Source organism: Amaranthus tricolor, chromosome 6, assembly GCF_026212465.1.
Source record: "Amaranthus tricolor cultivar Red isolate AtriRed21 chromosome 6, ASM2621246v1, whole genome shotgun sequence".
Taxonomy (NCBI): Eukaryota; Viridiplantae; Streptophyta; class Magnoliopsida; order Caryophyllales; family Amaranthaceae; genus Amaranthus; species Amaranthus tricolor.
The window spans coordinates 31,042,406-31,114,494 of record NC_080052.1 but is presented as its reverse complement, the minus strand read 5'-3'; the positions used below and the strand labels follow the sequence as shown (position 1 = coordinate 31,114,494).

Below are 72,089 nucleotides of genomic sequence, written 5' to 3'. Positions count from 1 at the left end.
TTCATTTATTACTACTTTTTTACAAATCCTCTTCTTTTTCTTTAATTCAATTCTATAAGGACAGATAAGTAGATGTTACGGTGGTCTCATGGGAATCTTTGCCACAAGGGCTGAGGGGCAAATTGGTCTCATTATAAAACTTGAGGCTTCAACTATTTATACTCATTATACGTTTAATTTATTTCAAATAAAAAATATATGAATAATCATAAAAAGAATTATGCTACTGCCTACTAGCTAGCTAGACTAAGTACGACTATTCATAGTACTTAGACTCGATTAACCAACGTATAGGATTAATATTTACTCCATCCCATTAAATTTGTTTTATATGTATTTGGTAGGAAAATTAAAAAATATAAATAAATTAATATTTTATAAAAATGTCAAAAAGAAAATATGATGAAATAAAAAAATAAGTTAAATTATAATTGGAAAATCAAAGAATGAAAGAGTTTTGGTCATAGTCAGAAATAAAAATAGAGTAAATTTAATGAGATGGACTAAATGGAAATACTGGCAAAATTTTATGAGATGGAATAAGTACAAAGAATTTAAAGTGTGTATGAAACACAAGTCTTCCTCATACTTGAGACTAATAATTCCACTTGAAATAGGATAGAAGAGATTTAAATCCGTGACTTTAAAATCTAATATCATGTTAAAAAATCAAATGAAATAAAAATTAAAAGTTTATATTTAAATTCCTAATATACTATATAGTATATATTATAAACTCTATCGATATAAAATAAGTTCTTTAATTGTGCAGTCTTATGAGAAGAGAAATACCACTGATTTTGACCTTGTAAGTTGTTAATTGGTCAATCTATGTTTGGTTGAAAGTAGAAACTATTAGCTTTCATGGCTATATTCCAAGTGTATACTCAGCCATTTGGGCTAAAATTCACTTATAGTAGTCATTACAAGCTCCAGTTAGATCAACCCCCCCTTCTTTTCTAAGGCCAGCTTCTTAAAAGATCCCAATTATGCCACCATAATAGTTTGGAGAATTAGCTACTCATTAGTACTTTCTGACCGGCCATACATAGTTTTTGCACACAATGGCAATGATTTCCAGCACTTTTGGAAATAACAAATAGAAGTAATAAGACATCAATTGTTTTCAAGAGGTGTTAATGAAGGGGTGATCCAGTTTGAAGATGTTCTGAGCTGAGCATGTTCAACATGTTCGATCGTACAATATTTTTAAAAGTTGGGGGCTTTAATATTAAATTAAGTAATACTCCATATATTAAGTGTTTAAAATACAAAGTTAGAAAAATATTATAATTTTTAAAATTGCACAAGACATTTAAAAATTTATCAATTTCTTCTCTGCCCATGCTTCCTTTAAAAAACCTTAATACATACACTGAGATACACATTAATAAAAGCACAAGTTGATTAATTGGAAATTTTTATTCGATTAATATCAAGTTTTCCGAATTCTCTCTAATCAACTTGGAAAAATAAGCACTAAATGGGTGATACATTGTTTCAATGAAATCATTACATTAAAATGAATCAAATTGAAAAATATAACAAATATGAAAACATAAGTAAAATTCATTGAAAATACAGGACTATTAACAACAGGTCTTTATAATAAGGGTTGGGATAGGCTTAAGCTCCAGCATAAGACACGTAAATCGTGCATACTAAATTTATTAAGTAAAATTATGTTGAAAATTTTAGGAAAAAAATGTTATTATGACCCTTTTAATTTTCTAGAACATTTTAGGAAAAAATAAATGTTATTATGACCCTTTTAATTTTCTAATTTTTGTCTGATGGATTATCATAGTCAATTTCAAGATTCTAGTCTGGCACTGATTATGATAAAGCCTTTATTAGACACATACGGGGCCAGAGCAACCCTTTTGGAATACATCATCCATATTAGTAGCTAGTATATATATGTATTTCATAAATAAATGCCCCAATTAGAATCTTTTACTGAGTAAGCAGTGGGCAATGCTAGATCTGGCATTAACGGTGAATAGTGATGAGTCCGAAATTGACTTAACATGGCCATAAATTTAGGAAGCATACTGCCTTTTTCTGAACAATAACCAACAAATTATGATAAAGCTTCCGGCAATGCCGATAAGCTGATGGCTCAATATCTGGTCATCATACTCTCTCATTGTCTCACGTCTCCTATCTCCACCTATTACACATTGTTTTATGATATGAGTATTCTCTCCGTCCCTATGATATTGCACCTATTAGATTTTGAATGATATTTAGTGAAAAGTGAAATTTAGTTAGAGAATAAGACAAAAACAAACAAGTAGATGATAGAAATAAGTGGTTAAGATGGAGAGAGAAAATAAATTTATGGATGAGATTTAAAGAAAAAAAGTTGGATCATTGCCAAAAAAAGAAAGGGTGCAAAATGAGCGGGACAAACTAAAAAGAAAATAAAGGTGCAAATTGAGAAGGACAAAGGAAGTACTATTTAATACACTAAGATATGACCATATGGGCATTGTTGACCGGTTGTTATTCTTTTCCGCCACTTTAAATTTACTTTATTATTATTGTATTTATTTCGATTGTCATCATAATATGTAAATTACGGGTGTGTCTGGATGAAAAGAAATGAAGGAAGAAAAAGAAAAATATGGAAGAATGAAAAAGCTCTTGTTTGGATAACAAAATAAAAAGGGGAATTTAAAGGAATTATGTATGAATACTTTTTGTTCAGGTCATATTGTAAAAAGAAGGCCGAATCACATTGTGTGGCCCACATTGTAAAGTTTTTTAAAACAACGAACTGATATTTTCCTCGTTGTAATAAAGGTGTAAAAAATTCACGTTTGGACCATATCAAGGGATATTTTATAAATATTAAAAAACCAAAGAAAAATCTCCTTCCATCTACAAATATTAAAAAATACTTAATTAAATTAATTTAACTACTAGGTTAGTTCATAATTCTTCGTACTTAATTTTGACCATCTACAAAATAAATTAATTTTACAAGTATTAAAAACCAAAAAAGATATTTAAGTATGAAGAATCATGAACTAACCTAGTAGTTAAAGAATTTCCATCCATCCTTATAATTGTAATTTAATTTTGACAATCTACAAAATATATTAATTTTCCCTTTCAACTACAAAGAATATTCTCCACCCTTACTTCGGTGCTAGAAAAAAATTCTACACCTTTTATTCAGTCTAAATGTCCCATTTAACTATATCCCGCTTACTTGTTCTTTTTTGTTTCTTACCCTTTACATAACATTCTCTTACTCTTTTTATCTTAGTACCTTCTTATTTTTACTTTTTATTTTTACTTTTATGTTCTTTATATGTATTTATTTATTCATTTACTATCCTTTCTCACATTATGTTAATGATCGACATGTGTTGTAAGTTTCAGGCTTCCGGGTAGCTACACTCTCTGAAGTGTTTTTTTTTAACCGAGGGACTCATTGACCACACTCTCCTTTATAAATATGAGTTGTCGTCTTTCTTCCCTTCCCATACCCTAACCATAGTTCATATGAGTAGGATATACTAAGTATGATGACAATAATAAATAATGTTAAAAGTCAAATAAAAAGCTTATAACTAAATACTATTTAGTAAATAGGAGGTACTATTAAGTATGGTTGTTTACAAAAACATATTAAAAGTGTGACTCTTATCCATATTATTTTTCTTAGGGCTTGGGTAGACGGTTGTTGTATGAATGATATAACAACTCAGCGTAGCTTTTAATAGCAAGAACGAAAAAACAAACTAACAAATTACATAACGTGCACACATACCCTACATACAATCTTACTTTTCTCACATAATTGACGCTATATAAAATCTTTATTCCAATCCTTAAACATTGCTACCCTTTTCATTATATCGCCACCTCTTAATGAAATTATGAATTTGCCCCTGAACTTTAAAAAATTATGAATTTGCCACTGGACTTAAAATTTCTTATTTATACTCTAACCTCACTAAATAACTCCTTTATCAAACTTAAAAAACAAAATTACAACATAAAATTTTTGGAGCAAAAACTAAGAAATTCAATCCGCAAACAAATAATCGAGGTAATTTTTATTCGAATCGTACTATTTTAAATTTAAAAAAAACAAAAAAAAATTAAAAAAAGGGTCAGTCGCACGAAATTCGCGAGCCCACCGCGGGTCAATCGCACGAAACCCGCGACTCGACCGCGGCTCAGTCACCCGTTTACGACTGGCCGTTTTTTTAATTTTTTTTTCGTTTTTTTATGAATAATTATTATTAATTTTATTTATATTATTATTGTTGTTGTTGTTATTATTATTATTATTATTATTATTATTATTAACTTTTTTATATTGTTTTAAATATTATTTTTATTATTATTTTTGGTGATGTTGTTGTTGTTGTTGTTGTTGTTGTTGTTGTTGTTGTTAGTAAATTTTTCTTTAATATTATTTTTAAATATTGTTTTTGTTATTAGTCTTATGATTATTATTATTGTTCGTGTTATTATTGTTATGATTATTATTAATGTTATTGTTTTTTTTAATATTATTATTATTATTATTATTATTATTATTGTTAATTTAGAAAATTAATTACAATAATATTAATTAATAATAATAATAAATATGTTCTTACATTATATTTGTTGATAATGATTAGTTAAATATTATTGTTGCTAATTAATTATTGTCTTTTGTTCATGTGGTTAATTTAACGTAACGTTTGATTATGTTTATTTATTAATAACAGTTAACTAAATTATCAAAAATTGTAGTAAATGGCTGGTACTCACGGGAAAGGAAAGGATTTTTTTAGAAAATTGATGAGCGGGAATAGTTCTAGGCCTACCCTACTCAAAGGGGACCCTCATGAGAGGGGGTGACGGGTTCTACTAGGAGGTCTAGATAGGAAGAGGCTGTCAGACACAGTGTGGCCCAACAGTCGAGTACGCTGAACCAAGTGCATACTTGTTTTGATGACCAGGCTAGCAGCCTCCAGAGTAGTTGGGGCACATACTCGCCTTCCGCCCTCATCCTCGCCAAGCAGATGTGCCTAATAAGACTAGGGCCGAGATATGGTCCACGCCCAAGCCAGGTCGTGAGATCAACAGGCTGAGGGACTGCAGGAGTATACTGGACTGCATGACAGAGACTCAGGTATTGTACATCACATCACACTTTGTTATGCATGTTATTTTAATTTTAGATTATTTTTATATGTTAACTTGGCTTGTATGCAGGTGGAATGGACTCCGTACATGACTTCTCCAAGGGCATTGCTGAATGAGCACCCACGCACCACCTTCATCGGGGTATTACTTGATTTGATATCGTCGAGGTGTATTTGCCGGAGAGGACAGTGCGACAGGTCGGCTTTGTGCAGGCTATTCTCCCCCTTCTTTGAGACCAGCCCAGGCTGTACGACTGGCACACGATACCTACTCCGTGACCTTTCCTTCTCCGCTTGTGTACTTGGAGGCATGGAGTAGGTTCCCCTATAGTGCCCGCCTTGGTGATTAGGCACTTCGTGGGGCATCTGTTCCATCAGAAGCTGATCCTAGTTACGTTGACTGGTTCAGAGTATGCTCCCACCCATATGTCGTCCCCAGCGAAGGACCAATTTTCGGTTTTGGTCCAGCCGAAGGCAGATTGGAATACGTTAGTCTTTTGAATTTATTTGTTTTTTATTATGTCGTTGTGTTATTTAGATGTTGTTTAATATGTTATTCACACCCTTTTTCATTTTTTTATTCAGTTTCTGAATGAATGGCCGAGTCGAGTCGCTCCATTAGCGAGATTGCCTGTTGTTGCGGAAATGACCCCCCGGAAAAGACATGCTTTAGATGTATACTTTGATGATGTTAAAGATTTATTTGCCGAATGGCAAGTTTTTAAGGGGCATGACCCTTCATAGTCTGTATTTAAACTAATTTGCATTAATGTGTTTATTTATTTACATCAACGCTTTTTACCTTAAATTTAATTCATTTTTACATTAATGCTTTTATTAATTTACAACATTACTATACATATTGAATTTCATCTGCAATTTCTGTAGTAATGATGTACACAATAGTATAACTATGGACTATCTACAAATTGAAATCCATCTATAATTTCTATAGTAAAACTGAATAATGATTTACACATCACATTACAGAACGGACTTCTAAATTTACAGCGTCTTCAACGGTGTTATTACGTTGTGGTGGTCGTGGCCCGGATAATTTATTCCAAAGCATAATCCTACTAGTAAAATGTGTTTCTACATGTCTGGAAAAATTGTCAACTGCTTCTTTCCATTGTTGATGGACTGGCGACAGTGGAGATGAATCGTCGTTCATTAATAGTTGAACAAAATGAATTCTATTCACCCAACATATATGTATAACTTTATTTACACTATGCACGCCCGATGCTTTCCTTAACGGAAGAACCAAACAGTTGTACAGCGGATTACCGTCAGCTGAACCATAATAAGTAATGCCAATGTTAAGAAACGTTGCTGCAGAGTACAATGCCATCAGTGCATTCATCCAGTGAATATAAGGAACAGGTCCATTGCCGTGAGAACCAATTCTGAATATAGCATCGTCTAACGACTCCTGCGATAGATGCAAACTTAGGTATTGGTATTTGTTCATTTGCATTTCCATATACATAGCACGTCTTAAAAGAGGCCATGCCTCCTCGCCTCCCAACTTTGTGGCGGCAAAAGCTCTAAATCCACAGTTACCATCACCTAAGACATCAATCAAATCAAACAAGTAAGGAGGAAAAATATGAGGGATGTGATTAGGCCATGGAAACAGTGAAAATTCACGACCTCCTGGATCATCTGAGGTATCTTCTAAGGGTTTTGCTTGTGGTTAGTCTTCCCTTTCTAGGTGGACTTGCGTAAGGCTCAAGTATATCGGCTCCATCAGGGTGTAGTTCATACTCAAGTACCTGAAACAAGCGTCGTACAACTGCCACGTACGTATCATTTGGATAGAGGTATGATTTACAACTAATAATCTGCTCAATCCCCCTTCATTATCCAAGTCTGTCTAGACCACATAATTAAGTTCTGTGGCCATATAAAGACAGTGTTGAAGGGGAGTCCTACCCTCCATCTCTTCCCTCCTTATTGATTGCCTAGCATTATGTCTTCCTTTTTCACCAGGACACACCCTTACCGTCCAAGGTCTTTCTCCTGTTTTACGACTACTTGCTACAATCAAAAATTTACACCCACAACTTCTACTTTTAGAACCAGGTCAGGCAGCATTATCTAGATCATGTAGATCACCCCTAATATTACCATAGCGGTGACATCTTAAATACACATTAACTCTAGAGTGTCCTTCTTTTTGTTTATAAGAAGCACGTGTAAATTGAAAACCAATTGTTATTCCTATCGCATCGACCAACTATGTAATTCATTCAAGAAATAAAATTCCCTATCCGTAACAAATCTATCAGAGTAATCTACATTGTCTTCTAAGTTTTTAAAGTCATGCGAATTTGAAATATGAAACAAACCATACATTAGGTCATTAAAAAATTATACATACAAACATTAATAATAAAAACATTCAATAATAAATAAAAATTATAAATTACTTTAATAATTAATATTAAAATAAGTAATACAAATTAATATTAATTAAAAATTATAATTTACTTAAATAATTAATATTAAAATAATAACAATACGAAAACTATAATAAAATAATTGTAATAATAATAAAACATATTAATATTAAATAATAAGAAAATAATAATAATAACATATAATTATAAATTATTTAAATAAATAGTAACAAAATAGTAGTAATGTTAATAATATAAATTACTTACATTAATAATAATAATAATAATAATAATAATAATAATAATAATAATAATAATAATAACAAAAATCAATAATAATAATAATAATAATAATAATAATAATAATAATAAAAATAATAATAATAATAATAATAATAATAATAATAATAATAATAATAATAATAACAATAATAATAATAATAATAATAATAATAATAATAACAATAATAAAAAAATACAAATAATATTATTAATAATAATAATATAATAATAATATTAATAATAATATTAATAATAATAATTTACTAAGACATATAATAATTTAAATAATAATGTAAATAATAAAAAAAGAAAAAAAAAACAGTTGCACAAAAACCGCGAGCAGACCATGGTGAAGTCGCACAAATCGTGCAAGTGGACCGCGGTGGAGTCGCACAAAATGTGCGAGTGGACCACGATCCAGTCGTACGTTTTGTGCGACTCAACCAGGGTTCACTCGCCCAGTTTTTGCGACTTTCTTTTTAAAAAAAAAATTACACCGATTCAAATCGATTAAAGTACGTACCAGATCTGATTCATAGTCGCTTTCGTTAGCCATAGTTAATCGATTCCAACTAATAGCTTGTTTAAAATCGAAGAACGTTTTTAGAAAGTTTTTTGAGAGATAGTACCGTGTTTGAATTCGTATATCATACAAGGGCGTGTCTGAAAATTCAATATATATAGGGTCGCGATAAAAATATTCGGGATTACGTTTAAACTTTAAATTTAATGTTTTTAAAGTGATAATAGTGTTATTAAGTACGATTTACATTTGTTAAACAAGTTTTAAGTCCAAGTGCAAATTCCTAATTTTATTAGGGGGTTGGCGATAAAATAAAAAGGGTGGCGATATATAACAATGCCCAATCATTATCAACTACTAAAGCACTTGTTAAATTAGAGGACAACAATACACTATTTTGTACAATATTGTCCAATTAAAATTTTTTTTCAAAAATATCAAATTAGATGTCAAATCAATTCAAGTAATTAAATTTTTAAATTGATTGTTATATATATGTTGATATTTTTTTCTATAATCTATTATAGAACACAATAGTGACTTCAACATGTAATTAATGTATAACTAAACTATAGATATAATTTATTTTAGATGGTTATAGGTAACTAATAAATATATGTATTTAGAGGTAAAATTTAATTAAAAATCATTAACAGTGAAACGTAAAAATAGAGGAAAAGTGGTACATATGAAATTTGAAGGACTATATAAAAGGAGTACAAGAATTTGCTTGTTTTGCTGTTAGAAAAAGAGAAGGTTATCCACCTAAACCAAATTGTCACTAGTGAATGTATTGTTTTTAAAACTTGATATGTACCGTTATTTTTTATTTTCACCAATTAAACTGATTTCAATAAATCATGTCTTGTATATCATTATATATATATATATATATATATATTAAAGTACTTGACAAATAACATTACATATATAATAAAGAAAACAGTTCAAGTATATAATACACCGCAATCCTTATAACACAGTATAAAAAGGACATGTAATACATTTACGCTTCTAAAATCACTATTATCAGCTTAAATTGTTATTATGAGGTAATTAATTAACATGTAATTTATCCAGTTTTAGAAATCATAAGCTTTGAGTGATAAACAATGATAAGTCAGCTTAGGGACATATCATAGAATAGTGATAAGGTTTTAAAAAGTCCAAATAGAAATAATCTCCATGCTTTTCAAAGAGATATATTAATATAACAAAAAGTGCAGAAAGAGCAAGTAGAGCGACCAGAGGGTTCCATTTGGAAGATGACTACATAAATGACTTGCAATTGGTGGGGTTTAAAGTCATTTGCATATCTAGCTGGATTTCTTCTCAACAGATATTTATTTCTTTGTTTGGTGAGAATATTTAACTTTTATATCCATTTGAGAGAATATAAAATAATACTTACTAATTTATAATCAATAATAATAATTATTATTATAAAATAGAAAATAATATCTATAGCCCTAAGGATTGTATATAAGAAAGAATCTTATATACTTTTTTATGTATTTATTATTGTTTTTACATTGGAAACATAAGATTCTTAATTATATTTTATTATTTTGTAATTAATTCTTTCTTCGGAATATAAAATAAATTTTCAAAAAATATTAATTGTTTCCTAATTCCAATACTAGATTCTCTTGGAAATCTAAAATTTTGGTAATAAATAGAATTTGTTAATTTTTATATACAGTCCGAAGGGCTGTAAATATCATTATAGGTAATGATATATTTTTACAGCCCTTAGGGTTATAAAAATTAATAAATTTTCTTTATTATCAATAATTTTAACCTTTCAAAAGAATCTAATTTAGAAATTGAAAAATAATTAATATTTTATATAATTATTTTAAATTTTCAAGAAAGAATAAATGCTAAATTAATAATATATAATTAAATTTTTTTTATTTTTAAAGCATAAATAATATTAAATTATATAAATAAAATACATGATTCTTTCTTATATACAATCCATAGGATTGCATATATGATATATCATTTTCATAATAATAATAATAATAATAATAATAATAATAATAATAATAATAATAATAATAATAATAATAATGAGGTGGATGAACACACCATCATACTCTATCATAGAAGTATACAACGACCTCAGGGGAGGAGAAGAAAGAGTCAGGTGGAACAACATAGTATGGAGCAGGATTGCTACCCGAGAAGCAGATTCATAGCATGCTTGGCGTTCCACAATCATCTGAAAACAAAACTTCGCCTTAAACGTGTTGGAGTCGTCGATATTGACACATGCCCAATTTGCGGTCTGGAAAGTGAAACAGTGAACCATCTATTTTTCCAATGCACCTTTAGTCAGAAGTGCGTAGATAAACTGAAAGAATGGATTGGGACCAATAGAAAAATAGAGACACTGGAAGATACCCTCAGGAGGTCTTATCTGAGCCGCCTCAAGAGAAATCATTATGAGGCCATCCTTTGCAACTTCATCTATGCAATTTGGAGCGCCAGGAATGACGCCACGTGAAACCACAAGGTACCAATGGTTAACTAAGTGGTAGGCAACGTCAAGGATGCTTCGGAGACCAGATTCAAATTCCTAACATCCTTGAGAGGTGAATCAGCTTGAAGCTTCTTCACAGCTTTAGTCTCTATCGATGGTGTTTGTACTCGGATGCTGCTCAAGCTCTCAGTTTCCAGTGCGACTGTCCTCACGACAGCTGTTGTCTTAAGCCTTGACTTTGTTTCTTCCTAGGTCCTCATTCATAGGCTGTTGTAGCCTCCGGCACTACCTATCCAGTCCTCCATACCAGTTTTCGTCTCTACTGTCTCAGGCCATGATGTCCTTTCATGTAGGGCTGGTTCTTAATGTTTGATAGGCCAGTTTTGTTTCTTTTTTTTGTTCTGTTAAGTAAGGCATGCCCTATTGACAGAGCTTGGTTTGTGAATGGTTAATTCCTTGTATAGCCATTTTTTTAGGTTTCCCGCTTATCCCCCGTGCACATGAAGAGTGACGCTTTGAAACCCTTCCTAGAAGGTGGATATTGTGTTCACACTAATTCAACTTTAGGGAGTTAAGTTGGAAATCTTAGGGTTTTAGGTCCCTTGTATCTCGTTTTTCACTTGGGTAATACAAAAATCTTATTCTTCATATAATAATAATAATAATAATAATAATAATAATAATAAATTAATAATAAATCTTCACTGACAACTTTAAAGATTGAATGTGAATGTTTCTTCGCTAGTAGAAAGGGAACATGATGGGTTCCTTGAACTTGAACCCATCAGTCTTGGATATACTTAATCTAGATATTTTCCAATTTTCTAAATAAATGCATTTCTTTTCTTACATGAAAAAACGTTCAACAGCCCTAGTGCGGTTGGGAAAAAAAGTTAAAAAGTGCTACATATACTAAGGCCGAAGGAGAGGATGGTAGGAGGGTTACGTTTTGAGGAGACTTTTTATACTAGCTATAGGAGAAAAGGATATTATGTTTGATTCTAAAATAAGGAAGATGATAAGGATTTTTATTTGATTTTATTTTGTTACTAAATATACAAAAAATGATATTATGTTATAATATAAGAACAGTCTAAAAATTTATGTTATATTTATTTTTCTGTGTAACATAGTTATTTTATAATTATGTGTTTCTGGTTCAATCGTGACCATAGATTTTTTATTTTAGTGAAATTAAGGGTATAGAGTCATTCTTACTTTTCTCATTTTAACAACTTTTTTATTGGATCCTTCCCATATATATATATATATATATATATATATATATATATATATATATATATATATATATATATATATATATATATATATATATATATATATATATATATATATATATATATATATATATATATATACATATATATATATATACATATATATATATATATACATATATATATATATACATATATATATATATACATATATATATATATATATACATATATATATATATACATATATATATATATACATATATATATATATACATATATATATATATATATATATATATATATATATATATATATATATATATATATATATATATATATATATATATATATATATATATATATATATATATATATATATATATATATATATATATATATATATATATATATATATATATATATATATATATATATATATATATATATATATATATATATATATATATATATATATATATATATATATATATATATACACGTTTATTATTTTTTTAGTACAAATTGTTGTTAGACTATAAATAACAATAATGTTGTGTCTTCATCGATAACAGCTTATTTGGGTCGATTACAAACGAAAGAAAAAATAATTTAGGTAGTGTAACATCTTTGTATGCTATTAATAATGAAAAAGAACTTTGCTTGGAAATAATTCGTACAAATATTGATCAACATTCAAAAAGTACAAATTAGTAGGGTACGTGATGAAATAATTTTTCAAAAAAATCAATAATAGATGGGACCTACTAGTTACTTTTACCGTAAAATACGCTTTTAGGTTTAGGGTTGCCGTGATTATTTATTTCCATCCAAATTAATGGCGCAAAATTATTAAATTAAATTAAAATTGCACTTCATTGCTTAGCATTAGATTGTAATTCTTACTCTTGATTTGCTTCATTCACTACTTTGGTTCGTCTTATATGGTTTGTCCCGTTACCCGTTATAATATGATTTTTATTCTCAACTACAATATCTCACTAAAATCTATCATGGATTACTCTTACCTATATTAATTAACATTTTATATTCATTCCACTAACGGTCTATTTGGTAATCGATACTAAATGGTGGGAATGAGAATGTTTTGTAATGTAAATTTTAAAAAATTAATTTCTTTATTTGTATGAAGATTTAAGCTAATTATTACTAATATTTTTCTATTTCATTCTTATAAATGGAGTGGATGAAACTTTAATTATAATAAACTTAAATTATTGAGATGAATAATTACGATTAGATAGCAAATTTAATTAAAATTCATTATAGAATCTTACGATTCTACGATTTGATAAAGTCTGAACGATCTAAGTAGAATTTCGATTTTAACAAAGAATAAATAAAAGCAAAGAGAGTAATATATTATGAAAAAAAAATTTAATTAAATTACCTAGGTTATAACACTAAGCAACACAAGTAAAGATCTTCTGACCTAGAATTAATAATAAGCTCTTGTTATTTATTAATGCATCATAAACTTTCAGTAATTCAGTCAAATGTCGTTTACAATAATGTAAAGAGTACCTTGTGTACAGTGTATACCGTATTGGATAGGGAGAAGCCACAAAAAAGAATTATCTACAGAAAATAAAACGGTTTTATGCTGAGACGATTTTTAATGAGTTGATTTAATGTATATTTATTATTTTTAAAGTAATTATTTATAACCTTAAACTGATTATTTATAATTTTAAAGTGATCACTTTTATAGTTATTGTGTAAATACTTATTACCTTAAAGTAATCTCTTACGATATTAAGAAACCAATTAAAAAATAAAATAATTATATAAATCCGTGTGATAGTATGACAGTTTGATATAAGACTTGCTCGTTTATTTAAGTTGTTAGCTAGTTGTTACCCAAACCCTACGCATACACACAACGACACAAATCTTTATCCATGGAGTATGGACCATCTTTGTTTTTATAACTATCCTTTTTGTGACAACTACGTACCTCTGTTTTTTATGCACACTATTAGGTTTTGCTATTATGAGTATTTATTAGCAATTGGCATACATTACTTATAGGAAATAGGGTTCGCTTGTATACTCTTAATATATAGGAGTAATTGGACTTTTAGATATTTAAAAATAAAGAATGTAAAATTTAATATAGTAGTGTGTCTATTAAAAAATTGTGAAAAATTTCAATTGGTTGTTACAAAAGTGACTTGTCATTTTAAATATTTAGTGAAATTATAAATTTCTCTGGAAAAAATATTAAGTAATGGAGTTTTGTTTATGACATATCTATCTTTACAATATGAGATATGTAAGTTTTTGTTTAATTTAGCTTAAATTCATTATTTGTGATAGTGACAGAAGTAGAAAATATATTTAGTAGCTTCAAAATGATTTTGAACTGATATAAGAAAATGTTTCAATATTTCAATATTTCAAATTTGATTAGGAAAAATTTGCAAAATTTTCATATATAAATAGTCTTAATTGACCTCAACAAACCTCATGATCATATAATATATTTTGTTAATTCACTTGCTTGAAGTTCACAATATAGTTATATAATTAAATTTCATTTATATATAGTTATATCTTATATGAATTTTCAAATATAGTAGTCATCCATAAGTAATTTTAATTATATGATTGTAAGCTCTTAGGAGGCGTTTGGTTTGTTAAATTTATATGCAAGAAACGGAATGAATAATGCATTACCGTTACTAAGCGTTTGGTTGGACATCCAAGATAACCCAATTTTCTCAGGGTTAATGGTTTCCTTTCATTTGTTACCTCCTATAAACATCCTATAACAAAAACCATTACCCTCCTCCATCAACAAATTATACTGATTTGCTATTACTCCATGTCTACATGCCATTTTTCTTATTTCCTTCTCCTTTTCTCTCTCCTATTTTACTCAAAATTACTTACTGTTTTTTCTCTTAATTTTTCTCAATATAACATTCATTATTAATTCATACATTTTGTATTTAAAAGTAATTGCAAGAATTAGAAGAATAGTTTATACAAAAAAAAAAAACAAATAAGATGAATAATGAGAAAAAAAACTTCAAATAATATAACAATGAAAGAAGTAAACTCCTTCTAAAATAATGGGTCAAGGAAGATAGGCTTTTAAAGATCATTTTGAACAAATTAAAAAAAACTGTAATTAAGGCCAACTAATTATAATTTAAATTTTATATATTGCAATTTCATAGCTTCCACTATTAGAGAGCGTATAATTTTACTTCTTAAATATTGCTATCAATTTCATTGTATCATCACATTTTCAGAGCAATTAAAAATTAAACCAAACAACAAGTAAGGGAAATGTAAACAAATATTTCCTTACATTGTTATACCAAACAACAAATAACTACAATCCTTACCCTTACCCTTACCCCTTTATATCAATTCCCTTTCCATTACATTTTATATTTGTTGTGCGACAGCGGAAGCGAAGATCGGAAAAACAATAATGAAACAATAAAGATTCAAACAAACAATAAAGAAAATCACACCGAGAAATTTAACGTGGTTCACTATCAACGTGATAGCTACATCCACCGGCACCGAGAATAAACTTTTCACTATAAACAGGGAGATTACAAGATGAACACGAGACCACAACAATGGCTCTCCAAGCTTTTTCTCTCTTAGTTTTCCTCACTTTGTGTTTTTCGTTGTTGTCGTCCTAATCTAATTACATGGGGCCTTTATATAGTATACCTCACGTTAAAAAGAAATTAGGGTTAAGAAACTAAAAAAAAACCGTCAAATACTAAGAGTAACCGGCCAAAAAACGTGCCAAGAAACCGCCATTGCGCGAGCCATGTAAAACTACGCGAGCCGTGAAACAGAGTTCAGAAGCAACTCCGTGCCCCGCGGAGTATTACGCGCCCCGCGGACTGGGACAGCACAGTCTCCGCGCCCCGCAGAGAACTCCGCGGCCCGCGGACCTTCCTCTGCTTGCCAACTGCATTCTTCCTGTTCGAGTCACATTTTTCCAACAATCTCCACCTTGACGAGAACACGTAGTCAACCACTACCTCATCAAACCATAGTGAAACAAAAATATTCTCAAGCCAAACCCGATGCAAAGCTCAAGCATAAGCCATACATCCCGACAAGTCTCCAACCAAGACCCATCCCGATAAGTCTTCAACTAAGACCCATCACATACTCGTTTCCAAGTATAACAACTCATAACGCTCAACTAGCATCACAAGTTCACTCATAATGCTCCACCTGCATCACGAGTACACGAGGCAAGCTCCACCTTGAGGTTGTGCACACCTCCACCTGTGAGCTCCCTCACACCGCCCCTAAGGGCCTATGCTAATGAATCCAGCATAGTAAAGAATCTACTAGGACTGTCAGACCATCCTACCTTCTTTACCTCTATCCTCATGTACGTGCATTCCGAATGAAATCTGACCACACTGTGCTTCTCCCGCACATCAAGTACCTGATCACTAAACACACAATCGTAGTACACAAAAGCCAGACAAGGTTGATCACAAAGAACCATCACCGAGATCAAGACATAATCAAACTCAGCGAACACAACCCAAGCTTCAACCGATGTAACAAAGCACTTAATATCATTCTCGTACATAAGAAACACAACAGCTGATCCAAGCAAACCGTAGAGAGAACAAATCTCTACCTGCCAGTGCCCCCACTCAGGTTGAGTCACAAACCTGCAAATGACACTTCTGGCATGCGCAAAACAAGTACACATCACCGCATACTTCAAACACCGAACCATTACTCTAGACATGTAGACCGACTTAGTCTCAAAATGAGGTGATGTAATTGAGCTAAGTAACACTACCAGTCCATACAACAGTTCCCACACTCTGCTCATACGTAAAGTCATAGCAAGCCACTGCGCCCGCTCACTATACTCTACAACGTGCTCATAAGTTGGAGGTCCAAGTGACTCCACAAAAATGGCTACCAACCTTGCCAATCCCACAAGGTTCAATGCATAACCTTCCACACTTATAGCAACGAAAACAACACTCCCTACAGCCAACCTATTAGACTTCTCGATAACACATATAGGCTTTTCTTGAAACCCTTTAGATCGGCGGAATGTTCCCTGTACTGACTCCTTTAAACTATCCACAGAGATAAAGATAGCACCAGAAATCACAGTCAGAGAGATACCTGGGGTAGCATCAACACCATCAATCTAGGGTCGAACAGAGATGGATAAGGAGTTAACCTCATACTCCACCTCAAACTCGGTACCACTATCACCATAACCGGCTGCTGCAAAATACACAACAACACACCAAAGCCCTAACAAGACTCCAAATATGAGATAGCACGATACCCTACTGAGCCACACCACACACATACTGGGCACCTCTAATCCCGTGTGTAAACCCCGATCGAACAAACTAATCCAGTATCTACTCAACAACCAAGTATCAGAGAGCATGCATAAGACTCCCCCTAACAAGGTCCAATTTGTTATTCCTGTAACACCGTTCTGCAATGGTGTTATCCCATAGGTATGATGCCACAAAATACCTAAAACACAGAACATAACAAATCCACAAAACGAACTATCCAAGTGTAGCCAACTAACCATCTTACCATACAAGTGATCATGAGCTTCAATGCTAAGCTCAAACCCGTGTTTAAACCCAAACACACAATGCTTGTCTTCCTCAAGGTAGGCATCCTTGACACTTGTAAGACGATTCTCAATGGACAATTCCAGCCCTCTACTTTCACCCGTATGACCATGCCTATCATAAATCGTCATCTCCTGGTGACAAGTAGAAGCACTAACAGCAGAACTAGGCAGCGTAGCACCCTGAAAGACATACAGGGATTTCACCTTGACACCCTTAAGTATCAAATCCGAACCCTTAAAGAAACTCACTTTCCCATTGCTAAACTCACCCTTGAGCCCCAAATCATCTAAGGTCCCAAGCGATATCAAGTTCTTCTCCAATGCAGGAACATGCCTCACCTTAGTCAAAGTAACCCTTCTCCCATCACTAGTCCGAAGTCTCATGGAACCAATACCTACTACTTCACATGGAGTACCGTTAGCAATCGTAACTGAAGCCCCAAAACAAGACTCATAAGTATCAAACCAATCCCGACGAGGACTCATATGGAACGAACTACCAGAATCAAGAATCCAGCTATCAACCAAATCACTAGACTCAACACAACTAATCAATGCTAAATCTTCCTCCGAATCATAGCTCTTGTTCTGTTTACTTTCGACTACTGTGGCCTGAGATTTATTCTTTAATTCTGGACATTTAGACCTAAAATGTCCTGGTTCCTGACAGTGATAACATATTATGGTCTTGGTGTTGCTAGACCCATCTCTACTATTACAAGTATCCGACCTAGCACCGTTACTATTGTTAGATCCCTTATCCTTTCTAGAATTTCTACCCGACCTAACAACTAACCCACTGCCATAATTCTCATTATCACCTGTCGCCTTTTGACGCAACTCCCTAGTATAAAGTGCTGCCTTCACTTCTTCTAGGGTCAACGATCTTTGCCAACCACAAAAGACTCCACAAAGTTCTCATAACTATTCGGTAGAGAAACAAGCAATATTAACGCTGCATCCTCATCATATATCTTAACTTCCAAATTACGCAAATCTAGTAAAATAGAATTAAGATTTTCTAGATGATCCCTTAATGGCGTACCTGACTGCATCCTGAGGCTAAACAACCGCTGTTTCAGTAGTAATTTGTTGGTTAAAGATTTTGTCATGTATAGTGACTCCAATTTTAACCATAATTCTGCGGCCGTCTCCTGATCAGCAACCTCCGTGATGATATGATCATCAAGACTTAGTAAGATGGTAGAATGAGCCTTCTCTTCCATCACTACTAACTGTTCATCAGTCCATCCGTTTCCAGATCCCGACGTAGATGCCGCACTCTTTGGGATCAACGGACGCCAAATCTGCAACTGCTTTAATAATGCCTTCATCTTAATCTGCCATAGCCCAAAGCTATTCTTTCCATTAAATTTCTCAATCCTTATTGTAGAATCTCCTACCATTGTTTCCTTCAAAAACTCTTCCTAGGATTAAACCTGAGCTCTTGATGCCAATTGTTGTGCGACAGCGGAAGCGAAGATCGGAAAAACAATAATGAAACAATAAAGATTCAAACAAACAATAAAGAAAATCACACCGAGAAATTTAACGTGGTTCACTATCAACGTGATAGCTACATCCACCGGCACCGAGAATAAACTTTTCACTATAAACAGGGAGATTACAAGATGAACACGAGACCACAACAATGGCTCTCCAAGCTTTTTCTCTCTTAGTTTTCCTCACTTTGTGTTTTTCGTTGTTGTCGTCCTAATCTAATTACATGGGGCCTTTATATAGTATACCTCACGTTAAAAAGAAATTAGGGTTAAGAAACTAAAAAAAACCGTCAAATACTAAGAGTAACCGGCCAAAAAACGTGCCAAGAAATCGCCATTGCGCGAGCCATGTAAAACTACGCGAGCCGTGAAACAGAGTTCAGAAGCAACTCCGCGCCCCGCGGAGTATTACGCGCCCCGCGGACTGGGACAGCACAGTCTCCGCGCCCCGCAGAGAACTCCGCGGCCCGCGGACCTTCCTCTGCTTGCCAACTGCATTCTTCCTGTTCGAGTCACATTTTTCCAACAATATTCCTATACTAAACACCCCTTAAAGTGTGAATATGACAACCTTTCACATGAACTATATTTTAATTATGTATAGTAATTTATTAATATCTTTTTTGATATTTATTTCTCACTTTTTTAATTCACAGTAAAATTTAAAATTCAAGATCTTAACTAAATATTAATTTTGTATAGGAAAAATTAAATATAAAAATAAAACCAAGCTACCCTTGTTTGATGAAAAACGAAAATATATAAGTGAATTAAAAAAGATAAAGTAATAGATTCTTATGTTTTTAAATGATATAATTCTATAACTTAACATAAAAGTCTCTTAAATTATAACAAAATACTTAATTTATAAATTGTACAACTTAGAAGGATTCAAACCACAAACCTCAAGTTAATTATTTCTATTACTTTGACCATTACACCTTAGTTGATTTTATGATATTTGATTAGCTCTTGTTGTATCAAGACCAAAATCCTCTAAAGAATATGCTTATGCATTGACGAGGAGACCCAAGCAAACAAAGTCTAGTAGAGTTGAAATTGGTTAAATTGAGTCAAAATGAAAGTTGGTTGAGTTGGCATGGTCAAGAGAAAATTAAGCAAGGAACATCCATTGATTTTTCCATGGAAAGAGATTCGAAAGAAGGTATCCATTTTATTGAAGAGATTGATACAAAGAAGCACGCTAAATGCATAGGAAAAGGTTTGTTCAAACGAACAGGGATCGCTTATTCGATCAAAACATATTAAAATCTTATTTTTACGATATGTAAAGATTTTGAAAATTACGAGGATTGATTCATTTGACTTCGTGGGGCTCAAAAAATGGCTTTCAAGTTCCAAGGACAGAAGAAGGATTCAAGAAAGAGTGCAAACAAATTTTTATTTTGGTTATTGAATCATAAAGCGAGAAAGTGCGCTAGTATGTAAAGAAACTTTATTAGAGGGCAAATTGTGTTTTGTCCAAACTCTAACCCGGGTGGTCGAAAATGTGTGTGTTTAATAGTTATAGTTTAAATATCATTACAAAATACAAATCATTTGATTTAGGGAAAGGGTACTTTAAGATGTCATAAAACACTTGTTTTCCATCGTGCTTGCATTGTTTATGCTTGTGTGTTGGCTTTGTTTTCTTACTCATCCCCATCCCCATCTTCTTATATACTTTGTGAGTACCGTTTTGGTGGAGTATATATTTTTTTGTTCATATATTGAAAAAAAAATATTTTTGATCTTGTGGATTTCTATAATAAAAGTTACTATAATTTTTTCCAATGGATTCTTATAAAGATTACTTATAATCTTAAGTCATCACTCACAGTTTTTAAATGATCACTTTTTATAGTCCTAAAATAATCACTTATAATCTTAAAATTATCACTTATAATTTTAAAATGATAAATTAAAAAAAAAAACTAATAGTACGGAAACAATCTCATACAAACTATTGTACCAAAAACGACATGCAAAACCATATTAAACAAAATGTCATGCCAAACATAGAGGAAGAAAGCTAAGTTGAATTTAGCCCAAGCCCACGTGAGCCCAAGTCAATGAAATATGTGCCCTACTCTTGTTTTCCCTCTTTAAATAACCCAATTCAAAAGAATTAAGGTAGTATTTGGCAACATAAAATTTATTTGAAAATAAGAAATTTAATTTTAGTATTCAAATTCAAGTATTGTATAAGACACCTAAATACTTGAAATTTAAAAAATTTGATATTTGACCAATTTTATATTTCCAAATTCAAGATTTGCCAAATATAGTATTTGGACCGATTCAACATTTAGAAATGAATTCCAAGTTGCCAAATATATCATAAGTACTTTTAAAAAGGAAATTTTCATATACTTGCATTGCATTTCACAAGTTTTATGAAGCGGTCTCTTTGTAAAACGTGCCCAATAATTAAGTAAATAGTCCAATATAAATTATGAGAAGATAGGTCCTTTTTATTGAGATGTCTCATTGAAAAATGGTCTATCACAATAGTTGTATTTTTAGCCTTTGTTAGTGATAGCAAAAAAAACAAATTTGTCTAGTTAGAACTCCACGTACGATAGAATATGAAGTTATTGAAACATCATCTTTGAAGTTTCAAACATATGCACCAATTAACAGTAACGTCAACTGTATTCTCTGGTGTTTTTAGATAAAAAGGAAATGGAGAGAAATGAATGGGAGGAACTTAAAAGGGTGAAAGATTTCTCATTTGGATAAAAAAAAATAAAAAGTAACCAAAGTTAGAAAGATTTGGAGAGAAAACTTTCATCTTTTTCTCTTTTTCTTTTCTTTCCTCCTAAAAAAACTAGAGTTATTTTTCTTTCATTTATCTTCCCTTCCCTTCTCCTCTTTCCTCCTTTCTTTCCTTTTCTTTCAAAAATTGTTATCCAAACATAATGTAAATATTAGAGTAATTATTTTCTTGCTTGATTTTTGTTGTTAGTTGCAATTAAAATGTTGAGTACTTTAGAGCAATAGTCAATTCATCTTATGTCAAAGGGTAATTTTGATCACATTATTGCATGTTTAAAATTTTTAGTGCATGCAAAGTTTCAATTTTTTTGTTGCATGTTTATACGATCAATTTTCTATCTTCAACATATTTTCTTACCGTTGTTAGATCCAAAAATATTTTCAGCCGAGGACTAGTATTGAGATGTAAACGAAAATTCTGAGTATACACTTTTACTTATGAACTATTAGGAGTATATGGAATTATGGATGTACAACCGTACAAGTCTTGTTATTGAAATATAAAGGAAAAATGTGATCAATTTAGAAGACTGGGCTCTTTTTTCTACTTGGGGTTTTAGATAGTTGATAAATGGGTTATGGGTTCCACTTCCCTACAAATCTAGTTTTGCACAATAGCTCACGACCTAAATGGACTCCTTTTATATTCGTAGAATGAGTAGGTGCAAGTTCTAAAGATTGAAAAAAAATTTGTCATCAAAAAAAATGTTGCGCTTTGTTAAATTTTATTTTCCAGATCTTCTTGTCAAAATTTAAGTTAGGTTACTAACAACGAATAAAAAAATTGGTCAAAAAAATTCTAAATTCTTTGTTTGTTGTTACTAACAACGAACAAATTTGTTTTCACTTTTTTTCCTTCCAACACTATAACACTGTCTCCCTTTTGTTCGCTGTTGATAATAACGAATATATCTGACTTTAGGATCAGACACAAATACGCTTATTTTAGGAATTAAAATTTTTCAAAAATATAGAATTTTTAAAAAGTAAACTTATTTTTTCAATTTTTCTAAGTTTCCACCGAAACATTACACCAATTACAACTCACAATATGTTACATTGTTACCTTATATTTTTTGACTCATTGAAACTTTGATAATGTATCTAACGTAAGAAAAAAGGCTACCAAATAAAGAAATGAAATATTTAATGTGTATATGTCAAAAAGAATTTGAGATATTTGATTAGAATAGGTGGGATTACTAGCTACTTTTATCCCCCTATGAAATTTATATCAAGAATATAAAATTTTCATTAATATTATTGTTTGGTTTTTGGTAGAAGACGACTTAAAAGACAAGAGTGAAAAATTAAAGTGAAGGATTCAGATTTATTGATTAAAATGATAGGAAATCAAAATTAATGTTGATGAAGAATTTATGAGGACAACTACTGAAATTGTTCATCTATTGGTTAATGTAGTCGAATTCAATATTTTTGAATTAAAATTTTGGCATTATATTGTAGTTGTTGTTATTGGTGGTTGTTTTAACTAGAATTGGGTAAAATATTTAAAAAGTATAATTAAGATAAAAAAAAATAAATATAATATGTGAATGAGTATTAAAGAGGAAGTATGAGGCATAATCAAGGAATCAACATGATCCAAATCAAAATATAATGGAGAAAGACAAACTTTTTTTTATCTTTAATTATATTGGTAGTGAATCGCAATTTTTTAATCATATCCACATGTCATAATACCATTGGTCCAAATCATCACAATCCAATCCCATAAATGAAACACATAAGCAAATGTCAACCACCAAAGGTTTAACCTAATATCCAAATATGATCCAAGTAGGACCCCAAATTAGATAAGGTATATGAAACAAGATCTACCCCATTGGAGAACCATCCACCTCAACCAGAATTATATTATTGTAAGAGAGAGAAATTAACACCACCACCATTTTTGTTAGTTACTAGAGAGAGATAGAGAGATATGGCTCAAGCTATGGCTTCAATGGCTGGCTTACGTGGCTCATCTCAAGCTGTTTTAGAAGGAAGTCTTCAGATTAGTGGCTCTAGTCGGCTTAGTGGACCAACTCCCTCCCGTGTTGGGCTTCCTAAGTTAGGCTTAAATGTCCGGGCTCAGCAAGTTTCAGCTGAGACTAATGAGACCAGCCGTCGAGCTGCTTTGGGCCTTGTTGCTGCTGGGCTTGCGTCTGGCTCAATTGTTAAGGCCGTCCTTGCTGACGCTAGATCCATCGCCATTGGCCCACCCCCACCACCGTCCGGTGGTCTTCGTAAGTATTCAACTCAATTTCTTAGACTCCTATACTCCTATGTCTTGCATCATTTTCATTCATTTTAGTTTTTTGAATACTCTTTTGTCCTATTAAAATTGTAATATTTTATTTTTTAATGATTTTTAATTCATGTTTGCACATCATGAGCAAAGCTACATAAAATTTGGTGTCCGTTATTAATCCAAAAATACTATCTATAATAAAAAAAAAGTTGATTGGATCAGATTAATTAGTCAGTGGTCATAATGATATAGATAGACTATATGATCATAATTCATATTTTTTCTAGTCATGTCCTATTTTTGTTTGCGATATGAGAAAATAGTTTTTCTCTTCCCCTTAATTATTGGCTTCGATTTTGGTGTCATTTTAATTTTAGTTGGTTTGTAGATTAGATTGAAATAAAAAATGAGTCAATTTCTATAAATAGAAAGTATCAAACTCATTGAAACAATCAACATTGTAAAATACTGTGGAGTTTTTATGGAATCAATATAAAATTATTTTAAATTTAAATATTTAATAATAAAATAATTTGTGAATTACAGTTTTAAAGTTTAAGATTGTTGCGAATTATAATTTTAATGTATTTTTTAAATTTTTTTATTTTGCAAATTAAAACCTTTAAAGTTTTAAGGTCTATATAGTGTTCAGGTAAGATGACAGAATTCCGACCACTTTACTTAAAATTTGGACCACTAAAATAGTTGTAATAATGTGAATTGGTCTGAATGTTGTAGAATTTGAAACTTTGGTGTTTATAATTCGTAAAAGTCATAAACTTTGAGTTGTAATTTACAAATCATTCTCTAATGTATTAGTGAATTCTTGACAAATTAAACATGTTGGTTATGTGCAGCTGGGACATTGAACTCAGACCAAGCAAGAGATGGTAGTTTGCCCTACACCAAGGACAGGTTTTACCTTCAACCCTTGTCTCCAACAGAAGCAGCCCAAAGAGCAAAGGATTCAGCCAAAGAAATCTTGAATGTCAAGAGTTTAATCGACAAGAAGGCATGGCCGTACGTGCAAAATGACCTTCGTCTAAGGGCCGAGTACCTTCGCTTTGACCTTAAAACAGTCATCTCTGCTAAACCTAAAGATGAGAAGAAATCTCTCCAAGTCCTCACTAATAAGCTCTTCGATGATATCAACAATGTGAGTCATCTTTCTCTTTTCAACACCACTCTCTTTAATTAAGTTAAGGAATATATTTTATATAGGCTTTTTAATTGATGTTTATAGATGGTTTACTTGACTTATTTGACAGTTAGTTATAGTGTTTGTCTTACTACTCGTTAGTTGTCTACTAATAAGTTGATCTTTAAACACCACTTTCTTTAATTGTAATGTCAAATGTGCTATGTGCTCGCCGTTTGAATGAACATACGAATTCATTTTATATGTTGTTTTAGGACGTTTTGTGGTTAGTGTCCGTAAATGGTCACATGACCACCTATACGACAAATAATCGTTACTCGTTATTTGTCTATTAAGTTATTTCAACACCACCGGTCCACCACACACTTTAATTTTGCTCGGTGCTCGTTTGAATGAACATAGGACTTCGTTTTATATGGGTTTTTAAGGCGTTATGTAATTAATGTTTGTAAATGGTTTACTTTACCTATTCTAACAATTAATTGTAATAAGTGTTGTTAGTGTTACTCATTAGTTGTCTACAAAGTTCTTTCAACACCATATCACTCTCTTTTAACTGTGCTTTGTGCTCGTTTGATTGAACATAAGATTCATTATATATGCATTTTAAGGACGCTTGATGATTGTTGTCTGTAAACAATTTAATGTGTTATGAGTCGTTATTCGTTAGTTATCTACTAAACTCAGTTTTGCTTGTTACTTTCACTATTAAATTAGATCTATTCAATTTTTTAAGTGAGAAACAATGTGATACCTATGATGCATAATTTGTGGGTAAAAATTGACAAATTAATTAAAAAGACCTGTGCAATTTAAAAGACAATAATATATTTCTAATAGTTATGCTTAACATATAGTACTATATAATTTAACATTGAGATACTCATCTTTGTGGAACCATGTGCGATCGAACATGTTGAATATGTTTAGAAGCTCCTCAGTTAATATACAAGCTAAGTACTAACCAAATGTATACTATTGTGAATGTCAGTTGGACCATGCAGCAAAAATTAAAAGCTCTCCTGAAGCAGAGAAGTACTACGCACAAACTGTGTCCAGCCTCAATGATGTTCTTTCCAAGCTTGCTTAATTGTATAATCGTTTTCTTTTTTTTGATAAGATAATGTATGATAAAGAATTTATTATATATAAGCTCTATATTTCGGAGAGTCTAAGCCACCAAAATTTTATTCTATTGTTATCAATTAAGAAGCATTTATTTTACTAATGCTCAAATAAAATAAAATGCGATCGCTTTAATAAACTGAGATATATTACATCCACATCAAAACTAATATTATAAAAATAATAGAAGCTTCTATTTTGTTTAGCAGGTATTTTTATTTAGTATGTAAATTTTACTTTGCTAAAATTTTGTTAGGAAATGTCCTTACTATAAATTCTAAGCCATTATTTTATATTATAGTGATTATAAAAATGAAGCTATTTGAAATTAAAAAATAACTTATAGTTATTTAATTATTTTATAAAATTTTTAAGTAAATGCTAAAACTCTCACACCTAAGATAATTTATAAATATGTACGACATTTTTATTAATTTTATTTTTAGTAAATAATTTAAAAAGTCGTCATGGAATTACCCAAGTTTAAAATGGTTTGATAAAAAAAAATCGTAATTTCCAATATTTTATTTCTTTGAAAATTCCACCAAAAAATATAAAGGGAAATACTTCCTCTTGTTCGTTTTACTTGTTCTGTTTGGTTTTTCAACACTATTCATCAATCACTCTTATTATGTGATTTGTTCTTAATCTACAAGTTACAACATAGTTATATGGGATCTTGAAAATTCATCTTATTGTAAATTTTATTAATATCAACTTTTTATAATTTTTATTCAAGCACAATTAGAGATATTTAAAATTGAAAACGTGCATTGACAAATGTAGCAAAACTAGGGGTGTCAAACAGATCGGGTTGGGTCATTTTTAAGTTCGAGTCATATATAAATGGATTAATAGACCCTTAACTTGAACCTGACCTGTTTAATTAAATGGATCAGAAATTGAAACCCCGACCTGATCTGTAGAAGGTCGGGTCAACCTGCTAAATACCCATTTAACCTGTTTTTTTTTTTTGATTTTATTCGGTTTTTTCAAGTCATCGAACTCATATATTTCAGGTCATTTGACCTATATACTTCAAGTCGTGTGACCCATTTTTTCAAAATTTAAATTTTAAACACATAAACATTCACATTTCATAATAAACATGCTTCAAAGTTCTTGAATAGCAAAATCAAGATCAGAACAAAAACTGAACATTAGAGAATAGAAAAATCAAAGGCAAAGAGGCTTAAGGTTCTTGAATAGCAAAATCAGAACAAACCCAAAACAAGACATAGAAAAAAATGCCGAAATGGGTTTGTTCTTATCAAGATTAAAGAACAAAACCCAAAAAAAAAAACATACAAGAAAAATCAAATCCAGAAGAAAATCGAAGAACAACAACAAATTGAAGAACAACAACAAACGAAAAAATCAAAGAAAATGGAAGAACAAGAGAGAAAAAAACTAAAATAACATACCTAGAAATAGAAGAACAAGAGAATAGTGGGTTAGGGACTTAGGATTCTTATGAAAATGCCGAAATGGCTTTTATGAAAATCATAAAATGGATTGAACAGGAAAGGAAAAATGTCGAAATGGGTTTTTACTTTTATGAAAATGGAATGAATAATGAGTAATCAGTAAAGTGTAAAGAATTAAATATGAAGTTTAAGGTTAAATATTAATGGGTTAATATCAAATGATATGGGTCGACCTGACCTGACTAACCCATTTAATAAATGGGTTAAACATGTTTCTTTCAGGTTTAAATATTCAACTTGAACCTAACCCATTTAATAAGTAGATCAGGTCGGGTTGACCCATTTAATTAATTGGATCAAAAATCTTAATTTAAACTCAAATTCGCTAATTTCGGATCGATTTCAAATCAGATTAGCAGGTACAGTCAGCTTTTACCAGCCCTAATCAAAATCAAATGGGACAAATAAAGAGAATAGAAGGCCATATAAAACACCCAAGTTCCACCGCTTAGATTATCACTTTATCAGTAATAAACATCATCCATAGATCAAATCTTAATCAACGGCAAATTGACTCGATCCGTGCCTCCTATTTGATTGGCTAGAAACTCTCCTCACCACTCTTTATATACATCCTTCAATTCCATTCTTCACTTTCTCCGCCAAATTACCGTCCCCAAACTTCTCCTATTTGACAACAATACACTCCAAACGCTAACCGCTTCTCACATTCTCTCTCAAGTCTCAACAAATGGCTGGAAGAGGCAAGAACATCGGTGCAGGCGCCCATGCCAAGAAAGGTGTTTCTCGAAGTAGTAAGGCTGGTCTCCAGTTTCCCGTCGGAAGAATCGCCCGATTTCTAAAATCTGGCAAGTATGCAGAACGTGTTGGTGCTGGTGCCCCCGTTTACCTCGCCGCTGTCCTCGAATATCTTGCTGCTGAGGTAATTTCTCCGTTCTTGTTACGTTTTTAGTTTCGGCTTATACCTGTTCGTTGATCATAACTTTCTTCGAAAACTCTTAATTTTATTCGGTGTTTTAAATTCCATTGATTACCTCTTCGATTCGCCGCTGGGGTAATTTATTCGCTTAGGTTGCTAATTTTTTGGATCCGGATTCTTGTCTTCGTTCTTTATTTTTCCTTTCTTTTAATTTGTTTTCTCTAATTGCATTTTGTACATTTTGTTTCGCCACTAATCTTCCGATTTGTTACGAATTTTTGTCACGTATTCTTGTTTTGTTAATTTTTTCTTTTTTCTTTAATTCTGTTGTGATTGGTGTGACTTGAGTGCACATTTGATGAGGTGGATTCATGTGTGACCTTTGGGATGGAATCCCATGAATGTGTTAATGTTGGTGTATTAAGTTGATTATTGTGGTTTATGATGGTGATTAAGTATGGATTAATAAGGTAATGAATTGTGTGGAGTATTGATGAAGAATTATGGGTGTTAATATGGGTTAACGAAGAATATGTAAGGGTTGATTTATGAGATGCTCGAACAAAGTTGCTGTCAAAAGGATCTGAAGGGTCGCTCGACCCACTCGCTCGACCGAGCGAGCTCTCCGCTCGACCGAGCAAGCTCCGCTCGACCGAGCGAGCCTCTTTTGGTTAGTCGAGCGGTCAGACAGAATGCCCCTAATTTTGCTGCTTCTCGCTCGACCGAGCCGCTCGACCGAGCGAGCTCTCTGTTCCGGTCGAGCGAAGTCTCTGATGTGCATGGGATGCTTGTTTTCGACCTTTCAACTCCTTAGACTTAATTCTTAGTATTCATTACTCAATATTAACTATGTAATTATGTGAGCCATTCAACTACATGTATCTAGTCCTATAAATAAGAGCTCTCATTCACTTGGTGAATATATCCACAAAATACACCCCAAGCCAAACACTAGCCTATATCTCTTCTCTATTGTAATTCTCCATATTTGAGAGTTCTTTAAACTCCTTTTGATAATATAAGAGATACTACACACCGGAGGACGTAGCCATAGTTTGGTGAACCTCGTTAAATCTTTGTGTCATTTTATTGCATTATTTTCTCCTATAAACATCGATATCGTTGATAGCGTAATTTGTTTGTCACTAAAACTTCATACACTCGATCTTGGCAATATTGGAGTTTGAAACACATTGTTCGAACTCTAATACATCGTCGTTTTCAAATTCAAAACTAATAAAGTTTTTATCTTGGTCGTAGATTTATTTCAATTTTCAATTTTTTGATTCACCTTCAATTTAACGTTGATTCCGAATCTTGTTTTGGTGCTCTGTTTTTCTTTAAAATTTGCAATCATTTTTGTGAAGGTTTCCTTGTTATTATATCACCCATTTTATTCGATTTTTGAGCTATCAATACAAATTATATTTCATCTTGCGTTTGATTTTCAGGTTTTGATAAGGATTTCTTCATATGTAATTCAATCCTAGTGATCTCCAGAATATATTTGTTTCGTTGACCTAGTTTCTCGAAATCAAATTTCATGGTTTTATTGAATTCGTGTTCAACATTCTATTTTTTTATGATGAAGGTATTGGAGCTAGCAGGAAACGCTGCAAGAGACAATAAGAAGACCCGTATTGTACCACGTCACCTTCAATTGGCGGTGAGAAATGATGAGGAACTAAGCAGACTTCTTGGCGATGTAACCATTGCCGCTGGTGGAGTTATGCCCAACATTCACAACCTTCTTCTCCCAAACAAACCTACCAAGACTCCTCGTGAAGAAGAGTAAACTATGAGGATAAAAGACAGTTTTAGAATCTTGTAGATACGAAATGACTACTCATCTTATACTTTCTTTTTTGATCTGGGGTTCAATACAGGTTAGTTAGGGTTTAGCTTCAAGATTCTACTTCGTTCAATTTTAATTTTGTTTTCAGATTTAGAAGTAGTCGGTACTAATTCAGTTAACAAATTTCTGGAAATGAAGTAAATTTGAAATTTTTGCATTTGTTGATTCATCTTGTTTGCTTGGAATTCAATTTGGATGGAAATTGAATAAATTCGTTTGATATTGGTCCAGAGTAATATTCCGTGGATATGTTCAAAGTTCATAGTTCTGTATTCCATTTTTGTTTGTCACGTATGTAGAATACGGCCAGATTCAGTGAAAATTTTTGAATGATGTAATAAGCTTGCGTGGTGCGCCTAATGATCATGCATTTAAAGTGTCTCCAGGTTGAAGACTTATCCCCATTGGTTGCTTAATGCCTATAAACTAATCAAAATTCTAAATCTTTTTTTTAATGATTTTTATTTTTATTATTGATGGTGAGCAATATTTACTCCTATTACGATTTATGAGTGTTGAGTACTCAAATGGAAAAAATCTCACCCTATGAGTGAAATAACACTCAAACCTAAGACATGGATCCTGTGAAATTTTCATGCTCCATTTTAATTAATATTAAAATTAATTAAAAAAATAATGTTATCAATGTTAATAATTGTTCTCCCCATTAAATAAATAGATATATTTGTTTTGTATATATTTATGATTTATCACAACAAAATCAATCCATTCTTTCTTTAAAACTTTATTTATTGTTCATTAGTGGTTTAGATGATTCTTATAATTAGGTTATAGTAAAAGAATTTATAAGTGAAATATCATTGAATTTTAGGAGTATCTATTTTGTTGTAGTCTAGTTGAAATATCATTGAATTACGATAGTTGAGTCCAATATTATTGAGACATCCCAAGTTTGACATTAAAAAACTAACAGTGTGTTGATGATTTAACTTTAAATTAATATGAAATGTTTTGAAAAGATGTTTAAAAACAAATTTGTACGAACTTAGTTAGAGCGGACAATATCATATTAATACGGATCATTCACGAAGGATTTGCCAAGGAAAACTACTCCATTAATTTAACAATCATTATTAATTTGGGTTTATCAATCAAGCTTTACAAAGAAGATAGCACTAAAAAACAGAGATGTGATAGTGATATCACAAAATACTTTAAAAAATTATGGGAAAGAAAGAAAATGGTAATCAACATTCAAACAGGAAGAGGGAATGGGCCAGCGGGCCTTTGTTGCTTGAAAATTTGATTTTCTTCCGCTCTAGCAGCACTAGCACCAACATAATAAGCAACAAGGAATAGTCCATGAACGAAACATAAAATTCCTCCTATCACGAATAGATGATTGTGTGAGAATCCACATGTTTGTCGTGATCTTGAGTTTGATACTGTCCCTAGAACAAGTAGAGAGAAGGCAACCAACAATATAATCCTGTAATGTAACAATACAAATTGTTAATTTTGCAACATACCTCCAAGTTTACACAAATTCTTATATTATATATGGGTTAAATAACTCGATTAATACAAATTATCAATATATGAGCTTCTTATTTTGAGGTCATCTTATTAAGAGACGGTTCTCACAAAAGTATCTCACAAATTTATAATTTATTTTAAAATGTTAGTGATAAGAAGATTCTCTCCGTTCTTTTAAGTTTGTTCACCTTACTATAATGGGTAGTTTCAAAAGTTTGTCCACTTTAGAATACTTTTCATTTTTGAATTACTTTTTTTCCTAATATACCCTCATTTCTCTCTCTCACTCCCTTATTTCTCTAGTATATTCACTCTCTCACTCTTTTTTGTTCTTTAAATTTATTTTATTTTAATTTTCTCTCTCATACTTTCAATACAATCATTACTTTACACCACTATCTAATTAAAATAATACCCACTGTAATAAAATATTCTATTTTTCTTAATAAGTGTGAAAAACTCAAATTGGATAAACTTAAAAGAATGAAGGGAGTAATCATTTTGAATTTATTAATGATGCATAGAGGGGTGGATCAAAGTGAATGGTTATAACTGCTAAAGTGTTTTGTATTTTTTTTTTAAATCTTGTGCGGTCTAACATTTTAGGTCTCTTTAAAATTATGTTTGGTGAATAATTTATACATACCAAGAAAAAACTAGAGAGGCAGCAGCTATTTGCTTGTTAGAGGAAGATCTGGTGTACTCTTCCCTAGAGGATACACAAACACAACCACCAAGCACATTGGCAATAACATGAGCTAATGCTAGCAATATACATGCAGCCAATCCAAGCTTGTAAGCTTCATAGCTCGGTTCCCTGCACTCAAATATCCACGCTCTCATAAACTTCATCTGCAATGTGTGCCAAACAAACAAACCCATTTTAATTACTTATTTCTACTAATGACATCCAATAACACTTAACATTAATACCAAATCTGAGTTGTTAATTGAAGCTTGGTTTGTTGATATTATGAGAATTTTTGGTAACAAATGGAGTACCTAACTATTGGCAGTTTATCATAGAAAATAAAACAAAAAGCTAAATGGTAATAAAAAGTTACTCATACCACTAGCATTTTGATTTTGACAAAAATTTAACTGATAGACCAATTGATAATTATGATCCAAATAGAGCGTATTTTTCTAATTTGTGTATAAGAGACTTTTAAAAAAAAGTCGAGAACAACATTGATCAAATGAAAGAAACACATATATACCTTGTTTTGAGCAACTTGAGCTTCAATGCCAAGTATCCCAGCTACAATATCCATTATCATAATCAAAAGACAAATCACAGGTCCCATTCTTTTAGCCATTAGTGCCATTTCTATAATGCAAGAATCAGATGGCACACAAGATCTTTGGCTAATTAGAGTGGCACTTTTTTAGATTTGGTAATCCTTGAAGGGCTTGGATATTAATTGCTGGAACGACATATGTGCATTTATAAGAGGAACAAACAAGGGGTCAGGGGAAAGTAAATTACAAGTATAGAATAATTAAAGTTGTAGGTATACTTGTTGATCATACCAAAATGTAATCTTTCCCAAAAAAACTTAGCTGTAGGAATTTGAACCTCAAGAAAAGCTTGTTAGAGCTGTGTAAGATGTGGGATTAGAAAAGGTTCTTTTGTCCTAGCAATTTTTTTTTACTTTATTCCTAAATTTGGTTTGTTTATGAATTTTGTTAGTTTTGGATTCTTGGCATGGGGAGCAAGGAAAGAAGGGTATCACCACCAATGATTTGTACAAGTCTTGGACAAGCTAATTCTAATTCATTGCAAAAATACCAAGTTGTTCATAGAAAATAATCGCCTTATTCTAACTATGTGTCTCATTTTTAATTCTGCATACTTATCAATACGTTAACTTAAACTTCAAAAGAACATATATCATCATCATCATCCTACCTAGTAAATCCCACTCTTAGAAAGCTAAGGCCAGGGTTTGGGGAGGAAAGGGTGGCGGCAACTCATACCCATAAAAGAGAGCGCAACCTAAAGAGTCCCCCGACTCGAGAAAGATAAAGAGACGAGAAAAATACAAGCAAGACAACTTAAAGGCCTATAGACAGAAGGACCACCACAAAAGAAAACAAAGAACTAAATAGAAAGGAAATGGTAAGGGCAAAGGGTTGAGGACACTAAGAGGTCAAAGACGGCCATCTGTAATCTAAGACGTGGATATGACGTCTCCAACTGCTTCTATCCCTAGTCAGATCTGCAGAGAGGTTTAACTTCTGCAAGTCTACTCTTATTTGTTCATCCCAAGTTCTCTTTGGTCTACCTCGACTCCTCATACCATCTACTATAATGCATTCTACCCTCCTCACAGGGGCGTCGAAAGTCTTCCTTTGCATATGACCAAACCACCTCAATCTATTCTCTCGCATTTTTCTAGATATAGGGGCTACCCCTAGTTTGTCCCTAAACTCTTGGTTCCTAATTCTATCCATCAGAGTGAGCCCACACATCCACCTCAGCATACGCAATTCTGTAACTTCCATTTTATGTTCGAAAATCTTCTTTACAGGCCAACATTCGGTCCCATATAGCAAAGCAGGTCTGAATGCTGCCCGGTAGAATTTTCCTTTTAACTTGCTTGAGAATTTCTTATCATATAACACTGCAGTGGTTGCTCGCCACTTAAGCCAACCCGCCTGTATACGATGCTTTATATCCCCGTTAATCTCCCAATCCCTTTGAATGATCCAAAAGAACATATATAATAGCTCTAATTTTAAACCTCTTTTAATCTTAGGTTAAATAGCCTTGAATATGGATTAGTGCTAATAACTTATCTAGTTATTTATCCTTAAGTGTCAAATATAATGAGAGTTTAATTTTTATTTTAAACTTTTAAGTTTAAACAAACCAAGTCTTGTTTTGTTTAATGTTATTATTGTACTAAAGTAAAGATTTTCAATGTATTTAGTTTTATTAAAGTTTATTTGATTTACTAAAATAACATTAATTTCCTTCTAAACTTGGTTGATTTGATAAACATATTAATTTGGTTTCTTATGATAAAACTTTATAGTATTTGCATATAATTTCATAAACTATGTTAACAAAAACTTATTTTAAGAGATTAAATAAAAGTAGTAGTATATGAATATAAAGAAAATATATTTATCTAAATACAATATATTATGAAAAAAAAAAGGTTTTTATAATGATATTATAGTTATTTGGTATTTAAAAACAAGTTTTGGTTATGATTTTATGTTGTTTTCAAACAAAAGTATACTATTTCCTAAAAGCAAGTTTTTGGGATTTTTTCTCAAAACTATTATCTTACTTCTAAAATTATTTAAACAATAGTAAATGAGTATATTTTGAACTCATATTTTACTATATCATCCACATGCATGTTATTGAAGATACCAAACCATTACATTGAGGTAGCGTGTGGTATAATTTAAGAAAAGAGTGTAGATTTGTAAAAAGATCAGGTTCAGTGACAATATTGCAGGGGCTGAAAGATACCATAGTTTACCAAAGCTATACCCTATATAATTGAGTGCTGCCACTTGAAAACCTTTCCTAACGCTCTAAGCTTTCTATAGGTACCTTACACGATGTTATATCCCTCTAGAAATGAGAGATTCATCCCCATCTTTCTACCCCTTCACCTCAATAGTTTCTGGCAGCTTATATACCTTCAACAAATCATCCTTTTTCTCCCAAATTCTCTTAATAAGTGCCTCATATTTTATACTATAATATTGTAGACATCCTAAGATTTCTATTGATTCCTCACACGTACATATACAAGCTCTATAAGTCCATCATCCTCAAGCAAACATTCACAATTTGTTGTTCTTTTTCGGTCAGCTGTATACATGGACATAATTTGAAGTGTTTATCCATCTTTCTCTTCATGCATGTATAAATAAACCTTATAGTGATCTTATACACAAAATTCCTCACATTTTAGACCTAAGAATTGCATCAATTGGAGTATGAAAGGTTATGTTTTGCCCTCAAACATTTTGGACAACTAAGAGTAAGCCAATTTCAAACACCTTCTATTTTGTGGATTTTCGAACATCTTCTACTCATTTTAACACTATAGTTTGTTCTTAAGAAATATGGATTTTGGAGTTGTGAGCAATTAGACACTTGAATCGTTGAATTTGGAGTTCGGAGCTAGAGTTTATGAGCATTTTAATAAGACATGCTGAAAAGGGACTTATAATTGGAGTTAGAGATAAAGATAGAAAATAATTTTATCATTTCCTAAGCCGAAATCATCAACTTTGTAAGGTTCTAGTATTATTAATTTGGGAGCTTGGATTATTATTCTTGAAACCTTGAAGATTATTCTTAGAGCTTATTTTTTCTTATTTTGGAGTTCTTATTTCTTATTATTTCTCTTGCATCCTTGATGGCTCATGATACACACTTCTTAACTTTCTTACTATGTGACATTTATATTATATTTACTTGAGTATGTGAAGCATATGACAATATGTTAGATTGATTTAATTTATATCTTGCATGTTGACTTAAAGTAAGAATAATACATTTTTGTGTTCAAAGTAAAAATAAAGTGTTTATTATAAGTTTATGTATATGCATGTAAAGAACTTATATAACCCCCCATAACCTTGTCATACTTTTTGGAATTGTATTTGTTGAAAATCTCTAGTTATTGAATTATAAAATATGTTGACTTTTCCTAATGAGAATGTTGACTTGGAGTTTGATTAAATTAGAGTTGACCTATAACTATGTCAAATAGATAATGAGGAGTCTTGTTTGACTTATGTGTATTTGGATGAATGACTCAGATAGTAAGGAAATGTTGAACCACGGACCGGCGTGTAATCCGGCGGCCGTGTTTCCCGGCACGTAGAAATGCGGGGTTAGACAGGAGGACCGAGAGAGTCCCATCCTGTAGAAGCTCGAGCATAGAAATTGGTGGAGCGATGGCTCCGATCACAGTTAGAGTTTGGAATATGTTCTTTCTCTAGCCAGACCCTTACATATATCAGAAAGTCATTATTATGTGTGTTGTGCAAATGTGATTTTAATCTAATTAAGTAGATCCATTGGATGAACCTTATAGTTACCAAATGTAGGTGGCAGTAGCAAAGATATTTATTTACATTCATGTGATAAATGTGAAAAATTGTTGAAAGTATTCGAGAACTGAAAATGAGAAACGAGAACTGAGGAACTTAAAATCAAGTTTGAAATGTACTTTGCATATCTTGTGAATATATTATGATGATCATAGTATTACATTGTTGAGGAGTTTGTTCTTGGCATCAGGCGCTGATTCCGATTCAAACGGCTGTCATCTGTATCATGGATGGAAGTATTTTGTAGGAAGATTTAGCTTCAAGTTTCGATCCAGGCCACAACCTTTATTTTCTTTATCAAGGATTTAGCTGCATTTTATTTTACTTATTGGTGACTTTGATGACCATGGTGTATTTATGCCTTTATTATGGTTTGAGAAAACAATGTTATTCTCTCAATGGTAATATTTTAAACTTTTGTTTTCAAACGATTCTAAATTTTAATAGATTTTAGCAATTTAAAATTTAAGATTTTCGCATTATTTATTGTAAACATAATTATTAGTGTGATTTATATACAGGTATTGCTGCGGTTATTACAACATAATTCAAGATATCCTCATGAGCAATAGCCCTTACTCTACCAATGTAAAACATTGGACAAATTGCTCCAAGTTCCTTTCTTAATGTTTCCAAAATTAAATCTTGATTTAGATAAATATTGAGAGAAATATGAACAAAGTGTGGAGAGAAATTTGACCAAAAACTCAAAATTCTAATTGCATGAAGTTCTTTTAAATGACACATGCATGTTCTATATTTATATAAATATTGTAGGATTTCATATCATATAACTGATGAAGCATGAATTAAAATAAAAGAATACATCATTATAAACATAGCATTGCTAAACAATATTCGAACAGGTACAATATTCCTCAAACCAGCACAACTTGTTTGGGCATGTATATCTTCATTTCATTCTTGTTTTGTCTATTTAAGTATTTAGACACTAAACTTTAGTATTTGTTTTGTCTTAATATAATTATGGTATAAGAAATGTACTAAATTCTAATATCCTCTAGATTACTCCTAGTAGTAACTTCTAAAAAATGAAACACAATGTTGACTAGAGTAGATATAGACTTTGTATAAGTTTAAAATAGATTTATTATGTAATATTTTTAGTACGTATATTTCTTAATATTCCTTACACATGTCCACATTCATTACTCTTTATTCCACTAGGATACACTTTCTAACTTTACATTCAAATTTATATTGACTATCTTAATATAGACTTTTTTTTGAACAAACTTTAATATAGACTAAAGCTATACAAGACCATTAAGCTATTTACTTCCATTTTCAAAAAACAAAAAAAACCTATCAAACGTAAACGGTATTGTAGAAAACTAAAATTTGGCGGCTTAATTTGAAATTGGGTGTATTGGTCGTTGGGTCATCAATTCGGTCAAAATTTCGATGGATTGCTGACTGACCACTTCACAAATTGTCGCCATTGTACAGCTTCGAGCTTTCTCTTTAGCAATCAGCCAATCAGCATGTTCCATACTCCATACTAGAGGAAAATCGATCTTACGAATCAAATAGAACTGAAATGCCTGCAATGATCTTCTAAAATTCAGTTTCTGTCAATTAATAGTATTAGAATCATGGTGTCGCCACTGAAATGGAAGAAATTCTTCGAGGAGGAATATCGACCAGAAAAACTAAAAGTTTTGGCGTCAATTGAATTCGCGGTTTTCATTGCTCTCTTTTCTCCTAAAATGTTCTTCAGGTACTTTGCTTTTCTTTCAATTTGTTAATTTCAGAGTTCTAATTTCTTGTTATATTTTCATGTTTGTTTATTTTTTATGCGAAACTAAATTTTTAGAGTTCAATTTTCGAATTTGACGGTGTCGGTGTCAATAAAGAAAGGAGTTTCTGTTGTCTGACAATGAATTAGGTCAAATTTGGTTAATTGCGCCAGCAAGCAGCTGAAGATTTGATGATTATAGGAAGGTGATTATCATTTGATTGTGTCAAACATCCGTATTTGTTCTCATGTTTATTGTTGCATGGTTTGGGAAACCATTAATATATGTAGTTGCAACTATAGGAAGTCGAAATAATGCTGAGAGGAATCCATCAATGTATTTAATATTAACCGATTGGGTTGAAGTGAAGCAGGTAAAGGGACAACCCTGTGAACAAAGCGTCCCTGTACAGCGAGGGACGAGGGTCCGCGGAATGGTAGAAGAGTGTAGGGTCTCGGTCCCGCCACTAGGGCGTTATGGAGGCAACCTTATTAGATGTTAATCTAGAAAAATCTATGTAAAAAATCTAAACAAGAAACTTGTAGAACATGTTTTTAGAATATTATTAGTAAAATCTTAGGAAAAATCTAGATATAGCAACCTAGAATAATCTCAAGAATTATCTAGATATGAATATAATATGCTAGAAAGTGTATAACACTCTAAGCTTAGCTAGAATAGTCTAGAAACTAGGAGACTTACCAAGGCTATAAATAGCCACTTCTTGTACTTTGGAGAAGCAAGTAATGCAAGCTATATTCACTTAACAATTCAAAAATATTGTCCAACTCATCTTTACTCCTCCCCTAACTTGCAACAATAACCCACTAACTTCCTCATATTAATTCTAACAAACCTTACCTGCCTGAAGTGAAGCAGGTGAGTGACTAGTGAAAAAAGTTAAACTGGTGCAACTTGTTGGTAAATAACTGATATGTGATCTCACGTTTATGAATAAGAGAGAGGTTGATTAAAGCTTCATGTAATTTATACTCTTCTAACTACCAATTGGTTTTAGGATGGAACATCCGGTCAACTCTTTTTTTCTTGTGTGTGTCATGTTGTGTACACAAACGTAATACAAATTTGTCCAAACTAAGGAAGGCATCCATGAATTTCATTATCTTACAATTTCTCATTTTGGTTTTCCCTTGTAGTAATTTTGTTACATATAGTTGGCTACTTTTCCTAACATTAATTACTTTGTTGCATGTTTCCTTTTTTGGAAGGGTTTATTGCTCATCTTAGGGGTTTATATGAAGGAATATGTCCGTAGACATTTCCGACAATTACTAAATATAAATATATAGGATATTTATGAAGATAATAAAGTTAATTATTATTAGTAATTATATTTGCTTGCTAGAGAATAAATATAATTGGTGGGTCAATAATAATTGGACCACAACTAATATAATTAATCCTATAAGGTCTTACAAAAGAATCAATTGAACGGTAAATGACTCGGGCCCATTAGGAGTATGGGCTTGCGATCCAATTAGGTTAACAAAAGAATCGGTTTCTTTTTGACCTAGGTTACTAGTATTATATGAGGATATAATACTAGTAGTGGAGAAGTGGGGATAATGGGACGATGGATGTGAGTATTATAAATATGTTTATTTAAACTCTCACCATACACATTTCTCAATCTCAAGTTATTGAAAAACCAGAAAAAGCAAGAGAAACAATCTCTTCCGTTCTAGCAAACGTTGGTGTTCAATTGATTCCGGTAGACTGAATAGAGGAGCAACGTTTGAGGCTCTCAATATTATCTTATCGCGTTATTTTCGTGGATTTCACGCTACAAAGGTAATATAGACTAATCCTTTTATATGATTCATATGTTTGATTATGTTTATGATCCTGAGATAGATGTTAGGAAAGTGTTTCCTGAAATTTCGCTTTAAGCATCCATCGAATCCCAACAGTGGTATCAGTTAAGCCTAATTCATAATATTCATATGATCTTTTTTTTTTCTCTGGAACAATTCACAATCGGTTTTTTTTTGCATAAAAAAATCAGTTTTTTTTATGTTAACTGTATGGAAGTTATTCATAATATTCAATTTCAATTGGATTGAAATATAAATAAAAAAAAACTTGTTTTTCCTGATTTTTGAAGCCATTCATCCCAAATATTGTATATCCATTCGAATTTGTTCGAATTAATCAAAAAAAAAAAAAAAAAAAATCAGTTTTTTTTTGGATGAAAATTCGAAATTTTGTGTTAATTGTCTTGGGGCTTTGATTATTCACGAAATCCAAACAATGAAATGAAACACAAAATTTGTTCATTGTTAATTGTGTTTTTCGTTATGGTATTCAAGTGTTTTGGATCGAAAATGCTTATACCCTAATTTTTCCCCAATTCAATTTTAATTGTTAAAACACAAATTGGTTCAATTGGCCTGAAATTTAAATGCGAAAAACTTGTTTTCCCTGAAATTTGAAGCAATTCATGCACAAAGGTTGTTTATTAATTCGAATTTGTTCGAATTCATAAAAAAAAAAAAAAAAAAAGAGAGGAAACAAATACCGAAAAAAACGGGCTGTTTATGGTGGCCGGAGGGAGGCGGGCTGCTGGCGGCTGCCGGGTTCCTTGGCGGCTGCTGGGTTCTTTGGCGGCTGCTGGGTTCCATTCTTCACGGCCACTGTTTCTTTCTTCCAGTACAAGATGATGAAGGTTGAAGGTGACCTTTTTTTTTGAAATGATGAAGATGGTCCCAGAAAATGGGTTGGTCTTCATTCTTGTATGCTGCTTCCGTTTTTTTTTGGAATTTTTTTTTTTTTTTTTGTTTTGTTTTTTTTGTTTTTTTTTATGTGCATATATATTAATTGAGTCTTAATTGGTTTAAATAGTTTTTTTTTGCTCTTAAATAGTCTCACTTAAATTAGTCAAGTTTGACTAAACATAAAGGGTATTTTATATGCTAATTGTTATGACCCTTTAGTTTGATATATTGCATTGTTATTGTCGTTTATAATATTTGATATTATTTTGACATGTTATGACTAGTATGGCACAAAACAAAATTTATATATAAAATTAGGATAGTATATACGATCTGCGAATCGTTTGTTTTGAATGTAATTATATACGATCTGCGAATCGTTTGTTTTGAATGTAATTAAATACGATCTGCGTATCGTAATATTTTTATTTAAAGTATGTAATCACAAATGAAAGGAGTTTCAAGGAAGGTGATCAATGGAAATTCATGGAAGCTTCATGAAGATTAGTTTTTTTTTAGGGGCCATACTAGATCATCTTTTATTCATGCTTTTATTTGCTTTGAGCGTTTATTTTGGTCTTTGCATGCATAAGTTAATGTATTGGTTAAATATGCTATGTGTTCACTTAATATTAACCATGCTAATTAACTTGAATCCCCATAAATAATATTGAGTTTTATTGTTTTTCCAAACAACACCTATAAGCCTTTGATAATGAATAATACATTCTGCCAAAGCGAGGTATTGCTCATAAATCTTGGGATATGGGGTAAATTTTTTTTTGAAAATTTACAGGTTCATGTTTGGTTTCACTCAACAAAATCATCAAAAACAAAGTTTTGGGTTTTGAAACTAAGAGATAGGATTGAACAAGAATTATCAATCTATCTACTAAGAATTATAATTAGTTATAATTAGTAAAAGTTTACTTACCTTAACTCCTATAGTTAAAGGTAGGGCCAAAGTCCGTTTAACTGTAGTGGGAGAGGATCTTAGTTGTTATTTATTCAAAAGGGGATTTTAAAATTTTGAATAAATTATTAAATTGTTTAATTACTGCTTATTGATAGACTATTAATTTTACTTTATTACATTGTTGTAGAAATCATGTCTGGTTCAACTAACAACAACACTCCTGCTTTTAACTTGCGCTGTGTCTTGGAAAAAGACAAATTGAATGCAAACAACTTCCTTGAATGGGAAATGGCTGTGAGAATTGTTCTCAGAGCTGAAGGAAGGGAAAGTGTTCTTGACACTCCACTCCCTGAACCCCTGCCAGAAACTGCAACAGTTGCAGAGAAAAGAGCTAGGCAAAATCTCGAGGCCAATTCTGTGCAAGTAACATGTCTGATGCTTGCTTGCATGGAACATGATTTTCAAAAACGTTTTAACAATCTTGATGCCTACACAATAATCCAGCAACTTAGAACAATGTTCGAAAAGAATGCTCGATTAGAGAGATTTGAAGCTAATTGTAAACTTTTGGAATGCAAACTGGGCAAGGGAAAACCCGTCGGACCCCATGTGTTCGCCTTAATAGGGCATTTTCAAGTCATGGAAAAGTTGGGTTTTCCTTATCCCAAAGAGCTGGCCACTGATATTGTGATCAGATCCTTGCCAGAAACTTTTGATGCTTTCAGATTAAATTTTTACATGCAAGGAGGGGAAGCAACCTTGCCAGAATTGCATGGTATGCTTATTCAGGCTGAAAGGAGCTTACCTTCTGAACCCGCACTGAAAGATGTGCTTATGGTCAGAAAGAATAAAAAGTTCAAGAAGAAAGGGGTTCCTAAATGGAATGGCAATGGTAAGGTAGTTACCACTAATGCCTCTCCCAGACCAAAGGCTACTCCAAAGGCTAAAGTAGCAGCACTACATGAGTGCTACCACTGCCACAAGATTGGCCATTGGAAGAGGAACTGCCCCGTCTATCTAGAAGAAAAGAAGTCTGGTGCTTCATCTTCAGGTATATATGTTATTGAAATTAATTTAGCAACTTCGGCTTCTTGGGTATTTGATACTGCTTGTGGGTCTCACATTACTAGTAATGTGCAGGGTCTAAAAAGAAGTAGAAGCTTGAGCAAAGGTGAGGTGGATCTCCGAGTCGGAAATGGAGCAAGAGTTGCTGCTTTAGCTGTTGGAGTTTATATTTTAACATTACCCTCTGGTTTAATTTTAGAACTAAATAATTGTTATTATGTTCCTGCCATCACCAAGAACATTATTTCAATTCCGGTTTTGGACACGGAAGGTTTTTCATTTACTATTAAGAATAATTGTTGTTCTGCATATTTAAATGATATGTTCTATGTTTCAGCTAAATTATTAAATGGGTTGTATGTGCTAGACTTAGAAACTCACATCTATAACATAGACAACAAGAAACGTAAAACAAATGATTCAAACCCCACTTACCTATGGCATTGTCGATTAGGCCACATAAGTTCAAAACGAATAGAGAAACTTCATAAAGATGGAATTCTAAAATCATTTGATTTTGAATCATTTGGTATTTGCGAGTTTTGTTTGATGGGAAAAATGACAAAGTCACCTTTCACAGGTACAAGTGAAAGGGCCAATGACCTCTTAGCTCTCATACATACTGATGTATGTGGACCTATGAGTACCGTGGCTCGGGGTGGTTACAGCTACTTTATAACCTTTACTGATGATGTAAGCAGATATGGATATGTTTACCTCATGAGACATAAGTCGGAGTCCTTTGAAAAGTTCAAGGAATTTCAAAATGAAGTAGAAAACCAACTTGGGAAGAAAATAAAAGCATTACGATCCGATCGTGGTGGTGAATACTTGTCTCACGAGTTTGATGATCATTTGAAAAATCGAGGCATACTCTCACAATTGACTCCACCAGGAACACCACAATTAAATGGCGTCTCTGAGAGGAGGAATCGAACTCTATTAGATATGGTTCGATCAGTGATGAGTCTTGCTGATCTTCCTATTTCATTTTGGGGATTTGCATTGGATACAGCTGCATTCACACTTAATAGAGCACCTACCAAAGCAGTGGAAAAGACACCATATGAGATGTGGACGGGAAAAGTTCCAAAGTTGTCTTTTCTAAGGATTTGGGGTTGCGAAGCTTATGTTAAGCGTTTAATATCTGATAAGCTAGCACCCAAATCTGACAAATGTCTTTTTGTGGGTTACCCAAAAAAGACAAAGGGATACTACTTCTATAACCAAAGCGAAAACAAAGTGTTTGTTGCTCGCAATGGTGTTTTTCTAGAACAGGAATTTATTTCTAAAAAAACAAGTGGGAGTAATGTATATCTCGAAGAAGTTCGAGATGAGCAACAAATGGATAAGGTTAACACCTCATTAGAGGCGCCCCAGCATGAAAATGCCCAGGAGGAAATGCATTCAACGCACTTACCTCCTACCGCCCCAAGTGGAGAAAATCCACTCGAAGTCACTCTACCTAATGAGGCAGAAACTTCTCTTGTTGTTCCCCTACGTAAGTCTAGTAGGACAATAATTCCGTCAAGAAGATATATTGATTTCCTTTTGACTGAAAACTCTGAAATAACCATGTTAGAATCAGAAGAGCCTACTAGTTACAAAGATGCTTTGGAGAGTCCTGACTCCGAAAAATGGCTTGAAGCCATGAAATCTGAAATGGATTCCATGTCTGAAAACCAAGTTTGGGACTTGGTTGATTTGCCTGATGGGGTAAAACCCATTGGATGCAAATGGATTTTCAAACTGAAAACAGACAAGGATGGAAACATTAGTGTTTTCAAAGCAAGGTTGGTAGCAAAAGGTTTCAAACAAATTCATGGTATAGACTATGATGAAACTTTTTCTCCAGTAGCCATGCTAAAATCCATTAGGATAATCCTTGCAATAACTGCCTTTCATGACTTTGAAATATGGCAAATGGACGTCAAAACTGCCTTTTTGAATGGGTTCTTAAAGGAGGATGTGTACATGACACAACCACAAGGTTTTGAAGATCCGAAAAATCCAAGGAAAGTATGCAAGCTTAAGAGATCCATTTATGGATTGAAGCAAGCATCAAGGAGTTGGAACCTCAGATTTGATGAGGCAGTCAAAGAGTTTGGTTTTCTTAGAAATGAAGAGGAATCTTGTGTATACAAGAAGTTAAGTGAGAATAATATCACCTTTCTGGTCTTGTATGTAGATGACATACTCCTCATTGGGAATGACAAAAATATGCTTGAGTCGGTCAAGCAATGGCTTAAAAGTCATTTCTCTATGAAAGACCTGGGAGAGGCTGAGTACATACTGGGAATAAAGATCTATAGGGATAGATCGAGGAGACTTATTGGACTAAATCAAGAGACTTACATAGATAAGATTCTCACAAAGTTCAAAATGGAAAGCTCCAAAAGAGGGTTTATTCCTATGCAACATGGCATTAAACTTTGCAAGACTATGTGCCCATCGAGTTCAGAAGAGTTCAAGCGTATGAATAATGTTCCTTATGCTTCTGCAATAGGATCAATCATGTATGCTATGATATGTACTCGACCAGATGTTGCATCTGCTTTGAGTATGTGCAGCAGATACCAGTCCAATCCAGGAGATGCACACTGGATAGCAGCGAAAAATATCCTCAAGTACTTAAGAAGGACAAAGGATAAATTTCTGGTATATGGCGGAGCTAATGAGTTGTTTGTCACTGGATACACTGATGCAAGCTTCCAAACTGACAAAGATGACTTCCGATCCCAATCTGGTTTCATATTTTGTCTGAATGGAGGAGCTGTGAGCTGGAAGAGCTCCAAGCAGAGTTCAGTTGCAGATTCTACAACAGAGGCTGAGTACATAGCAGCAGCTGAAGCAGCAAAAGAGGCTGTTTGGATTAAAAAGTTCGTTAGTGAACTGGGTGTAGTTCCTAGCATTGAGAATGGCATCAAGTTGTATTGTGACAATGAAGGTGCTATTGCTCAATCCAAGGAACCTAGATCTCACCAAAAATCTAAACATGTTGAAAGAAAATTCCATCTTATTCGAGATATTGTTGGAAGACAGGATGTAATAATAAGTAGAGTTGATACCACGGATAACATAGCAGATCCGTTGACTAAACCACTCCCTCAGCCGAAGCATGAGAGTCATACTAGGTCTATGGGGCTTAAGCATATAGGAGAATGTCTTTAGGTTGTTTACTTCATGTTTACAATTATAAAGAATTTTGTTTACCATATATTTGGAATGTTTATCAATAATATATATGGTTTGTTTCTTATTTAATTGCTTGGTTTAGTATTAAATAAAATGTTCATATAATTTGTGTTTTCAATAGGACTATTGGAAACGTTTCGATAATGGAACCCTATAAGTGAACTGAAATCACAATTTATATAATGTCTCTAATCTAAATCACTAAATTGGACATAAGTGGTTTATTAAAGATTAGCATGTAATTAATTGATAGCTCGGTTCCATGGGCTATGGAAACATAGAGATGTTTAATCGATTACATGGATGCATACCTGATGCATTGAGACTTGACCTAATCTGATTCGAAAGGGCAGAATCGAATCCTTATATTTAGTGGATTCCTTAGACATGAGTATGTCTTAATCACTACGAAATAATTAGTTTAACCTTGACGCTGTTAAACGTCGTGCTGTAAAAGGAGGCTATAAAGGCAGTGATCAGGTGGGCTAAGAATTGAGTGAGAGTTATGGTCATACAAGAATGAATAAGTCCTCCTATGTGATAGGATTGGTGTGTAGGCCTCTTGATGAGCGAGAATTGAAAATTGCATGGCCATGCGGAATAAGATTAAATGGTTAATCCTTAGTTGAACAATTCGAACTCAGAGATCAAGAAACATAATTTGAGAAATAACACTGTGTTGTCAAATTTCACATTAAGTGGCTTAAGGAATTTATAATTGTGCAATTGTCTTCGGACAAGTGGGAGATTGAAGGAATATGTCCGTAGACATTTCCGACAATTACTAAATATAAATATATAGGATATTTATGAAGATAATAAAGTTAATTATTATTAGTAATTATATTTGCTTGCTAGAGAATAAATATAATTGGTGGGTCAATAATAATTGGACCACAACTAATATAATTAATCCTATAAGGTCTTACAAAAGAATCAATTGAACGGTAAATGACTCGGGCCCATTAGGAGTATGGGCTTGCGATCCAATTAGGTTAACAAAAGAATCGGTTTCTTTTTGACCTAGGTTACTAGTATTATATGAGGATATAATACTAGTAGTGGAGAAGTGGGGATAATGGGACGATGGATGTGAGTATTATAAATATGTTTATTTAAACTCTCACCATACACATTTCTCAATCTCAAGTTATTGAAAAACCAGAAAAAGCAAGAGAAACAATCTCTTCCGTTCTAGCAAACGTTGGTGTTCAATTGATTCCGGTAGACTGAATAGAGGAGCAACGTTTGAGGCTCTCAATATTATCTTATCGCGTTATTTTCGTGGATTTCACGCTACAAAGGTAATATAGACTAATCCTTTTATATGATTCATATGTTTGATTATGTTTATGATCCTGAGATAGATGTTAGGAAAGTGTTTCCTGAAATTCCGCTTTAAGCATCCATCGAATCCCAACATTATAAAACATCTCAATTTGTAATTGGTAGTATATTTATCGAATTGAGTCACTTGAGTGGTGCTTTAATGCTATGATTGGATGAGTGGAAATGAAGGGAAAGTAAAGGGAGAGAAATGGAGGGAGGTGTTTCCTTCATTTCGACCGACATAGTGTATAAACAAGGCTACATCGCATCCCATCGACAGCACTGTAAAGGTTTCAAAATAAACGAACCGATTCCGCGTTGTGAAAAAACCATTTTGATTTAGTTTTCAAGTCAAAGAAGCACCAGTGGCTAAACTCTTTCTACAAGGTAATGAAACAATGTGTAGAAGAACCTTTCTGGGTGGTACATTATTCAATTCTGTGCATGTTTGAACTATATACTCTGTACAAATAGTTTATTTTTGAGTTAATTCAACAAATGATTAGTGCAAATTACAGCTTCTGGAAGGTGAGACACCGTATGGAAATGCTAAATAGTTTGAGGCTCTAAGCTGCAATGAATTTGTATGCCTAGATCTTAAAGATGTAGAACCTCTAATCTGAAAGGTGTACAGATTCTTTGAGGCTGGGGAAGATATGATTATGATCGATGCTCAGGATGTTTCCCAGTGAGCTAAATCTTTAAGAACTGCGTCATCGCAAAAATTATCAGTTGGATAGGAGTTGAGAAGACGACTATTAGACATGTATGAAGCAGCAGATACTAGAACAACTGATTGGTTCATCAGCCAATTTGGTCCTAAGGTACTTATGTTGTCTATGTCTATCCTGAGTTCATCATACCATCTCTTATAAGGTGATGATTTCAAGTATGGTATATTTGTAGTGTCTAGTATGTGTTGCTCCCTTATGGTGTATTATTGGTATGTAGCTGCAATCATCTAGCTGTGGTATAAAGATAACATGTAGAGGAGTTGTACTGGTTATGACCATCACTCCTTTAAATAATGAGGATTTTTACTTCTATTTGATGTCTGTTTTTCTGGTCGGTGGTTAAGTGATGCAAATCTTAGGTTGTACTTGGAGCTCTAAACTTTGTCCTTTCCAAACTTTCATTTTTCTTAATTTGGACTTGTTAGCATCCCTGTACTTGATGTCTTTAGTCTCTTCCATGAGAGGAACATTTAGCTGGTAGCTGGTAGCTGGTAGCTGGTAGCTCGTATTTGGTATCTGGTTAGATTTTACACAATTGTACCATTACACAAAGGTACATGGAAATTCTTATCCAATTTCACAAACAATCTTTTCCATGTGAAAGTTATCCATAAACATTTTATAGCCGAATTGTAAGAATATGTGTTAAATTGCAGACTGCATCAATCATATAAAAGGAGTTTTAATGTACAATAAAAGATGTCCTTTTCTCTATAGCAATCACACTTTTGGCCAACATTTAGACTCGACTATACCAGTTGATGCTGTCTGAACATGACAAGATGTACCAAAAGTCACACTTTGCTCCTTTTTTAGAGTTTTTACTATTTTATTGTTACCAAGATAATAAAGATTAAAAATTAGTAATTATATGACATGTGTCTTAAATTTTTCTTAAACGAGGGCATGATCCTAAAACCTTGATCCCAAGAAATGTGCCAGCCTAGGAATAAAGTTTTTTCATATGGCAACTTGCAGAGTTACAGTTGCAAATACCATCTTGGCGTAGAAATATGAGGTCAGTTACTACTACCCAATATTTATTTCCAAGTATTAAGGAGCATGTTCTTTTTTTTGCTAACAAATAATGATGTAATCATGTTCTAATGTTGTCAACTAGAAACAAATATCCTGTCACATGGTACAATAGATTAACATGTTTGATCTATTTGATGGCAACTTTCTATCTTATTCCAATATTAATAATTTATACTAACTACTATTATTTGATCAAGATTCAAACCAAAACTACTAAAATTATTTATAGGATAGTATACAATGTTGAGGAAAGCACTTGGAAAATGCTGCAATCACTAGGACATGAAAATGATACAGAATATTTTGCTTGTTGCATTGTTGTACATTCCAAATTATTGGATAATACTGTCTTTATTAGAATTTAGTTGTGCTTAATAATTGAAATTACCCTATGACTATATTAATTTAGGACGGAGAGAGTAACTAAACCAAAAGAATGACGACTAAAAGACCGAGTTGCATGCTTAAACATGTATCTTCTTTTGACTTTTGTATAACAATAAACTCAACCTCACCATCTACACATTTAGATTAGTACCAATCCATGTAGTTCTTGTATTTTTTTTTTTGGGGAAAAGAGGGGTTTTTGGGAAGGGGTTAAGCAGGTGGAAGTTCTTTAGAGGGTACAATCTACGGGATTTTGGAATGTTCATGCTCAAGATGCTGAACGTTTATGGTACGAATATCATATAATTAACAAGACTTGTATATTTTTCTGTCCATGCTAGTGTCCTTTAGGGTTCTCATAAGTGCACAAGAAAAACTAGTGATATATAGTTTTACATCTTAGGTAAAAAAAAATCTTTTACTTTGACCTTGAGAAAGGCAATGTTCATAGTCAAACTTTATTGATGCAAAACATAAAAAAATACTATTTTGACCGAAGAGGATAAACAATGTATCCATGATTGTGAGAGTGAAAGTAATTTGAGTCTGGGAGAACTGGCCCTAGTTTACTTATTTACTAATTTACATACACGAGTTTATATTTTTATATATAGATTGGTTCATATATGGTGAGATTTTTCTGATTAAACATTTCAAATAATATCTTCTAGCCTTCCCTGTTTATCATTGTGATTTATGCCAAATTGCCAACTATGCAGTGCTATAATTATTCTCCATATAAGACTCAAAATGAGGGAGACAGTAAAACAGAGCATCAGAAAACAGAAGATAGAGAGAATGTCAGCTGTTTGGATAGCAGTAAAGAATTCATTTCATTGCAAGTCAAACCCATCAGAAGTATATGAACCTAAACCCCCAAAAAAGAGCAATCCTAAGTCAAGAGTAGTTGTTTCGTCATCATCATTCTCAGCATCTTCATGTAAATCAACCTTCAAAGATGTAGTTCATGGTAGAAGCAAGAGGTTACAACGAATAAACTCATCAAGTCGGAGTCCATTGTCTATAAGAAGCAACGATTTGATCAACCCCGTTACACATTATGTTAGTTTAACAAATTCTGAGTTAAAGATTACAAAAAATCTTCATCTTTTTCGTGGTTCCCCCAAGTGTTACCTTGCTTCCCCTGTCCCACAACTGAGGTTGAAGAATTCATGTAAGGGGCTTGAACCTCTTTCAAATAATCCTAATGATCCCGAGTCCGACCATGTTTTTGGGTCTTCGTTGCATTATCGAAGGTCGTTGCAGATCGAGAAAGATGCCGGTGGGAAATTCAGGAAGGCTTGTCATAAATGTGGTGAGCCATTAGCTAGGCAAGATGTTGAAGAACATTATCTTTCTAAACATTCAGGTAAGTTATACTTCTATTTCTGTACTGCAAGTCGTGTTTTGATCTTTCTGTTGTCAACTTGTATATATTTAGTCTTCAGTAGTTCAGTTTGTCGAGAAATCAACTCAATCAAAAGAAGCTTATGGTGGATGTCTCAAGATATGTTATTTATAGGTTCAATCTATCACACTTGTGTCATGCTCCTCCAACAAGAGCCCTTTAAGCACCTAGAAGTGTAGATGCCGTGCAAATCTCACTCATAATTGACGCTAATTGTTCCACTTGAAAGTAGGTTTGAATGAGATTCAAACCTGTGACCTGGGTTGCATTTTCTTTAGACTAGTGTAGAGATGTGAACTTAAAATTGGAAATATTGGGATCCACATTCTCCAACAAACTATAAACTTAGCCAGCAGTAATTATTGTCTCAAAGGAAAAGTCCCCTAATTTACCATTTTAGATTTTTATTAGTTATAAAGTTTATTAGCTAGGGCATAATTATGAAGAGTTGCTTCATCACATAATTTTGAAGCTAAATGTATGTTAGTATAATAAGAACGAGGTCCAAAAGTCTTGAAGACATATACACTAGAAACTCAAGAGATCAAAATGCATAATCTCTGTTTACCTGTGTTGTTATTGACTTTTAAGGAGCCAAGGTAACATAGCATATAAGGATCTCTCATATACAAATTGAAAAGTATGCATGCTATTTAAATCATAAACTAAGTTGTAGGTTGCATTTGTGCCCCTTTTTTCTATATGCCATTTTCTGTTCACCTTTCAGAATCAACTCCGTTGTCTACTGTGAGCTAACATGAAACAACTCATCACCCTTATCATGTTTTGACTTCTTGCTGCAGTGACTGAAGTTCTTGAAGGAGATTCATCTAGGAAAGTCATAGAAATGATCTTCAAGGCAGGGTGGACTAACTTCGAAAATCGAGGCCGTATAGAAAGGATTTTGAAAGTCCACAACACACAAACAAAGCTGGCACAATTCGAAGACTATCGAGAAATGGTCAAAATCCGAGCCAACAAGCTACAACATGCCCAAAAGCATCCCCGGCTTTTAGCTGATGGAAACGAACTCCTTAGGTTCTATGGTACAACAATTGCTTGCTCTTTAGGCAAAAAAGGGACCTCCAGTCTCTGTACTTTACAAAAATGTAATGTTTGTTACATTTTAAGACATGGGTTCTCAACTCAAGATGGGATAAACCATAGTGTTTTGGGAACTTTTACTTCTTTGACGAGTGAGATAGCCTATAGAAGCATAGAGATTGGTGTCGACGAAAAAGGAAGTCATACCAAGGCCTTGAAGAAGGCACTGATCGTGTGCAGGGTGATTGCAGGGAGAGTTCATAGGCCTATAGTAGATAACATTCAAGAGTTTTTGGGTAGTAAAAGACCAGGGTTTGATTCTTTAGCTGGGAAATTGGGACCAAATAATTCCCATGTCGAGGAGCTTTTTTTGTTTAAGTCAAAAGCATTGCTCCCTTGTTTTGTCATTGTTTGCAAGCCTGGAAAAGAGATGTTATACTGAAATTTAAGGAGGAAACAAACTTTTTGTCTTTTTAGAATGTTTTTCCGAAAAATAGAGATGTCAATTGTCAACTAGTTTTGTTAATAAAATTATGTGATATCGATTCATAAAATATAGAAAAAGAATGAAATTGAGCGAAAAAAATCCACTTTGATTTTTCAAGTAAGACATACTTGTAATCTTGGTACATTTCTAATGAGTTACCTTAATTTCATATTGATACTATAATTTGTAAGCTTATATGACTATATATTTCGAATATGACTCTAAGTGGAAAAGAAAATGTTCTTATTTGAATAAGGCAAGGTAGCCTTAGATTTTAAAAGGTCTATTTGAATTTGATCCAATTTCAGTTTTGATGGAAAATACCAGTATTGTGAGTCATGGATTAATTTATTTGATAATCTAGCTTATACTAACTCACATGGAAAAAGTTACCATGATTGTGCAAGAGCCTCTTGCGCAATAACTATACCAATTAGAAAGCAAGATAAACACATTGTTAATACGCATATATTATTCACATAAAAATATTCAGGGTTTATATTATATTCTCGTTTGAACTTTGAATAGTTGCTTGTTGTACTTTTGTCTTATACAAACCTGATTGATAACAATTTTATGTTCCGAATAATAATGTCAAAGGCAAAACCCACATTGGTAAAAAAATAATCGTAGAATATGTTTATATATAGCTATACTCAGACCACATGGTACGACCTTACTTGAACAGGATCTGTTCTATAGGCTCGTACCTCTGTTTCCTTAAGTTCTAAAGAGACAGGTGACTATGTCTGGTTGATGAATCAGGACCTTGTGATCAGAGCGTGATTAAGTGCTACTGCTGTTCTGTTCGAACTTCAGTGCAGTAGAGGATCGTTCCCTGGCGTCCTAGTAGGGCTTGGGGATGGTCACAAGGTTGTCTGACAGACAATGCATCTTTTTTGGCTCTATTTCGTTTATTTGTGTTTCCTCTGACAGATGGTATGCACAAGTTTACAAAGGTTACAAAACTAAAATATTAACATGCCTTCAAACTATGTTTAAATGATACTTTTTATTTTGCTTTAGTATCTGTGCAGTACCGTTCCCGATAATTTTTGGGCTCTATGCGAAAAGTAAAAAGGGCCCTTATCTAAGTAAAGTTTTGATTATTTTTTCTACAACTATGTAGTTCAATAGTCACGCGCTTAAATGAAAAACCTAATGCTGCAATCTACGCTAGAAAGTACTTTGCAAATACTAATTATCAATTATAAGGATTAACTCAATTCGGGCCCTTTCATAAGCTGAGCCTTACGCGGTTGCACTTCAAAACTACCCTTAGGAACGTCTCTGTATCCGTGCTCGATCCTTGATGCTCGGACATTAGTATGAAATAGCGCAGGGTGTTGCCATGGTATTTGGGCACAGGAAGTGGTGAAAAGTGGTTGTAGACTAGTAGATGTCTGAAAAGTGGTTGGGAAATTTCTGATACTCACCTACTGGTAAGCATTAGATTATTAGATCATTATATATATGAAACACACAAATAAATAAGGCCATCAACATTCTCAATTATCTCAAAATACTGCAAAGAATAGTAAAAAAAATGGATGGAGTAGCCCATCATTGTGATCATCAAGAGAGAAAAGGTAGGAAAGCTTGCATCATAGGGGGTACAGGATTTGTGGCTTCCTTCCTTATCAAATTATTGCTAAACAATGGCTATTCTGTAAACACTACTGTTAGGGACCCTGGTAAGTTGTAATTATTTCTTGCACAAAAAAAGTTATCCACAGGCTATAACCATCAGCTTAAGCTTAAGCTTTTGATTGAGCTGGTTTTATGAATCGTATCAAAAGCCAACATGAAAATAGACACTGGTTAGGGGTGGATGAAATTCACATCTGTGACCTACTGTCATGCTGGCTTATGCACACATAAAGGTTTGATGTGTTGGTGCGTATTGTAGGTAACGAGAACAAGATTTCACACCTATTAGCACTGAAAAGTCGAGGCGACTTGAAAATCTTTAAAGCAAATCTTACTGATGAAGGAAGTTTTGATGCTGCAATTGAAGGTTGTGACATTGTTTTTCTAGTTGCTACCCCTGTCAATTTTGCTTCTGAAGACCCTGAGGTATGCAAGTACAAATGAATAAAAACTGTTCCATGTTTAATTATGAGCATCAAATACTAATCATCCATGTTTATTGAATTCGCGCAGAATGATATGATTAAGCCTGCAGTGCAAGGTGTAGTAAACGTCTTGACAAGCTGCGCGAAGGTGAAGTCTGTGAAACGCGTAGTAATGACTTCATCTGCTGCTGCTGTTTCAATCAATAATCTCACTGGGGATGGACTTGTGATGAATGAGGATAATTGGACTAATGTGGATCTTCTTTACTCTGAAAAGCCACCTCTTTGGGTACATACAAATATGTTTTTCTATGTTCTTTGTTATTATGTAGCGTTGGAAAAATAACCCACATATGATCCCACATCGAAGAATTAAAGACGGACTGACTAAGATATATACATGATGGGCTACTTCTACCAATACTATTTGGTTTCAGCATAGAGTGCGCATACATATTGTGTTCAAGTCCATTACCAAATACATTATATCTAGAACAAGGAATTGGAGTATCATTTTTGTTTGTTTTGTTACAGGGTTACCCTGTGTCTAAGACACTAGCTGAAAGAGCTGCTTGGAAATTTGCAAAAGAAAACAACATTGCTCTCATAACTGTGATACCATCTTTGATTACTGGTGCTTCAGACACCCCTCAAGTCCCTAGTAGCATTGCTCTTGCTTCATGCTTGCTAACAGGTAAAATCAGTCCGTTAAATTTGACTCAACAGGTCATAGATTTATTACTTATAAATTATAGGAAAATTTTCAAAGAAACACCTTATAAAACCAGTTTTTTTTTTGTAAAAAAACACCTTTTAAAATTTTTTTTTGTGAAAAAACACCTTTTAAGAGACTTTATTTAAAAAAAACACCTTAAATCGGTTTCCGGTGACTTTTGTCAACTTTCTGGCATTAACTATGCCATTTGAGCTCAAAAGTCAACGCCAAAAAGTTGACAAAAGTCACCGGAAACTGATTTAAGGTGTTTTTTTTTAATAAAATGTCTCTTAAAAGGTGTTTTTTTTACAAAAAAAAATTTTAAAAGGTGTTTTTTTTACAAAAAACTGGTTTTATAAGGTGTTCTTTGCAAATTTTCCTAAATTATAATTTAATTCTTATAGCAACAAATAGCAAAAACTTATATTTTTAATTTTTGTTAAAATTTAAAGGAAAAATTACTAGCAATAATGTAATATTTTGTTTATTTCCCTACAACAATATTAACTTTTAACTATGAATAATACCAACTTAAGGGGTGTTTTCCTAGAATATCCTCTAACATGTTAAGAAACAAACTATAGGAGATTATATGACAAAATATTGGTAAATTAGCTAATAAACTAAAGCTAACATTATTCTAGGAAAAAAAAACCCCTAAATTGGTGTTATTAATGATTAATCAAAATGGTATTATTGTAGGGAAATTAACGAAATATTGTATTATTCACGGCAATTATTTAAATTTAAAAGTTGCCTTTTCATACCATATTTGGTTGAATAAGAGTTTTTCAAGTTATAATTGTGGAATATTATTTCATTTCAAATAATAAAAATTAATGAGAAAATAACGATTAAACTCAAAAGTATCTCTAAGAAATTCAACAAATTTTTAGAAAAAACAAATAAAGACAAATCCAGTCAAATTAGTCAATTTTTCGAGTCGGGCCCTTACACGTCGATAAATCTCATTCAAAAAAGTTCCAAACCTTCTTAGAAAAAGCAAGTAATTTGTTACAAAATATTTCAAATTGAATTAACATAATAGCCTATGTGTTGAAATTTTGAGTTGATTGGTGTTGTAGGAAATGAGAGCCTTATAAATGGTATGAAGGGTATGCAGTCATTATCCGGTTCAATCTCGCTCACACATGTAGAAGATGTTTGTCGTGCACACATTCATGTAGCAGAGAAAGAATCAGCTTCAGGGCGTTACATCTGTTGTGCTGTAAACACAAATGTTCTTGATCTTGCCAAGTTCCTAGTCAACAAATACCCACACCCCCCCCTATACAATCTTCCCAATGAGTATACTTTCAAAACCCTTCTATATCTTGATTCAACATCTTTACAACATTAATGTTAAACAAAAAATTTTTTGATTCGATACGAAAAAAAAAAATGAAAATTGTGAATTCCTTAATTTAGTGTTTTGAAAACTTAAAAGGAATATGAAATTTGTTCCAATAGAAGCTATGATATGATAAGTACATGATGTTGTCCAAATAGATAGCATTAGGGCGTGATAATTCGTCACATAATTATTCTATAGGCCTATATGTGTGGAAACTGGACACACCCATGACCCACAAACACGTGATTGAGTAATGAATGTTAATTTACGTGTACACTTGATGAGGTTCACTTTTTACCAAAATCATATAGTAGAAGAATTAACCATCAAATACTATATGCAATACGCAACCCACTATTTTAATGATGTGAGATCATTCATACATGTGAAGTATTTTCAACAGATAGATCATAGAGTAAGTCGAAAATATAAGTGCGATATTATTCAGTTTTATATTACAAAAGTAGTGCATATATAACTACATGGGTAAAATAAAAAAATAAATATGAGTTTTTCACATTTTGATGCAAACGACAAATATTAATTTCAATCTTTGAAATGGCATTTCTATATTACATTACAAAGGTGATTAAGTAGGAGAAAAGTGTAATTTTGTTTATGTTTTGTATGCTTAATATATAGGAGTTTTGGAGAGTTTCCATCAAAAGCCAAGTTGATCCTTTCATCTGAGAAGCTAATCAAGGAAGGATTCGAATTCAAATATGGGATTGAAGAAATTTATGAGTCAACAATTGAGTATTTGAAGAGCAAAGGTGTTTTGAAATATTAAAGGGGAAATTATATTTACCATTTTCTGAGCTAATAAACACTTATCTACTCTTTTAAGTACAATATTTTTATTCTATAGTTGGATTTTCTTGTGCATTTTTGCTTACATGACGGTTTCTTAGTTTAAATAAATTATTATCTACAAAATATATTGTCAGTTTGTAAATAATTTGGACACTAAAAGGTTTAGATTAGATTATTTTATAATCACAATGAATCATTAATTTTCTCTTCCGTCTCATTTTGCCACTAAGATTATTTAGTCTGTTACGAAAAAAAATAAAAAAACAAGATATTGAGAAATAAAAATATCCCACATCGGTTAAGTATAAAAAAAACTTATCTATATTGACTATATATGCATGTATTCTTACACTGATTCAACATTGAGCTTGAATTTTGAAAAATATCAAATTTAAGGGTAAAGTGTAAGTAAATTTTATTTAGGATTAAAATAGTGTTAGTAAATGCAAAACCAAATGGACATAGATACTTAGAATTATTTATGGTGAATTTATAATATTTTAAGTGTGTCAAAATAAAATTTTTAAGTGGGTCAAAATAAAATTATTAAAAATAAAATTAAGTTATTTTCCTTTTTTTTAATAGTATGTGGCCAAATTTATGAAATTTAATAAGTAAAAAATGTTAAAAGTTTTAAATTCAAGTGTGGTCGATTGACCCCGAAGCCACGTGTGTGACTTCCGCCACTGACTGAAATAATTAGCCATATATGTGATTCCGCCACTCATTAAAGGTGTTCATTCAGTTTCGTCGTATTGATTTTCGATTAGGTGTTTTAAGTCGTTTTCAAATTGAGTTTTGTTTCCATATTGTTTTTTACATCATTGTAAATCATTTTTAAAGTTAAGTCAAAATTGGATTTCGTTACAAGGTCGGATAAATTTCAGATCATCGGGTCTTTTTTAAACACCTCGACTTTTAGTATAATAATTTTTCAATAAACTAAAAAATAACTATTATTTATATTTTTCATGAATAATAATTATGAAAAAAAAAATTTCCGGGGAAAATATTTTTCATCTCTAGTTACTGTAATAGCTTAGTTTTTTCATAAATAATTTCATCTGTAGTTGTTGACTTTGGTTTTCTTATAGTACTCTAATTGTTGTTATATCCCTCCGTTTTTTATAAATGCAACATTAAGATTTCATGCAACCAAATTAATATTTAAATTATTAATATTTTTAATTACACATAAAAAAAATTATAAAAAAATTAATATCAAAATAAAATTTTAATTTGATAGGAATAGGATAAGATAGACAATTAGGTACGTAAATTATATAGTCACACTATTATTTCAGTACTAATTGTTCTATATCTTTTCATTCTCATTTTTTCTCTTTTTTCAAGCACTTTTCTCTTTTGACCTCTAATAATAAAAATAGCAATGAACTACATTTGTTGCTCACAACAATATAATATATTTTTAGTGGGACATATTTAGTGACATTTAATTTAATTGTCACTACTTTAAATTTCAAATTGTATATATAGTGAATTTAGTAATATTATTAGACTCTTTAGTAGCATAATAAAAATTATACTAAAGTTTTTTGTGACATAGAATCTAATGACATTTCTCTTGAGTGTCACTATAGACTATGGTAACAATTACATATGTCACTAAAGACCAAACAAAGTGTCACTAAATAACTTTATAGTGAAATTTAAAATAAAAATCACTAATTATTACACTAAAAATATAAATCAATGATATTTTTTTAATTTCATTAAATCATATGTTGCGAAAAGTTAATTTAAGGTAGTGGCTATATAAGGGGAGTAGCGACGAAAAAGAGTGAATCATTATAAAAGTGGTCATTAAGATAATTCATTGAAAAATCGTCTCAATCTAAGAATAACTTACAAATTAAAAATAGTTGATGAATAGCACTAGAATTTTTAAAAAGAAAACGAAGAAAATATTATATTAGTCTCTACATAAATGCACTCATATTTGGAATAATGTACGAATTCACAATGCAAATTATATAATGGTTTCTCTACATCAGAAGATAAACATATTTTTGTTTAAACATTTATCACGTGTATTATTTCCACAAAATAGAGAATAATAGAAAGAAACGAAGTGAGTACGTAAAACATTTTAAAAAAAAATCTGACTTAAATATTCTTGAGGTTGAGCTTTTCTAACTTTCTAATGGGCCCATCACCCATGTATGATGTATCACTTTCTAATTCAGAGCGATAGAGTCCCACTCACAAAAATTGATCGCACCAAAGGAAATTTCGAGCCATCCACCATATAATATCTATATACTTCCTCCGTTCCATAATATTTGCTACATTTTCTATTTTTGTCAATTTCATATTAGTTGTTACATTTTCGTTTTTAGTAATAAAACAATCATTTAAAGTTCTACCTACCCCTATTTTTATCCTACTCTATACTTTATACTTTATAATAAAATATATACTATACTCTATAAAGTAACCTAACAACCTATTTTTTCTTTTTCTTTTTCAATTAACAATAATAAAATACTATACTCTATAAAGTAAACAATCAGCTACAGTGTAGGTCAATCACTTTTCTTAATTCCCGTGCCCATGCAAATGTAGTATCAATTATGAAACGGAGGAAGTATGTATTTATATTGTTTAATATATTTATGTATATAATATCAAATAAAAATAAATTATAGACTAATGAAAAGAAACTAAAAGAATATCTAAAATGTTTATAGAAAAAAAAAAAACTAACTAATGTTCTTGAGGTTTAGCTTTTCAACTTTTTTATGGGCGTTGTGATATTTCTCCGATTAAAGTTATTATAAATAATCAATCAACAAATTTTCTTAGAGATCATATTTTTAAAAGATGTATTTCAAGCTCAACCCATTAAATATTAATACCTACTTATCATATTTTTAATACCTACTTACATTATTCTTAATGTTTACTTATCTTATCCTTAATGCATACTTTCAATATCTTAAATGGCTACTTACATCATTCTTAATGTCTACTTATAATATTTTCAAAAATATATAATGAACTGGCCCATTTAGAAATGATCTCTCACAAGAATTTGTGATAATTAATAGCGCTTTATTGAGGCAGTCTCACGACCTCAATTGACTAGCCCCAACTATTTTTTAAAAAATAGTTATATTTATTTTTTAAAAAAAAAAAAACACTTCGTCAGAGTTTAATTTTTTTTAATGTATTTTTACTAACGTATCGTTTGTATGCATGATACTCAGTTACTCACACTGAGACGGTTTTATAAAAGACCGGTTAACGTTGTTTCATAATAAAGTCTCACTCATAGAATTGGTGGCCTTATCTTTAATTTGCGATTGTGGTTAGTGAGTAGTGAGTACAATTGGTTCTCCTGTCATTGTTTTCTACTTTTCTGCCTTCTCTATCTCAAGAAATTTTTTTCTTTTTCAGTCATATTAAATTTACTTTTGTTTTTAGTTTTAGTAATAATTTATATTTTTTATTTAATTTTAGGGATATCTACATGGTATCATAAATTTTTGTGAAAATTCAGTGGTAACAAATATTAAAAAAAATTCCACAAAATAGCATTGTATTTTTGAAATTTCACAATTTAACGTGTAATCCAATGTTTTTCAGGCATTAATATTACGACAACTTAAATTCTAAAAGTACAATGCTATTTTTTGTGGAATATTTTTTAAGATTTGCTACCAGCCCTTTCACAAAAGTTCATTGCTACTTTGTAGAATATCCCTTAATTTTATTTATTATCTTTTAGTTTTCCTAAATATCTATGAGATAAATTTATCACAAAAACTTGGGTGAGACCATTTCACTTATAAGACGCGTCTTATTGAGCCAACCCAATTGTATATATATACCAATTTTACAAATTAAAACGTCAATTTTAATAGTTAAAAGACCAATTTGAAGATTTAAAAAACCAATTTTAAAAATTTAAAATCGAAATTTTAAGTCATGAAATTTGACAGTTTTAAGACTTAAGAGGTCAATCTTAATACTTAAAAAACCAATTTTAAGACTTAAAAGACCAATTGCAAGACTTTAAATTCTCATTTTAACTTTATAATAGAATGACTCAAACATTAAAGTTGATATTAAAAACTTTAAAATTGATCTTTTAAGTCTTAAAAATAAATTCTTCAATGTTAAAATTGTCATTTTAAGTCTTAAAATTAATATATCAAAATATTTTAAGAAAATTATTGGGGCCAATTGCACTCGTATAGGAGAGTATCTATAAATTATTGGCACTAAATGTTTGAATTCTCTTACTCTTATCATGTTGATTTTGTGGCTTGCAAAATTCCAATTACCTCAAGGTTGATAAAAAGCCATTTTTAATTGGATCCTTTTCAGACTTTGCCAGTTCTATCTAGCAATTACAAGCCAAATAGCATTGGTTTTGCCTAACGCCTACAGTTGTTACAGACTTAAAGCCTTATTTGATAATTGATACTAAATAGTAAAAATGATAATAAAAAAATTATCGAAATTTTGGTTGTAATATTTTTTGATAAACTTAATGACCAAGCTTACTCTCCTTCAATAATCTTATTTTCTTTACAAAATTTATTTCAATGCGTTATAATTTGAACATGTTGGTGGTAATAGAAAATTGTGAGAAAAAACTTTTTATGATCAAATTTTCATTATTATAAAAATGACATCATACATATCATTAAAATTTATACTTTAATCATTTTTATTACCACCAATTAGTACTATTAACCAAACAGACCGTTAGAGTCAAGATAATGCGGACATGAATTCTCAAAGACGCTTAACCTACTCAAGTGTTAATTTTGTTGTTGTGCAACAATCAATCAAAAACAATCTCTTTATTCGTATTATAGTTAACAAGGATAAAGTTGTGTACATTTGACCATCTTAAATTACACCTTAAATGAGAGTCAGTTAATAAAATTGAGATAATAAAATATTTTTATTGATATTTCTAAATAATAAACTATTGTAGTAGCTTTTACGAGACAAATAAACGTTACATGTCACGTAATAGTGAATTTAACACTATGTAAATTAAGAAAACATGTCTTCTTTTTTTGATTTTAAATAGGGGCTGAGCTGCCTTGATGTCCCTTTCCCTTATTATGTCTGCTGAAACAACGTAAGCTACTTATTTTTCTCCTCTTTCGTTTACATTGGCTTTTGAATCTATTATACTCCATCCGTCCTAGATTTAAAGTAAAAGAAAAATTATCAATTTTAAAAAATTAATAATAAATGAAGAGAAAATGAATGAATTGTGTCGATAAAATTAAAAGAAAGTTATAATATATTCATGAGATTAAAAGAAAGTAAAATGCTATTGTTCAAAAATAACAATAATGTAAAATAATTGAAATAAATCAAAATGATAATTAACACAAAATGAGAGCGACGTACAAAATATGACGGTAGGGTCTTGGTCTCGTTTCTATATAAAGTAGCATTACCCTTGCTGGTTCTTTATCAAAATAAAGTTAATTTATTTATACACCACATCATAAATAATCTATCTTTTTTATAATTTTAATTCATACTTGGTCTAATTATGGCTAATACAAACCACACACAAAATCAACAACAACTAGACCAATGTGGCTTAATTCATGAACGTCGAAGTGCTCACTATAAGCCCAACATTTGGAGCTATGATTTTGTTCAATCCCTTACCACTAAATTTAGCGTAAGTATACTATTAATTTTGAGTAATTGCTGTTATTACAGTGTGAAAGAACCAACTCAATCAAAACTTAAGTTGATGGTTGAGACTCCATGATAGATATTGGGCACAAAGGGTTGATAACAACTCCAACAACATCCACACCAAGATCATTTAGGCAAAACAATCAACCAAACCAAGATTAAACCCTAACTCACTTCGATCACCAATAATAACCAACAATGAGCATCAAAAGACAAACAATAATGAACAATAGCCAATAACAACACACAAGGATTTTTATGTGGAAAACTCCTTCGGTGTGAAGGATAAAAATCACGGAACTAGTCAAGGGAGTCCACCCAAGTCACTCTTATTATAATAAAATGAGAGTACAAGCACCAATTGCAATCCAATAGAGTGCACTACCCACCATCAACCATCAACTACAAGAGAAATACAATCAAAGAAGAAAAATGAAGAGAATTTCACCAAAAACAAATACACCCTACTTCCTCACTCTCTCCTTTTCTACTGTTTTGTACTCTTGATTTTTTTTGGCGCCTATTGCTGCCCCCTTTTATAGCTGTTCCAACATCATTTTTTTAAGTTAAAAAGTAGATAAAACAAATACACCCTCAAAGCTTCCAAGAGAAGCTAACCACATTATAATAAGTACACCCAAAAAAATATTATAAATCACAAAATGGGCTGGATACCCAACAATATGTTACATACTTTAATACGTTCCCTCGTACAAGATTCTTTTGGGTAGAAATGTAGATGCAGTACATGCTCCTCATATTTGGCGTTGAATATTTCTCTTCAAATGAAGGGCGACTAGGATTCAAACTCACAACTTCTTGTCACGCTGACTTTTGATATCATATCAAGGAATAATTAACTTAACTAAAAATTTAAGCTGATGGATGAAGTTCCCTTGATATATTATATAGTTACTACCAGATTTAGTAAATAAACTCTACATTTGAGTTGAAAATTTTTACTTTCTGGCCACTTCAGCTAGAATTTTGACTTCGACTTTTTAAAAAAATGAACGTTCATCGAAAATGGAGTACTCTCTACCTTCATTTAGACCAAGAGTAACACAAATATAACATTATTTTATTTTTAATGTTTTTTTTTGAATTTTTGGGTAGTGTAAAAAGCTCTATAGTAACATGATGTTGTTTGTGCAGGGTAAAACTTATGAAGACCAAGTTGAGAAGCTGAAAAGTAGGTTTATGCAATATTTAAGTTGCGTACCTGAGTCATCAAAGCCATATATTGTTGAAAACATAAGGAAACTTGGTTTAGCAAATATGTTCCATATGGAAATCAAGCTTGTTCTTGATTCCATTTTTTTCAATTTGAACAACAATAATAATGCTGGTCGTTTTGAAGAGGATGATGATGATATGCTAGCTACTATTGCTCTACAATTTAGGCTTCTTCGACACTATGGATATAGTGTTTCATATGGTGATCATCTTGACGAGATCACTTTGATTTATAATTCTTTAATTTTAAATTATAATAAATTATATTAAAATAACTAATTTAATCATGCGTATTATTTATCGTTAATTCATAAAACATTCCGCATAATGTTTGCAAAAAATAAATAAATATACTAGGAGGTTTGGTTTCTATTTTAGGTATAATGCAACTAATAGATACATATACTTTTCTATTGAAGTTGATAAGTTTACCTGACACAAGCTCACTCAACTTTAATACTTTTCTATATATTGGCAAAGATAAAATTTGACTTGTGAGGTATTTTGGTTATAAATTATTTTAACTATATTTTTGAGTAATAAAATCTTTTTATTTTTTATTTGATATTTTTTCTAATTTTTATAGTTGCTACACTTCTGTTTTTTACGCTATTTAATACACGATTTTAATTTTTAATATTTTTAATTTCATAAGATAAAAAATTCTAAAAAGTTCTTATTATGAAAATATGCATTAAGACGAATTAAATAAGGTTTCACTTGACTATATTTTACATTATACATGAAGAAATATATACCAAATAAGATAGAGTTGATGAACAGTTGAACACTAATTGCTTCAAAGCAACTATTAAAATTTAAAACTGAGAGGAAGTATGAAAGTTATAAGCCAATTATTCTCATCTAAAAGTCTTGACTTCGCTTTAAAGTGAATCGTATAGAAATGATTAAGCTGAATATTTATTTTTTTTCTCAGATGTGTTTGTTGATTACATTGACAAAGTCAATCTTCTTCTCAAACAAACACCATATTCAAAACGCAACTCTAGAGGAATACTGGAGCTGTTTGAAGCTTCTCATCTAGCTGTAGAAGAAGATGAAGAGCTTATGATGATAAAAGCCAAGGCTTTTTCCTACCATGCTTCGCATGATCAGCTTCCATGCCATTGGAAAACAATGTGGTTTGATGTGAGGCAACAAATTCATGCTTATGAAGTGGACGATAATCACAATAACATTTTGCTTGAATTAGCTAGGCTCAATTTTAACATTGTTCAAGCCATTCACCTACAAGATCTTAAAGAAATGTCCAGGTTAGAAAATACTCATCCGTCCCTTTAAATTTACTACATTACATGATATGCTAGCTTCAGAGTTAATAGTTTTAGATCATGTAAGTGTATCAAATTTAAAGGAACAGAACTAGAAGTTACCTACTATATTCTCTACAACAAGTCTTGAATGAGAACGTTTCATCATGAGATAGACACATATAAATAGCCTATTAGTAAAAAAAATTAAAAAATTGAATTCACACATATACAATTACCTGTTTTTTTTAAATAGTTTGGGCTGACCCAATAAAGTTGTCTTACGGTGAGACGGTCTCAATAAAGAATTAGTCTGTTTTCTATGTTCCTTAAATTACTTTGCTACAATTGAGTACATTTATTTTTATTAATTTATAATGAAAAAATAAAACAAAAATAGATGGATTAGATATAAAATAGAGATAAAAAAAAAGTTTGTAAATAAAAATAATAAAGAGAATTTTGACACTATTACCAAATATAGAAATTTGAAAATAAAAAGAATCCAAAATGTATAGTGTAGAAATTATAAAAGAACAATACATAGAGTGTCGTTATGAGATTTTTAATGGTTCAAAAACGACTAATATGAAATTTTAATCATGTAGGGACCCTAATAAGAAATAAAACAATATTAGGACCCTAAAGCTATGCAAGAATTTGACAATTTTTTACATGGTTTATATTATGATAGTGACGGCTCTAATGTTATATAAATTTCTAAGTCAATTACCTTAATTTGTAAATTATCATAAAAAGACAAATTAAATACTAATAAAATAAATAAAACAAAAAAATAAATTAAAATCTTTAAAGCCCCACCCTATTAGTCTTTTTCATGAGGGTGATTTCCCACCATTATTGATTTAGACCACTTCCTAATGTTAGTATGTCTTCATCAGGTGGTGGAAAAGTCTTGGACTGATAGAAAACATAAGTTTCACGAGAGACAGATTAGTAGAAAGTTTCCTGTGGACGGTTGGAGTTGCGTGTGAATCACAACATTCGCTTCTAAGGAAATGCCTTACAAAAGTTGTACTGTTTGTTCTTGTTCTTGACGATGCTTACGATATATATGGTTCATTTGAAGAACTTGAGTATTTCACCAAGATTGTGGAGAGGTATATATGTTTCTGAATGCATTTATGCCATTGATTAAATATATCAAAGTTGTTAATCTGAATATAATCACGATTTACGATTCTACGTTAAATTTGAAGGACATTTTACAATCAAATTGTAAAATTGAAATGTAATAATCATACATATTGGCAAAGATTTTAGCAATATTGACATCCATATGTGTAGTCCATTGAAAAGACTTAATGATTATATATTGCATGGGATATCTTAAAAAAATAGAAAATCTGATATAGAATAATACCACCGACAACTTTGTTTTTCATCTAATTTAGAGTATCTCGGAACCGGAAGGTTCTGAATATGTTCAACATGTTCGACTGCACAGAGCCTAAAAAAATTAGGAGCCTAATATTAAATTATTTAGTATATCTTAAGTGTTTAAAAATACAAATTTGTACGAAAAATATCATAATTTTTAAAGTTGCATAAGACTTTCATAAATTTGTCAACTTTTGCTCCCCTGTTTGGATACTATGTTTTGTCAAAGAGCATTTTAGTGATAAAATAAAATAATTTTTTTTGAGATGATAAAATAAATTAACTTTAATGGACACGTACATATTTAGATTTAGATAGTTTGTAATACTATGAATACTAAAAAGGAAGGAAAATGATTTGTCCCATATTGAAAGGTACAACAAACTTATAGCTTAATAAATAATGATTTTGGAAACTAGAATCTAATTTCTAGGTTCACTTCATACATACCTTTAATCTAGCTTTATACATTTTGTATTATTCCCAAAATACAAAATAATTCTTTTCATTTATTTTTGTTTGTTTGTCTATAATTACTTTTAGCTGATCTCATTGTGGTTGTCCTTCTGTTGATATAAAGATGGAATTATGGTGATCAAGACGGTGAACAACTTCCAGATTGCTTGAAGTTATGCTTTGAAGCACTAGCAACAACTTGTCATCAAATTGCTTTTGATATTCTCAATGAAAAAGGCTGGAATTATGACATTGTTATAGATTTCTTGAAAATGGCAGTAAGTCACCACCCTATTTTCACATATATATATCTTCTTGTTATTAGTTCAAAATTTGATTGAGAATATATATAGGCGGATCTACATTAGAAACGTGGATCACAACCCACTCAAAAATTACAAAAATATATAGTTTTTATGGAGTATTTTGCTCACAAATTTATTTTAAGTTCTATGTTTTAAGTCAAATTGAGAATTGGGCTAGACATAACAAAATGCAAATATCCTAAAATTTTAATAATATTGATTATTGAGCCCTAATTTGAATTATTATTGTGATTTTAATATAAAAATTATTCGCCACCTCATTTAAATTTTGGCTTCGCTTATAATGGATACTTCAAGATATCTCTATGGTCTATATACCTTATCAAAATTAAGACAATAATTAGCTTAAGCTAATAATTGACGTCATATGCTTTCAATTGCATATATTAATTAATTAATTAGTTTAAACGACCATATGACATTCTATTTAATTCTCACGAAGTGTGGATGTTTTGTTTGGTGCAGTGGGCTGATTTTTGCAAAGCATTGTTACAAGAAGCTTGGTGGTATAAGAAACGGCATATACCATCACTAGAAGATTATCTGAAATGTGCATGGATTACATCTTCTGGTTCTTTGCTTTCCCTTATTGCTTTTCTGTGTACAGCTGATGGGAAATCAGAAGATCTTAAGAATAAGTGGGAAGATAGTCAACACCTCATTTACTACACTTCACTTGTTATTCGACTCTTGAATGATCAAGGAACTTCGGATGTAAGCATATACACTTACACACCTTAATAGTATTTCATGATCATCTGAAATTATAGTTTTGTATTATAGTTTTGTCTCAACATTTATTTCATGAGTTTTTGTATTATAGTTTTGTCTCAACATTAGCTTTATTATACATCCAAATAGTGGCCGTGTAAAAACTCAATGATCATAACAAGAGTCAACATTATTATTATTCAATAAATTATTTATTAAGTTCACATTAATATAGAACCTTTTTATTAAGATCGATAAATACTATTTTACTGTGGATTAAGTCTACACAAATTAAAACTAACATATCATCTAATTAACTTCTCACAAATATTCTTTATGTTTGACAGGCGGAGTTTGAGAGGGGAGATGCATATTCATCCATCTTGTGTTACATGGAAGAAGAAAATGTAGCGGAAGCAATAGCGAGGAAACACATAAAAGAAATGATAGTAAGTGCTTGGAGTAAGATTAACATGGAGTTATTAAGAGCATCTTCGGAGCAACAAGCATTTGTGAATCTTGTTATAAACACTGCACGAGTTTGCCATTTCATATACCAAAAAGGAGATGGTTTTAGTGTCCAAGATGGTCATACTAAGAACAAGATCAAGCTTTTACTTATTCAACCTATTCAACTTTGAAAACATGCACTATTCACGCTGTTAGATTGTGTATTAACAGTTATTGTATTATAGTTATTCATATAGGTCAGTTATTGTATTAGTGGAGATTAGTGGAGCAGTTACCTTAAGCTTTTCTGTATATATTATCATCATCATCATTGAATAATAGATATAGAACAATAATCAGAAAAACACAGAAACTTTAAAAACAAAATTCTCGGTGTTTAACCGGAAATCATGGTATCAAAGCAGCAACGATTCCGAATCGTTTTTGCAGCTTCATCATTTACCATTAACATACCTAAAATCTAAACATGGCAGACGAATCAAGAACTGTCGTAGCACCAGACCAACCGGTCACAATGGGACAGTTGTTGCAACTGTTAAACAGTTAAACCCCAACAAACCACCCACCGAAACCAGCACACATACCCTCCTAATCTCAGAGAAATTAACAAACCAAAATTACGCAAAATGGTCCAGGCTGATGCACTTAGCCATTAGTGGACGAGATCGTCTCAATCACATCATCGACGACCCCCCGTCCACAACTGACCCAGCGTACAACCAATAGATCAGGAGCGACTCGGTTGTTATCTCGTGGATTCTGGAGAATATAGAGTCTGATCTAGTTAATCAGTATCTCGATTTCCCGATAGCCAAAATGTTGTGGCAAGGGATTTAGACACTCTACAGCAGTGGGAGAGATGGCCTGCAAATTTTCGGTTTAACAGTCAAGGCAAATAAAATCCAGCAAGGAACAGACACAATCGAGGCATATTACAGTAAGCTTCTCGTGGTATGGAAGGAAATCGACAGAAGACAACCAAACCCAATGAAAGACCCAGGTGATATCATTGTTTATAATCAATTGATTCAAAAAAACAGATTATACCAATTTTTAGCCGGAATCCATCAAACTTTTGATAAAGATAGGCGAGATCTCTTACTGTTAGATCCACTCCCCACAGTGGAGGAAGCGTATGCAAGTATTAGGAGGGAGGTATTAAGGCGGGGAATCATGAAAATGGAGCCCTCATTAGATCTAGAATCATCGGGCTCCGGTGGAGTCTTTACGGCCAAAGGAAAGACTTACCGGCAGGAAGATGACAAATCTCACCTCAAATGCACCTACTGTGGAGGAACAAGGCACACGCGAAGTGAGTGCTTCAAACTCGTTGGCTACCCTGAATGGTGGCCGGATCCGAAGAAAAAAGGGGAAAAAAGACAAACCCACTTCTCCGATCACAACCGGACCGGTAGAGCAGCAGTGGGATGTAGTACTGATGAACCCCCATCAATGGAGGAAAAAGGAAAACAAGGGGCAGCCATGAACAGTACAAGTATCGAAGGAGGAGGAAGAGCTCTCCTCTCAGACAGAAACGGCGCTCAGACAAGAGAAGGAAGATTAGGGTTAAGGAGAAGGGGGTGTGGAAATGGTGCCTCCCAACCCTTTATAAAGGGGAAGGGACGTGCCCTTTTGCCCAAATCCCACACACATTCTTCCTGTCTTAATATGTCATCCTTTTGTGAGCAGGGTTGGATTTTCGATTGTGGGGCCACAGATTCCATGTCATTCGACCCGAGTGATTTTTTTACTCATGACAATCCCAAGAAAAATATTATTAAAACCGCAAATGAGGAAGGGATAAAAGTGAGCGGAGCCAGAACTATTTCCTTAACAAATAACCTCACTTTAAAAAATTGTCTATTTGTACCTGACCTATCACATAAATTATTGTCAGTAAGTCAGCTTACGAGAGATCTTAATTATACGGTTCTCATGAAACCCGATTGTTGTATTGTGCAGGATGCTTAGATAGGGAGAATTATTGGGCGTGCTATTGAAAGAGATGGATTGTACTATTTGGACGAGGAGACTCAAAAAGGCAAAGCGGCACTTGTTCGCGGGCCAGAGGAAAGGCAACTATGGCATCGACGTC

The 72,089-nt window shown here is 32.0% G+C and overlaps 7 protein-coding genes and 1 non-coding gene across 9 annotated transcripts; 7 read left to right on the top strand and 1 right to left on the bottom strand.

The window, feature by feature from the left end:
* The first annotated feature begins 23,799 nt into the window (after positions 1–23,799).
* LOC130815882 (oxygen-evolving enhancer protein 3, chloroplastic-like) lies at positions 23,800–26,598 on the top strand. Its single transcript, XM_057682395.1, has 3 exons — positions 23,800–24,265; positions 25,128–25,426; positions 26,421–26,598. Exons 1-3 carry the CDS (start codon positions 23,962–23,964, stop codon positions 26,517–26,519), a joined length of 702 nt encoding a protein of 233 aa, XP_057538378.1. The 5' UTR covers positions 23,800–23,961; the 3' UTR covers positions 26,520–26,598.
* A 2,052-nt stretch (positions 26,599–28,650) lies between these two features.
* On the top strand, positions 28,651–31,376 carry LOC130815885 (probable histone H2A.3). Its single transcript, XM_057682398.1, has 2 exons — positions 28,651–28,924; positions 30,513–31,376. The coding sequence occupies exons 1-2, from the start codon at positions 28,733–28,735 to the stop codon at positions 30,714–30,716; spliced, it is 396 nt and encodes a 131-aa protein (XP_057538381.1). The 5' UTR covers positions 28,651–28,732; the 3' UTR covers positions 30,717–31,376.
* Positions 31,377–31,797: 421 nt separating this feature from the next.
* Positions 31,798–33,700, bottom strand: LOC130815883 (protein DESIGUAL 2-like). The gene is made up of 3 exons (XM_057682396.1): positions 33,494–33,700; positions 32,920–33,125; positions 31,798–32,226 (listed from the first exon to the last, which is right to left on the bottom strand). The coding sequence occupies exons 1-3, from the start codon at positions 33,599–33,601 to the stop codon at positions 31,992–31,994; spliced, it is 549 nt and encodes a 182-aa protein (XP_057538379.1). The 5' UTR covers positions 33,602–33,700; the 3' UTR covers positions 31,798–31,991.
* Positions 33,701–39,042: 5,342 nt separating this feature from the next.
* Positions 39,043–53,546, top strand: LOC130815878 (uncharacterized). 2 transcript variants are annotated; one of them, XM_057682391.1, is made up of 4 exons: positions 39,043–39,105; positions 50,002–50,116; positions 51,243–51,892; positions 52,735–53,546. In XM_057682391.1, exons 2-4 carry the CDS (start codon positions 50,112–50,114, stop codon positions 53,415–53,417), a joined length of 1,338 nt encoding a protein of 445 aa, XP_057538374.1. In that variant the 5' UTR covers positions 39,043–39,105; positions 50,002–50,111; the 3' UTR covers positions 53,418–53,546. The 2 variants fall into 2 exon arrangements, with proteins under 2 accessions (XP_057538374.1, XP_057538373.1); XM_057682390.1 differs by lacking the exon at positions 39,043–39,105 and adding an exon at positions 48,464–49,188.
* On the top strand, positions 40,814–44,227 carry LOC130815881 (uncharacterized). The gene is made up of 3 exons (XM_057682393.1): positions 40,814–40,936; positions 42,963–43,826; positions 43,916–44,227. The coding sequence occupies exons 2-3, from the start codon at positions 42,968–42,970 to the stop codon at positions 43,930–43,932; spliced, it is 876 nt and encodes a 291-aa protein (XP_057538376.1). The 5' UTR covers positions 40,814–40,936; positions 42,963–42,967; the 3' UTR covers positions 43,933–44,227.
* Positions 53,547–54,132: 586 nt separating the features above from the next.
* Positions 54,133–54,350, top strand: LOC130816776 (small nucleolar RNA U3). The gene has a single exon (XR_009043315.1). It is a non-coding gene; the product is annotated as a small nucleolar RNA U3 (small nucleolar RNA).
* Positions 54,351–54,966: 616 nt separating this feature from the next.
* LOC130815880 (anthocyanidin reductase ((2S)-flavan-3-ol-forming)) lies at positions 54,967–58,602 on the top strand. The gene is made up of 6 exons (XM_057682392.1): positions 54,967–55,156; positions 55,372–55,538; positions 55,626–55,826; positions 56,072–56,231; positions 57,338–57,560; positions 58,249–58,602. The coding sequence occupies exons 1-6, from the start codon at positions 55,009–55,011 to the stop codon at positions 58,394–58,396; spliced, it is 1,047 nt and encodes a 348-aa protein (XP_057538375.1). The 5' UTR covers positions 54,967–55,008; the 3' UTR covers positions 58,397–58,602.
* A 5,298-nt stretch (positions 58,603–63,900) lies between these two features.
* On the top strand, positions 63,901–70,341 carry LOC130815790 (alpha-farnesene synthase-like). Its single transcript, XM_057682270.1, has 7 exons — positions 63,901–64,102; positions 65,278–65,560; positions 66,296–66,632; positions 67,532–67,750; positions 68,611–68,764; positions 69,278–69,526; positions 69,871–70,341. Exons 1-7 carry the CDS (start codon positions 63,968–63,970, stop codon positions 70,162–70,164), a joined length of 1,671 nt encoding a protein of 556 aa, XP_057538253.1. The 5' UTR covers positions 63,901–63,967; the 3' UTR covers positions 70,165–70,341.
* Positions 70,342–72,089: the final 1,748 nt, after the last annotated feature.

Excerpts from the sequence above, each read along its gene's own strand:
- LOC130815878 (XM_057682391.1), top strand. Across the intron at positions 51,893-52,734 it reads TTATCTTTCTAAACATTCAG|TGACTGAAGTTCTTGAAGGA; the intron begins GTAAGTTATACT and ends TTCTTGCTGCAG.
- LOC130815790 (XM_057682270.1), top strand. The coding sequence starts at position 63,968 with ATGGCTAATACAAACCACACACAAAATCAACAACAACTAGACCAATGT. Across the intron at positions 68,765-69,277 it reads TAGATTTCTTGAAAATGGCA|TGGGCTGATTTTTGCAAAGC; the intron begins GTAAGTCACCAC and ends TGTTTGGTGCAG. Across the intron at positions 69,527-69,870 it reads ATGATCAAGGAACTTCGGAT|GCGGAGTTTGAGAGGGGAGA; the intron begins GTAAGCATATAC and ends TATGTTTGACAG.
- LOC130815883 (XM_057682396.1), bottom strand. The coding sequence starts at position 33,601 with ATGGCACTAATGGCTAAAAGAATGGGACCTGTGATTTGTCTTTTGATT. Across the intron at positions 33,126-33,493 it reads CTCAAGTTGCTCAAAACAAG|ATGAAGTTTATGAGAGCGTG; the intron begins GTATATATGTGT and ends CACACATTGCAG. Across the intron at positions 32,227-32,919 it reads GCCTCTCTAGTTTTTTCTTG|GATTATATTGTTGGTTGCCT; the intron begins GTATGTATAAAT and ends GTTACATTACAG.
- LOC130815880 (XM_057682392.1), top strand. The coding sequence starts at position 55,009 with ATGGATGGAGTAGCCCATCATTGTGATCATCAAGAGAGAAAAGGTAGG. Across the intron at positions 55,157-55,371 it reads CACTACTGTTAGGGACCCTG|GTAACGAGAACAAGATTTCA; the intron begins GTAAGTTGTAAT and ends TGCGTATTGTAG. Across the intron at positions 57,561-58,248 it reads CTATACAATCTTCCCAATGA|GAGTTTTGGAGAGTTTCCAT; the intron begins GTATACTTTCAA and ends CTTAATATATAG.
- LOC130815885 (XM_057682398.1), top strand. The coding sequence starts at position 28,733 with ATGGCTGGAAGAGGCAAGAACATCGGTGCAGGCGCCCATGCCAAGAAA. Across the intron at positions 28,925-30,512 it reads TCGAATATCTTGCTGCTGAG|GTATTGGAGCTAGCAGGAAA; the intron begins GTAATTTCTCCG and ends TTTATGATGAAG.
- LOC130815882 (XM_057682395.1), top strand. The coding sequence starts at position 23,962 with ATGGCTCAAGCTATGGCTTCAATGGCTGGCTTACGTGGCTCATCTCAA. Across the intron at positions 24,266-25,127 it reads ACCACCGTCCGGTGGTCTTC|CTGGGACATTGAACTCAGAC; the intron begins GTAAGTATTCAA and ends GGTTATGTGCAG. Across the intron at positions 25,427-26,420 it reads TCTTCGATGATATCAACAAT|TTGGACCATGCAGCAAAAAT; the intron begins GTGAGTCATCTT and ends TGTGAATGTCAG.
- LOC130815881 (XM_057682393.1), top strand. The coding sequence starts at position 42,968 with ATGTCTGGTTCAACTAACAACAACACTCCTGCTTTTAACTTGCGCTGT.